Here is a 72089-nt window from a genome sequence, read left to right on the forward strand (position 1 = left end):
AAGCAATATTCACTACTTTAATATAATTCCTAGAATGTTCCAACATCTATGACCTCTCATTTCCTCATGACTAATCTGGCTACTTATTCTTTTTAGACCACCAGACCAGATGCTTTTTATCCTTGCTAACAAAAATTAGACTGTATTGCTGTCCAAAATTATTTGGTGTGTAGCTCAGGATGAAGAGATCAGAGTCTTTATTGATGCTCTCAATTCCAAACCAAGTTGGCTCCAAATGCTTGTCTAAAGGGAACACAGGCAATAAGAAGCAAATTCATTTGCGTTGGGGGGTGGGGCTAGTTCTTATATCTTAACTCTGTTGTCACTGGGACATCCAGAGTCATTCCTATTTATGCTTTATAACCTTGGGTTAGTTAGTTAATTGTTCCACTAAGATCCATTTTCACATTTTCAGATAATGGAAGAAGCAAGATTTAGCTATCTATGATCAGAGGCTTTCAGAGAATCACAGGATCATAGAAGTTGAGGTTCAGAAGGAGTTTTAGATTTCATACAGTCCAATTTATCCATGAAAGGAATTTCTTCTAAAAAGTGGTCAAACTCAATCGGCCCCCCGACAGCATCTAATCCAGTGCAATCATTTTATAGATGATAAAGTTGAGAAACAAAATGTTAACTGACATGCCCAATTATCAAGTTGTAGATTCCTATTTGATCCAAAATCCAGTGTTCTTTCCCTCTATCTTTTTTTTTTTTGATGAGGCAATTGGAGTTAAGTGACTTGCCCATGATCACACAGCTAGTAAGTGTTAAGGGTCTGATGCCAGATTTGAACTCAGGTCCTCTTGATTCCAGGGCTAGTGCTCTATCCACCATGCCACCTAGCTTCCCCTCTTTCCCTCTATCTTACAAGGATGGCCTCAACTCCTGCTGAAGCAAGGGAGTAAAATTAATAAGACAACGATAAGACCAGGCTAGAAAGGAGTCTGTTCAAGAAAGTAGTGAATCGTAGAATCATGCAGCTGAAGAATTTCAGAACTGGAAGGAATAAAGGATGACATAATGAAAGCAAGTCAAGAATTTATCAGCTGCTTTTTCTTGAATGGAAAGAGACCCAGCAGATGTCAACATGCTTGAGTCACACACTCACAGAATTTTAAGGTAGGAAGGAGCCTCAGAGGACACCTAGTCTGACACACAGCTGAAAAAGAATCCCCTCAACAACATACTTAATAAGGGGTCTCAACCTGTTCTTGAAGAATACCAGTGAAGGAAAGTCAGCATCTCTTAAGGCAACCCATACCCCATTTTGGATATATCTAATTTTCATTCTTCCTTGTAATGAGCTTCAATAGTTTTGTTATACTTTTTTTTTGCTTGATTATATTTATTTGTTAAAGAGGGTTTTTTCTCTCTTTTTTGTGGGGAGAGAGAGGAAAAATAAATCCTTTATAGTTGAAAAAATAAATTTTCATTTAAAAATGTCCTTCCCAAATATGAACACAATATTTTTATTTCTTCATTCCTGGTTGCCATGCCTCTCTTTAGGTAGCTCAAGATCACATTCATTTTCCTTGTTGCATATCAGATTATTGACTTATGTTGAATTTGTGGGGCTTTATAGACTCCTGATCTGATCTTTTTTTCAGACAACCTGAACTCTAGACATGCCTCCTCCATCTTGAAAGAGTGAAGTTGATTCTCTTTAATTTCAGTATCAGACTTTATAATTATCCCAACTAAATATCATGTAGTTAGATTTGGTCCAGGTTCTAACTTTTCAAGATATTTTAAAACCAATATTCCATCATCCAGAATAATCCACATCTCTCAACTTGGAGTTATCTTCAGTAAGAGTTATCACTCAGCTAGAAAAATGAACCAGCAAGAATAAGAAAAACATGAACAAAGTTGGTTCAAGGGGAAGAAGTTGTAGAGAAGATTGGACAAAGCCTGATGGCTTTGAAAGAATGAAAATTAGAACTAAGAAGCCAGGGATTTAAACCATGAACAAACTTGATAAAAGGAACAAGTTTGTTACTGAGAAAGAGTATCCAGATCCTTTTTTTGATGGGGCTAAGTTACAGGTAACCACCAGGAAAGAAGTTGGAGTCCTGACACCAACCCATACTATTAAATCAAATAATCTATGGAATCTTTATTTGTTTAGTTTTTTTCAGTCATATCTGACCCTTTGTGACCTGATTTGGGTTTTTTTCAGCAAAGATGGGAGTGGTTTGCTATTTCTTTCTTCAGCTCATTTTACAGATGAGGAAACTGAGGCAAACAGCATAAGTGACTTGCCTAGAGTCACACAGCTAATAAATGTTTGATGGCAGATTTGAACTCAGGAAGATGAATCTTTCTGACATCAAGCCCTGTGTTTTGTCTACTGTGACAACTAGGTCTTTGCAAATTTTAAAAGTGCTATAGAAATGCTAGTTTCTAAAATAATGGATATTGTTCATCTCAGTAGCATTCATTCATTTCCATCTATCATATCATTCTTATGTATCACCTCATCAAATAATAATTAGCACCCTAAACAATATATTGCTAAATTAGGAGTCTGGAGAATGGTTAATTTGTTAATAATCTTTTAGATCTGGAAGTGACAGAGGTAGACTAGTCCAACTGCCTAATTTAAAAAGGATGAAACTGAGGCTCTGGGAGTTGAAAGAACTGGTCTAAAGTCACACAAGTAGCAGAAGTGAGATTTATACCTAATTTTTTTGACCTGAAAAACAATGCTCTTTCTATTATACCAAACCATCTCCTTTGAGAAGTTTCATTGCTGCATAATACTTCAACATATCCAATGGCTAGAGAACCTTCTGATTCTAGGTACAACATATTAACTGCAGACATCAAAGATTCCTAATTCATAGAGTACAGTAAGGGGATATAGACAACTTGATTCAGCTATGACATTAATTTGAGTTCTTTAAAAATCCATCACAATGGGGCAGCTAGATGGTGCAGTGGTTAAAGCACTGGTCCTGGATTCGGTAGTACCTGAGTTCAAATCTGGCCTCAGACACTTGACACTTACTAGCTGTGTGACCCTGGGTGAGTCACTTAACCCCCATTGCCTGCAAAAAAAAAATCCATCACAATGATGAAGCATCAAACAGTGGATTAAACAGATAAGAGTTAATCTGTTCTCATCATTAAGGAAAGTGAAATTGGGGGCAGCTAGATGACTCAGTGGATAAAGCACTGACCCTGGATTCAGGAGGACTTGAGTTCAAATACAGCTTCAGACACTTGACACTTACTAGTTGTGTGACCCTAGGCAAGTCACTTAACCCTCATTGCCCTGCTTAAAAAAAAATGAAATTAATAGATCACTCACAGACTGAATCAATAACAACGTAATATCTGCACTTGAAATGGCTGTTATGACTCTAAATATACAGTCACAAAGTATGTATTAGGAAAGATGAAATAGGGAGACACTTGCTGGCTACTTTTATAGATTATGGTATGTAGATGGTGGAAAGAGGTCAAGAGGAAATAATACAGAAGAACCAATTTCTAGGTAATGGATCAAGGTGTCCTGGAAAGTCAGATCAAAGGTAGTAACTTTTATAATAATAACCCCCCCTATTTCTGTAGTGCTTTAAGATTTATAAAGTACTTTCGTCATAACAATTCTATGAGATAGTATCATCTTCATTTTATAAATGAGAAAACTGAATCTGATAGGCAGAGATTTGCTTACTGCCACATAAATGTTCAATATTGGATTTGGGATTTGAACCCAGTTCTCTAGACTTTACCTACAGTGTGTTCTTTCCATTGATCAAACAATGCTTCCTCCTAAACAGGGAGGAAATACATCTAGATAAATACTATAATCCCAGGAGATATTCAATGCTTATTCCCTCAAAACAGTGATGAGAAAAAAAAGGCTAAAATAAATAAGAATTCACAACAGTGGAGACACCACTGAGTTGGCTTTTTTTTTTAATTTGTGGGGCAATTAGGGTTAAGTGATTTGCCCAGGGTCACACAGCTAGTAAGTGTCAAGTGTCTGAGGCAGGATTTGAATTCAGGTCCTCCTGAATCCAGGGTTGGTGCTTTATCCACTATGCCACCTAGCTGCCCCGCCAAAAAAGTCTAAAAGAAATACTGAAAAACAACTCTTCCCTGACAGGTCTATTGATTGTCATTATTTCTTGGCTACCCTAGAATCTATTAGGCCCATTCAGAACTTAGTCCCAGCTTAAATCTGAGAGTTTCCTTCTAAGGGTTTTATTTTATTTTTAAATGTAATTCAAAGGATTGTAGCTTTATAATCACTCAAACCGCCCCCCCCCCAAACCAAAGCAGCTAGTGTGATCAAATGAAATAAAGATAATAATTCAAAGGTTTTTTTTTTAAAAATTAAGAAGAAACTCTTGTACCATTCCTGTGTTACCCCAGACTACCAGTACAATCATTACCTTCATGGAAATCTGACTTGGCATTTAGTAGTTGGAGCCTGTTAATCTACCAAAACAACAGTTTATTTACTCAAGTCTCAAAGTCTTGGAAAAACAAAGTTGAATAGGAAATCAATCTATCCCACTAGGTTTATCCCCAACAATCCCCCATTTCCTGATTCATGAGGTAGAAAAGAGGATAAAAAGGACATGCCCCCCGCCTTTTTTGGTGAGGCAGTTGGGGTTAAGTGACTTGCCCAGGGTCATACAACTAGTAAGTGTTAAGTGTCTGAGGCCAGATTTGAACTCAGGTCCTCCTGACTCCAGGGCTGGTGCTTTATCCACTGTGCCCCCTAACTGCCCCACGTGGGGCAATGAACACAGTCCAGATCTGAGAGTTAGAAAAGTTGTCAAATAAGAAAACTTATCATTCACGAGAAAAGCAGATATTCCTGAAGATTCATAGATTCCTACAGGTTTTGCCTCAAGCTTTTAAAAAATATTTACTTTATTTCTATATTCTCCATATTGAAAATGCACAAATGAATACCAAAACACAGAAATGTGAAAATGAGAAAAAATGATGCTTTCAAACAAGATTGTAAAAGTGTAAATAAGATTTGCCTCCTATATTATTCACAATCCCAGTGCCTGGCACATAGTAGGCTCTTTAGAAATATTTATTCCCTTCCCCTTCCTTTTGTACTTTTTCTTTAACCTCTTCCACCCCTATATTTAATTTAATTAAACAGATCTTTATTGAACATCCTCCTCCTCCTCTCTCCCTCCCCCATGTGAAGAAGCACAATGCTAAACCTGGGAAAAGATTTAACATTTAAATAAGGCATAAGGTCCCTTCCAATCTATTATCTAAGCATTCCCCTGAACTTCTTTAGGCAGTCAACTCTGTAAAGACATTTGAAAATCATTTTTAGAAGATGTATTTTTGGCCAGTCCTGTGATTTCATTTGTGTAGCAAACTCCTGTTGAGGAAATTCTCTCTATCAATACATATCAACAATTGCTCTGCAATTTTAAATCTTAGAAATTTGTTTGGGGGCATTGAGAGGTTGACATTTGCTATGGATTACAGAGCATAGATCTTGAAGGTAGAACTAGAATTCACTTCTTCCAGGTTCTGAGGCCATCTCCCTAAATTTTCTTCAGACAGCAAAAAAGCCCTATTTCTTCTGGAGGCCTCCTTTATCTTAAAACTTACTCCTTCAAAGTCATACCATATAGTCTGTCCTGCAGAAAATCTGTCCAGGGCTAAGAATTTCCTAATTCTCTATGCTGTGTTACAGGAAGCTAAACGAACAGCCTACACATACTTTTGTACCTATCTATATTCCTCTTTCAAAAGGATCAGGCCCCTAAGTGGAAGGGAGAAGTCTTGACTTATCCTCTCCATCTCATCTGCTAAATTTTTGCCTTCTTGTATTCAGGATGTTTCCAAAATTTTAGTGCATATTCTTGCTCACACAGTGTATTCCAAAAATTGAGTGAAGTTTTAACCACTGGTACTAATGGGCAACTAGGTAGCAGAGTGGTTAGAACACTGGGTCTAAAGTCAAGAAGATGAGTATAAATTGTTACAAAGTGTGACCCTATGCAAATCACTTGAGCTCTGAATGTCTTCATTTCCTTATATGTAAAATGAGAATTAATAACAACACCTGGGTAGAATGCTGGTTCTGGAATCAGGAAGACCTGAATTCAAATCTGGCTTGAGACACTTACTAGCTGTGTGAGTCTGGGTAAATCACTTAATCCTGTTTGTCTCATCTGTATAAATGAGCTGGAGAAGAAAATGACAAACCACTTCAGTATCTCTGTCAAGAAAACCCTAAATGGGGTCATGAAAAGTCAGACACAATTGAACATTAGCACCTACCTCACAAGGTTGTAATGAGTATCAAATGAGATAATATATTTTAAAGCATGGTACAGTTTTTGTTTGTCCTTCATTCTTGAAGAGGACCAAGATATCAGGAGGTGATGTCATGACTTGTAGTGAATTGGATTTTATTGAGGGAGAACTGTGCAAAGCCACCAACCTCATTCTCCCCTCCAGAGCCATCAGAGTTTAGTGGCAAGATATATATCAATATGACTGGAGGTTCCCCCGGCTGTTTAAGGCAATTGGGGTTAAGTGACTTGCCCAGGATCACACAGCTAGTAAGTGTCTGAGGTAGGTGTTTAAGAAATACCTATTCCCTTCTCTCTTCCCCATCTTTGTGGTAATTTCTAGTCAAAATTTCTCAATTTAGATTTGATAAAAGTCCTCTAATATATTTAGATTGAAATGTGTGAATACCTAATTTAGAGACACGATCTCATTATTTAAGAAAAGAATTCAGTCCTCAAACTCTGGTAAAGACAACTAATCAGCACAGCCAAAATTGAGAAGACAAGAAAAATGGTTTCTTAACACAGTCAGAATAATATCTTCTTTACAATTAAGGTCTCTTACTGGGGAGAATGCAAATACTAGGTAAAGAGAGGCAGTGTATTACTATGTAAAGGGCATCAGATTTGGAGTACTATGGTACCTGGACTCAAATCCTAGCTCTGCTATTGACCTATGCCATCTTAGAAAAGTCATTTAACTCCTCTGAGTCTTGGTTTTCTCATCTGTAAAATGAGAAATTTGGTCTCTGAGGTTCTTTTTAGTTCTGGATCTATGATCCTAATAACTGAGAAGCACCCCAGAGTTCAAATCACCATTGGTAACTTCATGTAATTTAAATGGCGAAACAAAACTGGCAGAGCCCCTGAATTTGGTTTCAATAGTAGGTGAGTTTTCAAATTGGAAGCTGAAAAGGGGTTAAAAGAAGTCTGCTTCCCAGAACCTTATGCTTATGCATGTTTTGAGGTATTTTTAGGAATCTGAAGGTAGAGAAAGACTGTGACAAGCACATTTGGATGCTTTGTTTCACACAGAGAGTAAAGTGATTAGTTCTGAAAGTAATTTGTGCAGAGGTGGACGTGGAGGTGTTTATCAAAGCAGAAAAATTCTCTGATCTATTTTACTATAATCTTTCTATTAGTACAGAAAAGGATTGATATACTAGCAAGTATAGAGGTGAGCAACTAGATGAGAAGATAGAGAATGGAGCCAGATAAAGTAAGACTTGTTTGTTGTGAGTCACAGTGGTAGGGTAGGAGAGATACTATAAATGTTATTGGGAAGTTAATAATGTATTCAAATTATACTTGAGAAGACAGTTCTGTTGGAAAAGCCACAGGCTTCATATTTTTATATGTATATTCTAAAGAAATATGATATTTTTAAGCAAAAATCATTCATTAAATAACAACTGTTAGCATTGTGCTATATGCTGGACATTACAAAGGTGAAAAATAAATAGTCCCTGCCCCAATATGGGCATAGAGGAGGACAAAAAATTAGCAAGTTGGAAAGATTGATTCAGGAACAAAGAAAAAAATGATGTCATAGACTTATACACACAAGATTTATAGTTGTGTTGTGTTTTTATTTGATTTTATTTAAAAAAAAATTTTTAGAGTTGTTGTGATGTAAATATTTTTTTTCTAGGAAAGAATCACAGGATGGTAGATATAGTGATTACCAAGTGATATCACCCAAATGGAAATTTATTCTATTTTAGAAAACAGAGGGGCAGCTAGGTGATGCAGTGGACAAAACACCAGCCCTGGATTCAGGAGGACCTGAGTTCAAATCTAGCCTCAGACACTTGATACTTACTAGCTGTGTGACCTTAGGCAAGTCATTCAACCCTCATTGCCCAGTACAAAAAAAAGAAGAAAAGAAAAGAAAAAGAAAATAGAAAATTACTTATTATGGCTGGAATTATTCCTGAATCAGGTGTTGTGATAAAGATCGCAATTAATACAAAATTAGACAAAAAGGATTAAAATGAGAAAAAATATGGCAGAGTTAAAATTACTCCAACTTGATCTATTTAAACAAGTTATTGATAATGAAAATTGGGAAGTGAATGTATATATATATATGTATATATGCATATATATAAATAAATGTGTGTATATATATGTCTATATGTAAACTTATCTATATATGTACATACATCTATTCTCTCAGGTCTTTATTAAAGACTTGTTTACAAGGGTAGCTAGGTGGTTCAGCGGATTAAGCACTAGCCCTGGATTTAGGAGCACCTGAGTTCAAATCCAGATTCAAACACTTGACACTCACTAGCTGTGTGACGCTGGGCAAGTCACTTAACCCTCAATGCCCCACCAAAAACAAACAAACAAACAAAAACCCTTGTATCTTTGTTCATATGTACATACACACACAACAAGCATTCTTCATCTATTTGGTTTTTTTGTTTTACTGTGTGGATAGTTAAACTAGAAGTCTTTGAGTAATTATTAATTTACTTCAAGAGACTCTGCAATATTCCAGGACTTGATACCCTCAGCACAATGTCATTAATACCTTTGTGATCTTGGGCAGCTAGGTGGTACAGTGAATAGAGTACTGGACTTGGAGTCAAAAAGACCTGAGTTCAAATGTGGACTTAGACACTTACTAGCTGTGTAATCTTAGTCAAGTCACTCAACCTCCATTTGCCTCAGTTTTCTCAACTGAAAAAATGGGGATAATAATAGTACCTACTTCCCAGGATTCTTGTGAAAAATCAAGTTAGATAATATTGGTAAAATCATTTAGCACAGTCTCTGGCTCATTGTAGGTGTTTTATATATGTTAGCTATTATTATTACTATTATTATTCAAGTCACTTAAATTCTCTAGACCACAGTTTCCTAATCTGTAAAACAAGGGAGTTAGATTAGATGACCTTTAGCCTTAAACATATGTTATCTATAAAATGGAATATCTGAAGGAACTAATCGTATATAAGGAATCTATCTTTGACTTGGTTTCTGCCCTGAATTTCATTCATAAACATCCATACCATTCAGCATCTCCCAAGCCCCAATTCTCGTTACTGTCCTGGGTGCTGAAATACCAAAGTACACGATACATTATGGAGTCATCTTTTATATGACATTATTTACATAGTCTGCAATCATAATTAAGGTCAAACAGGTAATTGTTACTCATATTTCAATTCTGGAAAGGTATGTTATAATTATACCTCAAACCTACAAAAAAATCTTCCTAGCTCTCCCCCCCCCATAATGTTTATTGTTTTCAACTGTTGTTGGAATAATATTATTTTTGTCTAGCTCCTTTCTCTTGTCCTTGATTAATTAGAAGACAGTTATGAAGTTTTTCTCTCTTGCTTTTCCCCGAGCACTTTATATAAAGGTTAGAGCAAACATTTTAAAAGACTGCTTTTCATTGGCAATTTATTTTTCTAATTGATGAAATTAAAATAAGAGCGACAAATTAGCAGAGCTTGATCTCAGGTACAGAGATCAGAGTGAGCAATCCTGGTAATGAAGTCCTAATTGGTGTCTGCATGACTCTGTGATTAGGAGCATTACATTATTGATTTAGCCTTTGATGCTAGTCTCAGAACAACACAACAGCCCTTTAAATTTCCCTTCTCGGATACTTTCTGCCCACTTAAACACAAACAAGGAAACTATTTGTTATAGCCTATGTTTTCAATGAAAGCTTCTATCCTTGTAGCCTCTGAGAAGGGAGGGAGCTGTGCTGAGCTCCTTTGCTTCAAAGTTGGGGATGGGTTGGGGAGGGGGACGACACATTATCTCTCAAGTAACTAGCTCCTAAAGAAGGTATAGCTCATTAAGCAGAGCAGTAAGGTGGCAAAATAGTCGCACAGAATGACCTCACAGTTTCCCAGGAGAAAACTAATAACACTTGAGAGGCAGAATTCTCCTAGAAATTCTAGGAATATGGGGCAGCTAGGTGGCACAGGTGCAGTGGATAGAGCACCAGCCCTGGAGTCAGGAGGACTTGAGTTCAAATCCAACCTCAGACACTTAACACTCACTAGCTGTGTGACCCAGGGCAAGTCATTTAACCCCAATTGCCTCACAAAACCCCCCAAAAAACAAAAATGAAATTCTAGGAATACTCATTACATATTTGAAATAATAAATAATAATAATACTTCCAATAATAATTAATAACAATGTTTTATATTTGCATATTAATCAATAAACAAGCATTTGTTAAACTCCTACCATATGCCAGGCATTCTGTTAGTCTCTGGGGAGATAGGTACAAAGAAGGAAATGATCCATAATTTAAGAAGTTTACATTCTAATGGGGGAGATAACAAGTATATATAAAAATGTGTACAGTAAAAATGTAAGTTAACAAATACAACTACATAGAAAGTAATTAAATACAAGGTAATTTGGGAGGGAGGGCACTATCAAATGGGAGGGTTAGCAAGTTTCATGGGAAAGAAGGTTCCTGAGCCTCAACATATAAGATGTAAAATATGTAACTTTAGAATGTAAATATAACATATCTAAAATAGAATTTGTTTCTTCTCTCTCCAAACCCACCCCTCTCCTTATCTTCCCATTCCATTTCCATACTGTGTACCACCATCTTTCCAGTCACCTGGGGTTTCAACCTTGGCATTATCCTTTATTCTTGACTCTCCCTAACTCCTAATACAAAGTCGATCAGTTTCCAAGTCTTTTTGCTTCTACTACCACAAACTTTCTCCTATCTATCCTTATCCATTCGCAGAGCCACCATCCCATTTCAGAGGTTTATACTCCTCACATGGATAAATGGAATAGCTTCCTAATTCATTTCCCCATTTCTGCCCTTTGCTTCCTTTATTCCATCTTCCACACAGCTGTCAGAGTCATATTAATAAAGTACAAATCTAACCGTGTCACTTCTTTACTAAAGAAGCTTCAATGTTTCCCTATTACCTTCAGAATTTAACACCAAATCTTCTTTTGGGAATTTATATCTCTTCATAATCTGGCCCCAACCTGTATTTTGAGACTTTATTTTACTTTGTTTTGAGACTGTATTTTACTTTGCTTCCATCTTGCCTTCTTCATATTAGTCAGGATGTTCTACAGGATGTTTCACATGCCAGGGGCAGCTAGGCATAATGAAAAGAATACCAGGCCTGGAGGCAGGAAAACCTGAATTCAAATTCTGCCTCAAGACATTTCCTAGCTAAATGGGGAAATCACCTGTCTGGCTTAGTCTCCTCACCCATAAAACTGTAATAATAATAGCACTTACTTCCCAGAGTTGTGAAGAAATGCCCAACATATAGTGGACGTTCAATAAAAAATTACAAGACAATAAAACATTACATGCATAGGAGTTATTAATATTCTGAAGATATCACATGAGCACAATTAGCAGCCCTGAATGGGCTCAAGTCACATTTTAGAAAGAGCATTGTCAAGTTGGAAAGACACTCACTAGGTGTTTTGTAGAAAGGATTCCTTTTCAGATGTGAGTTGGGTCAAATCTCATCTGAAGTCCCATTCAACTATGACATTCTATAAAACTGTTTGACATCATTAGGCCTGGATAAAATAAATCCTAGCATGCTGAGTTAACTTGTTAATAATAGGAATATGTAGAATTTATATAGCACTTTATGTATGTTAAACTCAGTTGATCCTCACAACAACCCCATGGAATAGGTTCTATTATTGTCCCCATTTTACAGATGACAAAACAAATATAGAGAGATTAAGTGACTTTCCCAAGGACATACAACTAGTAAGGGTTCAAGGTAAAATTCAATCTCAGATCCCCTTGACTTTGAGTGCCACCCTGTATCAACTTTGCTACCTAGCTTCCTATATGGAGGTATAGCTTCACAAGATGGAGGAGATATGGCTAGACTACAGTTCATCTGAAAAAGTTTTAGTGACCTGCAATCACAGCATGAATCAAGCATGTGATATGACAACCTAAAAAGCTAGTGTGATTGAGAATTAGCCTCCAGAAATGAAGAAGCAATATTTCTTTGTACTCTGATCTCATCAGACTGCAACTGAACTCTGGGAACAACATTTTCAGAACATGAATGATAAACTAAAAAATACTAGTAGAAAGGTAACCAAGATGGTGAATAGCATTGAAATGTTAGTTTGTAAGGATTGGTTGAAGGAATCTAGAATATTTCTCCTGAAGAGAAGAAGACTGGGGGAGAGGAGAAGGAAACAGCACGTCTGTTTTCAAATATTTGAGGGCCTCTAAAATGGAAGAGATAATAGATTTATTCTATTTCACTTCAGAAGACAGAAATAGGAATTATGGGCGGAACCCCTGATTTAGAGTCATGCCTAGTTCTCTCAACCAGAAGCTAATCCTTGAAATCCAGTTCTTCTGAGTAGGTGCCCACTACCAGAACTTCCTTAAATCAACCAGACTATCTACCTTCCTTTGCCTTCTTCTATGGCCTGTTACCTGATTCTCCCTAGAAAGTCTATTCCAAACTCTGCAAGTTCTACCAAGTCTCCATGAGTACTTGGTTTTGTCACTGACCAAAAAGTAGTTATGACATTAGTGAATTTTTGTTTCTCTTACCAAACTTATGATAGCATGGTATAATAAAAATAGCTCTCAACCAAGTAGACATTAGTTCAAATCCTATCTCTGATACTTGATTCATGTTTCTTTCTTAATATTTCTGACCCTCACTTTACTCATTTTGATAATAAGGATAATAATAATTGTATTTTCTATTTCACAGGGTCATTGTCAAACCTTAAATATGCTATACAACTGAATGATTATAGTATTACTTTGTGCCTTAATAATACCAAGAGGTCATGTTGTTACACAGACAGTAGAGAAATGTGAGGGGAGGTTATAACTAATTATATAGATGAAATCTACCCCTTGTGTTTAGGAGAAAATCATTGAGTAGAATAACACAAAAGTGGGGATTAAACTCTGACACAATAGGATTTACATTCAGGGGTCAATTGTGTTGCTGGTAGACTTTTCATCTGCATAAAGAGCTCAGTGCTGTTTTCTTGCTACTATCCTGGTGAAAGCCTCATAATTATCCCCTTGGGTCACTGAGATGAGATCTAGGGAAAGATTAAATATTCAAGTATTCATAAACATAGGATTAATTCAAAAGTGGTAAATTTGTCAGCGGGATTAAACTCATATATCTAGGACCAATATAAATACTTCCAAAACACCAGGGAGTTAGCTTGATAAAGCTGAATATACTCAAGAAAAAACACCATAGGTCTAGCTGACTATTATAGAATTATAAACTCGAGGTTGAAAGGAACCTTGAAATATTATCTATGCAAAAATACACAAAGCCCTTTCAGGACAATGATGATGGGACACTAATCCATTTTTCAAAGACTTATAGAGAAGGTGATGACACAGATTTTTAAATATGAAAGCAAAATTACCTTAAAAAATACAGCTGTGAAAAATGGCAATATGAAAGGCTCCAGCTAAACTCAGTATCCTTTCAAATCACATCAAGAACAATAAGGAAATATGCCAAATAAAACACAAGATCAATATGGAAATGAAATGAATGAAAAAATTGCATAATAAGGTAGGCTTCAAGGAAAACAACAATACAACACACTACCAACTAAAAACATTATTCTGAGTGAGCATGGAGGGCTAAGGGCAGAAGTTACCATATGGCAAAATCACCAACATTTTTACATAATTGTGATAATTTCAGCAACAAAAGAGGCAAAATAAATTTTGAAATAGTTGTGTGTGTGTGTGTGTGTGTGTGTGTGTGTTGGAATCTTTATTGAAGGGTCCAGGTGAATAAGTAAACTTAAGAAAATGCATAATACATCAAAGAAATACCATAAATTAATGAAATACAAAGATAAAATTCCAGAAGAGTACAACTCTGAAACTATTACAAGTAGGACCACAAAAAAAGACAGCAGATTGGTTACAAAGACTTGAGAGTGGATTACAAAAAGACAAGAAAGAAAAGATAAAGAGATTAAGAAAAAAATTAGATCTCTTAGGGAAAAACTTGAAAGGAGCTTGAAATAGTTTAGAACAGAAGTTGGAAAGGATCAGTGAAAGTGGTGTGAGAGCCAAATTGGATATACGAAGCATTAATCTCCCCCTTTAACTTTCCCATATATATATCACAGACCAATAAGAAAAAAGAGCCACTGAGCTTTAATCTGTGAGGAATCATTTTTTTTTAATTGCTTGGGAATTAATTAGACAAGAGTTAAACCAATTAGGGAAATAAGAGAGAAATACAAATGAATAATCTTAGATCTAAGCTTAGTCTATTCCTTTATAAAACTCACTGAATCCCAAACTGCCCACCAGACTGCGAATCCCTGAAAAGACTGAACACCAAACCACATACACTCCTTTCAATACCGCTCTGTCGCTGCTAAGTTCACCACCAGAGAGAGAGAACTTCTGTTCCTGCCCTCACTTTTAAGTCGGCATCCTGGAAGTTCCTCATGTTCTTCTCCCCAAAAGGGAGGTCCTTCAAAAGCCTCTTCAGTAGCATGCACAATCTCTCAAATGATTCAGCTAAAACTTCCGATATATATCTTTACCACAAATAATTTTACCGCATTCCCCTCTTCGTTTCATTTGAAAAACAAATGAGTTTGCTAAATGAAACAGCCAAAAATAATAACCTATGATAACTAACAATATGTTAATATCAATATAGAAAAGGGAGAGAGAAAAGTTTTGTCCAGGGGGCAATCCCTCATGAACACGACACTTTGACATTGGTCTTGCAGAGGGAGGGCCTCTGCAGAGACAAAAAACAACAAAACAAAAACTGTTCATATAAAGACTCTGAGTTCTCTTGTCTTCCTGAAGTGGTAAGATATCATCAGGAGAAAGCTAGATTCTGGTCTGGAAAACTGGGCTCTGGACTCTGGATCCTGATCTGTAAAACTGGATTCTGGACTCTGGTCTGGAAAGCTAGATTCTCTTCTTTAACTGTTTGAATTGCTAGATTTTTACTAAACCTTAGCATAGCATTGTCAATGACCAAATTAATACATTCAATTATAGTGGAAACCCTGAAAAATTAGAATAGAGGACACATGACACTACAATTTAATGATTTGATAAATATAAAAAAAAACAATTTAAAGATAAAAATACTGAAGAAAAAGAACTCCTGTATCCTATCAATTAAAGAAAATAATGTGGAAGACAGTTCTTAGAGATCACTTTTCAAAAATTAGGCTCCCTAGAAAGCATTATGGGAGTTTAAAAAGCTGTTTAGAAGTATTGTACCTAAATGGCAAGTTGAACAGAGACTTCATAGGTCAGCTTCCTAAACAACTTTGACTCCAACCATTTTGATCTGTGCAAAAATGTTATTACTGAATTCTAGAGATTCCAGATCAAAGGGGGGAAAACCCATAAAACCAACATGCAAGAAAAGACAAATCACATACTAAGTAAAAACAATCAGAAACACACGAGATTATAGCACCAATATGAAAAAAGGAAAGGAAAGAGAACAACCAAAACTAGAGGTCAGTGAGATTGAAAAAGAAGTTCCCTAGAAAACAGAATTAGAATTAATCATTAAAGATACAGTTGGTGAATATTTAAAAAGGGAAACAACAATTACAAAGAATTACCTTGGTCTGATCAAGAACAGATTATGCTACCTCTTTTCATGGTAGCTAAAAATTGGAAATCAAAGGAATGCCCATCAATTGGGAAATGGATAAATAAGCTGTGATATATAATTGTAATGGAATATTATTTTACAAGAAATGACAAGCAGGATGATTTCAGAAAAAAACTTGGAAAGAGTTACATGAACTGATGCATAGTGAAGTAAATAGAACCAAGAGAACACTGTACAGAGTAACAACAATATTGTTTGATGAAGAACTGTGAAGGATTTAGCTATTCTCAGCAATATAATGATCCAAGACAATCCCAAAGACTAATCATGAAGCATATGCTCCACCTCCAGAGAAATAACTGATATTGACTGAACACAGACTAAGCATGTTACTTTTCACTTTCTTTCATTTTTTCCCTTTTATTTCAGCCTTCTTATACAAAATAATTAGTATGTTAATGTTTTACATAATTCCACATTTTAACCTATATCTGCTTGCCACCTCAGGGAAAGGTGAAGGGTTAGAGGAAGGGAGGGAGGGAAAGAATTTGGAACTCAAAACTTTTTTTAAAAATGGTTATTAAAAAAAGAATAGGTTATGTTAGACTAACATAATTTTCTTTTTGATTGCTGCACTGAAAAATTAATTAAATGCTATGGATATAGTTTGCCTAGATTTTAGGGAAGATTTTGATAAAATATCTCATTTTAGTATTTTGGAGAAGATGGAAATAGATCTTTATAAGTATTAGTTGAAAGAGAGAAGCAGAGAAAATTGAGATCAAGCTGTTTTTTTTAACTATACATAAGTATTACTGAGTTAATTCCCTTTTCTCCACCTTTCTTTTTCTTTTTAAGCAAGATAATAGAAATAAAAGAGAGGAAGTATTAGAATATAATGTGATGGAGGGGAAAATAAACTAACTAATCATAACTATGAAAATGATTAAGGCAAACTTAACCCCATGTAGAATAGATCAGAAAGTAAATTTCGACAATTTGTTGCCCACAAAATACAAATTTAAAATGTAAAGATTCATACAAAGTTAAAATAAGGTATTGAAGTAGAATCTATTATAACTCAGGTAAATCAGAATAAAAGAAATAATTTAAATGAGCTCTGATAAAACAAAAATTAAAATAATCACAGTTTAAAGATATTGGCATGTAAATTATTATTCTTAATATAATAGATAATACAATAATGTGATATATATAGTGAATACAATAGCATCTAAATATGTAAAGGAAAAAGTGATGACTTCAGAGAGAGCTGGTTGTTGTTTGTCCTTCATTCTTGAAGAGGACCATGATATAGGGAGGTGATATCAAGACACGCAGTGAATTGGATTTAAGTGAGGGAGGGCTGTGCAAAGTCACCAGTCTCAGTCTCCCCTCCAAAGCCATCTGGGTGCAGTGGCAAGATATACATCAAGATGACTGGAGATAGGGGGCAGCTAGGTGGCACAGTGGATAGAGCACCGGCAGTGAATTCAGGAGTACCTGAGTTAAAATCTGGCTTCAGACACTTAACACTTATAAGCTGTGTGACCCTGAGCAAGTCACTTAACCCCAAATGCCACACACACACACACACACAAAGATGATCAGAGATAGCCCCAGATGTTTGAGGCAATTGGGGTTAATTGACTTGTCCACAGTCACACAGTTATTAAGTGTGAAGTGACCGAGGCCAAATTTGAACTCAGGTCCTCCTGGCTCCAGGTCCTGTGCTCTATCCACTACACCTCTTAGCTGCCCCTCAGGGAGAATGAAGAGGAAAAAACAATAATCATTGGAGACTTCAGCATGCTTCTTTTAGAGCTACACAAATTCAACGGAAAAATATTAAAGACACACAAAGACCAGATACACAAATTCAGATAAAAAAGATTTAGATACACAAATTCAACAGAAAAATAAGAAAGACTGAAGTCAAGACTCTAAACAGAATATTAGAAGAATTAGATATGATTTATCTTTGTCAATTAATGAATAAAAACAATACTATATACATCTTTTTTCATCCTTGCATAGAATTTCTACAAAAAATTAAATAGGTCTTAGGTAAAAAATAACTAAAAAACAAATAAAGAAGGTAGAAATATTTTAAAATATCTTTATAGACCACAATATAATAAAAAAAACCATCAATGATGGAAAGGATTCAAATGCAGGCTTAACATTATAATACCAAAGAATAAATGGATCAAAAAACAAATTACAGAAACAAAATATAGGTCAAAGAAACATTTGGCAATGAGGCAATATACTAAAACTTATAAGATATTGCCAAAACATTCCTGAAGTTGGGGGACACTAGGTGGTACAGTGGATAAAGCACCAGCCCTCGATTCAGGATGGACCTGAGTTCAAATCCAGCCTCAGACACTTGACACTTACCAGCTGTGTAACCCTAGGCAAGTCACTTAATCCTCATTTCCCCACAAACACACACACAGATACACACACACACCAGTCCTAAAGTTAAATTTATATTTATATTCATAACAAAAAAGGAAGAAATCAATGAATTGAACATGTAACTAAAAAACCCCACAATTTAATTATCTTCCCACAAACATAAAAATAAAAGTTCTGAAAATCAGAGAAATAAAACTCTAAATCTTAAAAACTATGAGCTGTTTTATCAAAAGACCAATCAAAAGACCAATAAAACAGACAAAGCATGTTTATTTTATTTTAAAAAGAATTTTTTTAAAAAAAAGGAATTAAGAAAAATGAAATCACTGAAATAAAAATGAAAAGAGAATCCATAAGAAATGAAGAGGAAATGAAGAAAACTGTCAGAATTATATTTCATTATATAACTGTATTGTTTGAAATATATTGGGGGTGCCTGTCTCTGTTCTAGGTTTTAGGAAACTTAGCTGAGGTTTCTAATATATTAGAGTCTATTACACCAATCTTGGCATTAAGCATTTATTATTAGTTTGACCAAGTGTAAACCCAGCATAGAATCCAAGGAAGGAGGGGGCTGGGCAGGCCAGCCCAGGGGTCAGGTAAGTGTCTGGGAGAGGCACTTCAAGAAGAAGGGGAGAGGGAAGGAGAGACAGACAGACAGACACATATCCCCATTTTCCCAAGGATTTTTATCCTTTCTCAGGTAGAGGCAGGTCACCACTCCTTGCCACAAGCTAACTGGCCAGTAATATTCAAGTCCATTGATCGATTGGCATGACTTGAGGGTGGTCCATATAAAAATGAGCAGTGCCTGCTGCTCAGTGTCTTTGAAAGACAGACCCTCTGAGGGCAAAGCTTTTATGTAGGTGTGGTTCTAATCTCTATTGTCTCTATTCAGAGTCCAGATCCAATTTTACTGACTCTGGGCTGGCCTTAGAATTGGGCAAGGCTCCCTCGAGTGGAGGATCCTCCAATAACCATTATTTTCTCACATAATAATACTGGAAATCGAAGTGAAAAGGATGAATTTTATTATTATATTAATCACAGATTAACTGAATTTAGAAAGATACCTAAATAATATAACCTTAAAAACAGATATTGACTAAACCCCAAATTAAATCCTAGAGGAGTTCCATAGAAGTACCTTTCGGGATAGTTATGTGGCAGAGCAGATAGAGGGAGTCAGGAAGTCCTGTATGACCCTGGACAAGTAACTTAATCTCACTTTGCCTCAGTTTCCTCATGTGTAAAATGAGTATAATGATAGCATCTACTTTCTAGAGTTGCTGTGATGAAAAAGTGAGATAATATTTGAAAAGTGCTTTGCAAATCTCAAAGTGTTGTTAAATAGTTATTACTATTAGTATTATCATTATATTAAATTCTTTATTGTTATAAATGCTAGCTATTATTTTTATCATAATTATTATAAAAGAAGGTAGGCATCACCTTAAAACTTTGTCCCCGATTTCAATTTGTTCTACATAAGGAAAACCCCGCATGGTCGGAAGATTAAATATTTCATCCTTCTACTGAAAACAACATGGAATTGTTTTCAAATAAGTAGTTGTATTGGTTTGTGCTCAATTGTTTTTTCTTTTCTTTTTGTTTAAGAACCAGTTTTGGAAGGAAAAAAATCTGCAAAAGCCAAATTGATTGACAGTTTCTGGTTGCCTAGAAATGGGATTATTTTAAAAGTATCTAGATGATAATTAACCCTACCAAGATCTAACACAATTCAATTCAATTTGACTCAATTCAATCCAATAAGTGTATCTTAAGTACCTCCTATGCAGAGCACAATGATAAATGTTGTGAATGTAAAGACCAAAAATATGAAGAGAGAATAGTCTTTAACTTTAAGAGGCCCGAGGCTGATACCTCAGTGGTAGAAAGGAATATGACATGTACACATGTCACATAGAAGACTAGGTAAAGAATATGGAGGTAACATGACAAAATGCTATAGGAATATTTGAGGAAAGAGGGAGCATTAAAAACAGGGAAATTCAGAAAAGTTTCCTAGAAGAGTTGATACAGGTGAGTAAAAATGGAAGGTCAAAGTTCTCAAAGGCAGATCTGAGATGGTAGGCTATTTTAGGACTATGTAATCATTGTAAAAATTAGCAGAAGTGAGAAATGTAATATTGAGTCTGAGGAACAGATTAGTCCACTTGGGCTAGAATATAGTGTATATGATGGAAAATAATGTGAAATGAGCCTAGAAGGGTAAAATGTGGGCATGTTGTAGAGGGCTTTCAATTCAGGGAAAAGAGTGTTTTATCCTGAGATAATAGGGAGTCATTGAAAGTTTCTGAACTGGGGAATGAAATGATTCAGACCTACGTCTTAGGAAGGTTATTACTGACAGTTGTGAGAAGACGATTTGGAGAAAGGAAACTGAAGATAGGAGGTTGAATTAGGAAGTTATAATAATAATTGAAGGAAGTAGAAATAGTGTGTATAAGATTACACAGGAGGGGGTAGATGCAAGAAATGGGCTCTCACTGCTGCTAGGCATATCAACTCACTATCAAGCCACTCTTTTTTTTTTTGTTTGTTTTGGTGAGGCAATTGGGGGTTAAGTGACTTGCCCAGGTTCACACAGCTAGTAAGTGTTAAGTGTCTGAGGCCGGATTTGAACTCAGGTCCTCCTGACTCCAGGGCCAGTGCTCTATCTACTGCACCACCTAGCTGCCACTCCAGCCACAGGAGGTAAAGACAGCAGAGTCATGTAAGATAATTCTGTGGTCATCCCAGTGACTAGGAGTGTGATAGTGTACTTTACATAAATAGAGACATAGAGATGTCTTGAAGCATGAAGATTTGAGAGAGGGAGTATTGTCCAATGAGGCTGGGAAGATAGGTTGGGTCCAAATTTTATAAGGTTTATAAAAGAACATACTAGACAAAGAGATAAGAAACTCAGAAAGAATGATAATCAGTTTCCTATTCCAGCCTCTTAAAAAAGCATTACAAAAAAAATGAACCTGGAAAATGAGTATTAAATGAAAAGGCTTGAAACTCTGTTTAAATACCTAAAAGACAGGTTTTCCTTTTTCCCCCAGAAGTATGCACAGGGAAAGGCATTAATGATCCTGCTTATTAGTCCAGCTAAGTGAAGGGGGGCTCAAATTCTAAAGAGTAATGGTGGCAACTAGAAACTAATTGGAAATCAAAACTATCTAGCAAAATTCCATGGTTTACTGGTAGAATAAAAGAAAGGTCTCATTGAGTACATTATGTGAAGGTATAGTGGGCCCTTGGGTATCTTGTGGTTACACTCTGGTGCCTGCCTAGCTGGAGAATTTTTTTTAATGGAAATTACTCATTAGAGATAAGGGGACTACTTTCAATTAAGGCAAACTTTAGCTTATTATGCCCAACAACCAAGGACACTAGAGCTTGTCAGAAACTCCAATGAAGCTTTAAAAGGAACAATAAGTCTAACCAGGAGAAAACTAGTTTTTGCTTATAGACTATCAAATTCAAAAATGGAAAAATGACAAATTGAAAAGTTCTATGTTTATGTAATTGATTACTTTTTATGTGTACTGGATACTTTCATTATTTAGAGATGCTTATAAAGTCATATGGTTTGCTAACAAAGAGATTTACTTAAAAGAAAGTAGATCTGTGTCTTTTGAACTTTCACAGACTTCCAACCCACTGCCACTACCATTTCCCTTTCAAAGGGAATAAAAGCCATAGGTATGTGCTATGAATAGCACCATCTGGTGTTGAAATAAGCAAACTTCATGCCTCAATCTCAAGGTTTATAATATCTTAAGAGGATGGCTCTTAAATATGAATGTTATAATCCATAAAGTGATTGTTGCATTGTAATACTTTGGTATTATATCTCAGAAACAAAAAATATATTACTAGGTCCTAAATAAGTTTTAAAATTTTAAATTTTGTTAAAAGTAAGCTTATTTGTTTGCCCCAATACTTCTATAATGTCATATATTGTGTGTATGTGTGCACAAGTGTGTAAATAAATATACAAACAGTATTGTATAGCGAATAAAATACTGGTTTTGTAATCAGGAAGAGCTGGATCCAAATCCCACCTCCAAGAATTATTAACTATATAAATCTTAGGTGTCACTTAACCTTTATATGACATAGGACTTATCTAATAAGTTATAGATGGGTTGAAATCTGTTTTGATAAAGTTTTGTCTCAGAAATTCTCTATGGTGATGTCTATATAGCCTTTAATTCTTACAAATTTCTGTTCGATCACAACCCTAACAACAAAAGTTGCATTTGTATAAGCATACATCTCCTTAGAAAAGTCCACTGTTTGACTAGAGTCCTCTTCATACTTTGATCAAAGTAACTATTTAGATTATATGTTAAGAAGAGCACATTTAATATGTCTATGGAATGTTCTATTTGAAATCTTCAATTGGTAGTGTGATAAAATAAAAGAATTTGGCAGACGCCCAGGGGTCCCACTTGATTGATTTAGTATTGTTTCAGAAACCGACTAGGTACCTACTTGGGATGATTAGATACAGGCCACACCTGGCCTGCCCTGAGTGACATATACTGCTGATATCAGCAGGGGGACCACTCTCAGCCATCCAGCTTGAAGGACCTCCCCTTTGGGGGAGGGAGAGAAAAAGGTAAAAAGGGGAACAATTGCTCTGAGCTCTCTCTTTTCTGTTGGTGAGCTTCTGAGAGAAGACTGGAGAGGGACTGCACAACTGACTTCCAAAGAAACTATGGCCCCAGGTAGTGAGTTAATAGAAATGAAGCCAGCTCTTAGAATTGGCTGAGCTGGAAGAAAGTTTGGGGATTGATCAGTCTTTGCTAGAGCCAGGGAGCGTATCCATTTTTCTCTTCCCCTATTCCCTTGTCCCTGACTTTATTAACTTCACCTTTGTTGTATATTGTATCCCCATTAATAAAACCTGCTTTGTTATTAGCCTAGGACAAATAACTAAAAATGGCAGTTTGGAAGAGAGGAAACTTTGGACCTAGTGGTCCTTCATTATTTTCTGAACCCCAATATTACAGTGAGCCACCCAATTAACTCTTCCATAATAAATTTGGCCCTTATAGTTGCTAGAGGTAGAAAACTGAAGGGAAGTCAGCAAAAGGCTAGGGCTGAATAAGTAGATTTGAGAATCTTCAGTTTAAAGATGACAATTGAATCCATGGGAGCTGATGATATCACCAAGCAAAATAGTACAGGAGGAGGAGAAGAGGGTACAGTTTACAATCCTGTGGGATAGCTATAGTTGGCAGGCCACGCCTAGATGAAGTTTCAGCAAAGGAAACTAAAGAGTGCTGGCTTATCTAGATAGGAAAAGAACCAGGATCGTGTGCTATCATTAAAATCTTAAAAAAAGAGAATATCCAAAAGAAGAGGGTGATAGACACTTTTAAAAAAAATAATAAACACTGGGGGCAGCTAGGTGGTGCAGTGGATAAAGCATCGACCCTGGATTCAGGAGGACCTGAGTTCAGATCCAGCCTCAGACACTTGAATAGTTGTGTGACCCTGAGCAAGTCACTTAACCCTCATTGCCCTGCAAAAAAACCCCCACAAAACAAATAAAGTAATAAACATTTTTATTTATACTTTTGGGTTCTAATTTTTATCCCTCATTCCCTTCCTCTCCTTCCCCTTCCTTGAGTCAGTAAGCAATCAGATTTAGGTTGTCCATATACGATTATGTAAAACATTACCATATTAGTCACTTTCTATAAGAAAACTTGAATAAAAGAAAAAATGAAAGAGTGAAAAATAGCACTTCAGTCTGTGTTCCATCAATATCAGTTTTTTCTTTGGAGCTGGATAGTATGTTTCATCAATAGTCCTTTGGGATTGTCTTGGATCATTGTATAGTCAAGTCATTCACAGTTCTTGATCAAACAATATTGCTGTCTCTGTGCACAACATTCTCTTGGTTCTGCTCACTTCACTATATATCAGTCCATATAAGTCTTTCCAGGCCTTTCTGTAATCACCCTGCTTGTCATTTCTTATAGCACAGTAATATTCCATCACCATCATACACCACAGCTTGTTTAGCCATTCCCTAATTGATGGGCATTCCTTTTTTTGTTGTTGTTTTGTTGTTTGTTTGTTTGTTTGTTTTTGGTGAGGCAATTAGGGTTAAGTGACTTGCCCAGGGTCACACAGCTAGTAAGTGTTAAGTGTCTGAAGCCGGATTTGAACTCAGGTACTCCTGAATTCAGGGCTGGTGCTCTATCCACTGCACCACCTAGCTGCCCCAATGGGCATTCCTTTGATTTCCAATTTGTAGCCACCACAAAAAGAGCTGGTATAAATATTTTGTACAAATTGTTCTTTTTCTCTTTTGGGGGATTGACAAACACTTTCAAAGATTGCAGAGAGGTCAAGAAGGATGAGGATGGGGACAATTTGATTTGGTAATTAAGAGATTATTGGTAACTTTGGAGAGAATAGTTTCAGTTGAATGATGTGATTGGAAGCCAAATTACAGAAGATTTAGAAGAAAGTGAGAAAAGAGGTAATGGAGACATTGATGGTAGATGCCTTTCTCAAGGAGTTTAGCTATAGAAAGGAGAAAAACTATAGGAAGATAGCTAGCAGGGATGGTTGGATCAAGTGAAGGTTTTTTAATGGATGGAGGAAGTCATGAGCATGTTTGTAGGGTGAGAAATGTAAAACAGCTAGCCAACATGCTATGATAATAATTCATGCTTTACAAAAATAACTATGATCTCATTACCACATGTGGCATAGAGATGATTGTTATACTAAAATGCTTTCTCAGGGATATTGTAAAGCACAGTTCTCATCTCATTTGAAAACTTCAATCTCTCTGGAGTATTCTCAACTAAGGCAGATTTTTGGCATAAAATACACTCCTCTGTGGGGGGCTACGAGCATGTGTCTTCATATATATATCATCACCAGCCATTCAGAGGATCACATAAATTGGAATGACTTTATTTGTACCGTTATTCTTTTTCTTCTGTTAGTCCATCAATCTTCTAAGGTAGTCAAAGGAGACAAAAAGAAAAGAAAAAGAGAAGCCCATACATCTCAAAACCAGCATTTATAATTATCCAGCAATATTGGCAGCAGTGCCTTTCTCAGATCAAGTTGCATACCTGGAAATGAGGAGGATGATTACATAGATTAGGCCTAATCAAAGCAATATTGTGCGGAATTTTTCTTCTCCTGTAGTCAATGATGCTGAGTGGTCCCAACTCATCTGGCAAAGTGGTGCATTTGTTAAGTCACAAACCTCATCCTGCTACCCTGTCACTGAGGCACATCTGTTGAGAGCACTGGGTATAGATAAAGGCATACCCTGTCTTATGTCACTCACTGTTTCCTTGAAAGCACAGTGTTAGGCAAAACAATGTGCTTTTTCTCTTCTGTATCTGAGCCAAGAAAGGGATATTTTTTCCCAGATGAACAATGTTATAAATGTTAATGATGGGTGATCATCTGAATGATATGGCAGCAGGGTTTGGTTATAAAGTATTAATGATGTTAACACAAAATGATGCTGGCTGGGGCAATGTTATTTGGTTAATGCCTGTAATCATTTTTTAAATGAAAACACAAAATTTAGCTGCTGCTGACTGAGAATTTTGACATTATATTCTAGTGGGATATTTTCAAATGGCAAAGACAATTTGCTATCTATTTCTGGCATTCATTGAGATAAACAGAAGACTAAGGCCAAATCAAGTCAGGTAAATTTTAGAAAGCTACTTTTCAATAATTCATAATATTAATAATAGCTAGCATTTACCTAAAACTCTAAAATTGGCACCATATTCTCATTTGAACCTCGCAACAACACTGAAATGAAGGGGCTATGATTGTCCCCATTTTTACAGCTGAAGTAACTGAGGCTAAGGGAGTTGTGAATTGCCCAGAATCACATAACTAATAGGTGTCTCAGGCACGATATCTTCTTGGGTCTCCCTGACTCTAAGTTCTTTGCTCTATCCACTGCATCAACTAGCTGCCTCATATAGTAGATAAGATTCTTCGGTTGCCATTTCAATATAAATATGGGACATCTCTGAATATAGGATCTTTCCCTAAAATAAGCCCTCTGTGCTCAAAAGAAGTTAAATAAAATAAACGTAAAATTGTTAAAAGTAAAATAAAATTCCTAAAAGGAAAAACATATTAATTATAAAAGTTGTACAGTTGAAGATTACAGTGGTGTGGGAATTCAGGAAAACTTTATTAAGCATTAAGGTATAAGGTGCTGAAAATGCACAAATAAAACATGAAACAGCCTCTGCTCTTAAGGGTGGAACTATATACACACAGATAAGAAAACAGAGAGAATATATCAAATAAATGCAATGTAATTTAGTATGGGCAGCTAGGTAGCAAAATGGATAGAATGCTGATCCTGAAGTCAGGAAGACTCTTTTTTGTGAGCTCAAATCTGGCCTCTGAAGTTTACTAGCTGTGTGACTCTGGACAAGTCATTTAGCCCTATTTTCCTCCATTTCCTTGATTTGAAAAACCTGTAAAATGAGCTGGAGAAGGAAATGACGAGCCATTCCAGTATCTTTGCCGAGAAAGTTGTTAATGGGGTCATGGAGAATTGAATGCTACTGAAATAACTAAATAACAACAACAAAATTTAGATGAAAGAACAATCAGCTGGGAGCCTCCATGGGAGATAGCACTTGATGAGCCCTAAAGGGAGCCAGATTTTTCAAATCATGGAGATGTGAATAGAAAGTATTCCAGGTAGAGGTCAGCATGTGCAAAGTAGTCCCTTGCAAGGGATGTGGAGTAGGGCCTCAAGGCTTGTGATCACCAGTGGCAAACAGGAATTACTGGCTAATTTACAGACCTCCATGTGGCAGAAAGGTGAGGAAGGGAAAGCCGGCTGGGTACCATCTGCTAATTCCACCATGGACACAGGCCTCTTAGAGGTTAGAGACAAGAGAGATAAAAGCTAATCAGAGCATGGTTATTGATCACATCTAGATTTTGTAAAAAGCTGGGTTTTCAAGAGAAAAGTATTATTTTTATTCCAATCAATAAGATACATTTTTTTATGTTGACATACAATATTTTTGTAATGAAAAATTCCCAGGAATTTCTCAAAAGATTAAGATGTTTTACATGACAGTAAGACCATTTATCTTCATATATTCTGAGATGAAAGCAAAACAATGAGCTATCAGTCAGTCTGGCTCATTAAAATCTCTGTTTTCCTCAGAAATGTGGGACAGTGTGTGAAAAATGTGTTATTCTTTCTCAAGAATCCTTCAGTTTGCAGTTAATTCAGTATTCCTAACTATGAGTCTCCAAACCATTTGTTGACATAGTGGAAATCACAATCTATAATTTTCTACCCATCATTAAAATCTTTGAAGAAAACCACATCCAGGTAGGAGGGCTAAGAGGAAATTAACCTCACAAGGAAAAGCCAGCAGCAGGTGGGAGCTCCTTGATGGTCTTAATGGGCAGGAATCTGTTTTATATACTAAGAAGATGGGCATAGTCACAGTGTCACCTACACATAATGTAGATGATAGATAAATTGATAGTGTAAAAAAATATTATTAACTAAACTAATCCTAATCTGGAAAAATGTATAACTAGATTTATATGAAAAATTATAAGTTTAGAAAAATTATAATTGGGCCATAAGTCCTGCCAAGGTTGTCATTCATATGTAAAAATATTTTAACTAACTAGGAGGGACTAATCTAGCTGGGGGACTAATCTTACTGCTATTAATTTCCAAAGCCAATCTGTTAGGACCTTTTAAAAATTTCTCCACATTTGCTCCCTCCCAAATTGATAAGCAAAAGATTAAGAAGCCTCTTAATTAAATAATCAAAGCAGAATTTATTTATAAAAATCAATGTAGGGGCAGCTAGGTAGCACAGTGGATAGAGCATCAGCCCTGGAGTCAGGAGTACCTGAGTTCAAATCTGGCCTCAGACACTTAACACTTACTAGCTGTGTGACCCTGGGCAAGTCACTTAACCCCAATTGCCTCACTAAAAAAAAAAAAAAAAAAAAGCAATGTAAAATATAAGGGTTAAGAAATGCAAATTATACAACCTGTCTGCTTTTATATAATAAGGGCCTTTGCAGCCTCTTGCCTTAGGGTATACTCCAGCTTTCTCCAACATTCACTCTTTTTCTCCTTCACCCCAGCTCCCCTGCTTTACTTTTACTGCTCCACTCCTTTCTTCTAACTTCAAGCCCCTTTCATTTTGTTGACCCCCCCTTACTGTCTAACTTTCCTCTCTTTACTGCCGTGCTGAACCCCTGCGTCTCTCTCTCACAGACCTCCTTGCATTCTCTTAGTCCTCTGGCATCCTCCAGCCTCCTTGTTCTTAGCTTTTTCTCTGTCTCTGTTGGCCCCTCTCTTTACACAGCCTCAGTCTCCTTAGTGTCCTTGTAGCAGCCCCCCTTCTGTCTGTCCTTTTTTCTGTCTGTCCTCCTTTACTATCTTCTTAATCTTCCTTTCTCGAACCTCTCTTTCTCCCACTTTTCTTTGCTGACCGGCCCCCCCATATATATCTTCCTTCTTTCCCCTCCAACCTCAGGCTCCCTGCACCCCCACACATGCCAAATTAATCCACCGGCCTCACTAGCGCTGCAGCCGGGTTGGGGCTCGAGGGGCCCATGTCCCCTGCTGCACATCTGGGACCTCCGCACAAGCTGCGCCAGAGGTTGGCCTGCACTCGACCAGGATCTGTGGGGTAGATCCCCCCAGGGCAGAGGGAGCTGGGGCTTTTTTCCCCAGCCATCTGACCTGGCATCCCGTAAAGCCCACGGGGCTTTTTGGCTCAGCTGAAGCTGAGGGGGAGGGGCACCAGCTCCTCTTACACAAAAAACCCCTGAGAACCTAAGGCTTTTTAATCTCAGCCCAAAGGCAGGGTCCCCAAATCACAATAAATTTCCCACAATAGATAGATAGATAGATAGATGATAGATAGATTGATAGATAGTCCACACTCCTGCTATAACTAGATAATGGAGCATAGAACCCTGGGCAAAAACCTGCCAGCCCAGCTACTATATATTAATTAGCAATACCATTAGCACCCTACTCATTTACAAGTAGGCTATCTATCATCTATCTATCTATCTGTCTGTCTATATATCTCTTACCTCTCTACCTATCCATCCATCCATCATCTATCTGTATGTATAGATGTATATACAAATATACATATATACACATATACATGTGTAAATATACATATATGTGTATGTATAAATATGTGTGTATAAATATGTATATATGTATAAATATGTATATATGTATATATGTGTGTGTGTATGTATATATATATATATATATATATGTTATGATTTTGGGCCCTGCTTGACTCTAAATGCCTTCTTCTATCAAAGTATCTATTATTTCCCAGATATAGGGCTCAACTAGGTGGCACAGTGGATAAAGCACCAGCCCTGGATTCAGGAGGTCCTGAGTTCAAATCCAGCCTCAGACACTTGACACTTACTAGCTGTGTGACCCTGGGCAAGTCACTTATCCCTCATTGCCTGCAAAAAATATATATATATTTTAAAATGTAGATGGGAAATTTAACATATTTTGAACTAGCTTGTTATAACCAGTTTATCCAAGACTATTAATAATTGAAGGACTTGGTCTAGTCCAAACCTTTCATCAAATAGTGCAAAAAACCTGAGGTTAAGTGGCTTACATAAGGTTAAAACTAGTTAGTGCCAGAGCTGAGACTAGAGTCTCTGGTTTCCCAATCCAATGCTCTTTCCACTACCCTGTGCTTTCCATTATTTATTAGATGGAATAGCAGAGAGCAAGGCCTCAAAGCAATATAACATAGGGTTTGGTTTGCTATGGGTTTATCTGGGTCTGCTCTTGAGATTTTTTTCATAAAGTTAACTCTCGATATGAAAAATCCTTCCACCAATACAGGTAGATATACATAATGTATAGTATTAGAGAATTGCCCATGTTACTGAAACAATAAATGATTTGCTCATGGTCAGACACAGAATCAAGACTTGAACTTGAGTTTCTTCAACTCCAATAATACTTTTACAAAGTATTAGAAACTTCTTAATTTTTTAACTTATTTTTTTCTTCTACCTTTATGAGTCTCAATATTGGTCTATCTGTTCAGTACATAGGCTTATACAAAGCCTTTCTCCTTTGCACTTTTTGGATTTTAAGATTATCCTTCTATTTCTGGTAGTTAGTTTCTATATTTCTTCCTTATTATTTTGCTCCTCTCCTCCCCTCAGTTGACCCCTGTGGTCCTGAGGTTGAGTATCCTTAGCCTTTTTTGGGTTGGGGATATAAGGGCCCAGTTTGGGCCCTATTCAGAGTACATTTTTTTTACTGAAGTCAACTACGTCTCCAGTGCCCGTCTCCCCTGGCCCTTTGCCCTTCTAAATTCTGCCTTTCCTTTGTGGCTCTGCAAAATAGTTTTCCTCTTGTGGAACTCTGGAAGGCTTGTCAGAATAAATGGCTGCCATAAGGGAATCTGCCATTCCCCTCCCACCAGAGAGAACCTGAGACACAAGCCTTCTAGGTCCCTTGAATTGTACCTGATATGAGAGGTTGGTGGTAGAGAAGATGACCTTCAAATATTTTAGTCCTCCAATGTTATTTCAGGAAACTTTACCTTTTGTGGTGTTTCTATGTTATCTTGTGGGTTGTTCTTCAGTGACTATTTGGTATTCATTCCTTTTCTGAGTTTTTTAGGTTGAAGGCACATATAAAGAAAAGAAAAGCTACTTTGTCATGTCTTCTTATAACTGTCTTTTGACAGCCTGTGTGGCTCTTGTGGCAGCTAGGTGGTACAATGAATGGATAGAGGGCAGGGCTTGGAGTCAGTAAGAAATGAATTCAAATTCCACCTCAGACACTTATTAGCTTTGTGACTCTCCTCTATCTACTGCAAATGGTGGTAAAAATGGTACCCATCTCCCAGGGTCTGGCACATAGTAAGCACTTAATAAATGTCTCTCCTTTCTTCCTATGGATCTGGTCCTTCTCATACTTAAAAGGGACTTGATCTGTTCTAGCCTAGTCCTGATTTCTAGGTACACAGACATATTTGGTAAAACTTCAAAGCATAAAATGAAAGAAATACAATTCTATGGCAAAATTTCTAATCAATAATGGAGGTCCTTCTTTTAAAAATGTTTTGTTGATCTTTTATTTTGGTCTATCATTTCCCAATTACTCTTACAACTAGATCACTTCATTTTATCAAAGAAATAGTTAAACAAAAAAAAAATAACACATTGGTCACCATTTCTGACAATAGATGGTTCATTCTACATCCAAAGTCTACCATGTCTCTGCTGAGAGGAGAATGCAAGCTTGGTCATTGCACTGATCTGCATTCTAATTTTTAGTAGTCTTTTCCTTCATATTATTTCAGTAGTTGCAAATATTATTCTCTTGGTTCTGATTGCTTCTCTTTGAGTCAGTTCAATACCTCTTCCAGTTTTTTCCAGAATTCCTCATTTTCATTGTTCTTATAATTCAAAAATAGGATCGGGGACTTGAGAGAAGTGATTACTAATTATTAATGTTGGGAAGATCCAGGATTCTTTCCCTTCTTCATTTGGAGATTGTCAAAATTTACTTCTCTGAAGAGCAGGGTAGATGAAGAAATGAAATCTTGGAATTGTTACTCCACCCACCTAGAGAACCTTACAAAATATTTTCTCTAAGGTGAACTCTGGTCCTGTTGTGTTTTACTCTGGCAGATTTAGGCAGGGAGGTAGATTCTTTGTTTAGATTGTCTGAGACTGAGGGTGGTCTGGGAGCAAGAGTGCTCACTTTCATGGCCCCTAAGCTATCATAATATTCATTCCCTCATTAGTTGTTAACCAATAAGAATGGATTAGCACCCTCAGGAACACCCACTCTTCCAAAGACATTTAAGCATTGAGTGGGTTCCATGAAGAATCTTTGGCATTCAAGAGTAACACTGACCCCTTTTATTAATTATCTGCTAGCATGATTAATAAAATAACTAATTACCCAGAAAGTATGTCTCAAACTTTTTATATACCACAGCTTAGACAGGTAATTTCATTAATATAAAGAACTCCTAGATCCATAAAAGCAGATCAGTACCTTCTTTGTACCTTTATAGTTGCTCAGAGCACAGAGAATTTAAGTGATCTCTGCTCAGGGTCAAAGAGTCAGTATTGATCAGAGTTAGGACTTGAATCCAGGTCTTTTTGGTTCCAAGGTCCATTCTCTTCAATGATATTTTATTAAATCCATGCCATAATTTTGCCAGCAATTCCCATCAATTGTGTTCCACTTAATTGAAGTGTTCTCTTTTGAGTAGCACCCCTGAAATAAGACCTGTATAGATAGTTGGACAATAACTATAAGTTATTGTAGCAAAAGATAACAACGTTCTCACTTCCTTTAGTGATGGAAGGGATGGTTAATGCTATGTTTACATGAATAGATTACTCATGCCTACAGGAATTCTTCCCTTTAAATAGCTCACCTTCTGAGATTTAAGATCAGGGTTATGCTACTCTGGATGAGATGGCCCACTGCCCATTATTATTGCTGCCTCTGGCTGGCCCTTTGGTGTCACTTTCCAGCTATTAATATGTTTAATGAGCAATAAATGAATCCAAAAGAGAGCAACATTAAGAAAGCTATTTAACCATTATTTTCAAAGTTCTTAGGAGATATTAACTAAAAAATACTCCATCCGGGCCCTCTCCTATTGAATTTGCTTTGTTTGTTCTCTGGACAATTTTGTATGAGAATGATTTAATTTTGTGAAAGCAAGGTAACACCAAAACTTGGAGCTGTTGTTTTCTCCAGCATATTTTGTTATTCCTTGAAATTCTTCTCCTAATATCTCCCTCCTTCGCAAGCACTTCACCTCCTATTAAAAGCTCTAGCCCTTCTCTCTGACACCTTCCAAGTACACAGTGATCTCTCTCTTCTGAACTCAGCACACATTATCCACATCACTCACTGGCACTTAATCACAGGCAGCCCTGGATTGTTATTTTGAATTGCTATTTAAATCACATTGATATTTGACATTTCATGTCCTTCTACCTTATTTCCCCAACTATGGCTTAAGCACCTAAAGGACAGAGACTGCTTCATCTATTTTTAAAAAAAACTTTCCACAACAAAATGCCCTGCTCTTGGTAGGTGGCCAATAAATATCTGTTGACTGATTAATAATTCTTGCTACTTATCTTTCCTTATAAGTCCTAGGTTATACTCCAAGCACAGTTTTCTCTTTCCTAAAGTAGGGGCCAAGAGTAAAAACTTCCCTTATCAATAACTCTCCAGCAAAGATCAGAAGTGTCAGGCATATCACATCATGGCTCCAGTCACTGGCATTATAGCGAGTATGGCAGGACTAAAGCAGAATGATCTATAATCATGTCTTCCTTCTTACCTGTTCTATGGAGTTTAAAGGGTAAGAGAGACATAAGGACAACTTTATCCTATAAAACCACTAAAGGACTATGAGTCACTGAACATACCTTATTACTGATTAGTTTGTAATCTATCACTGATCCCACTATATTACTGGCTAACTCCATCATTGTCCTCAATCCATCACTGCCTTCACTCCCACACAGTCCCCATCTACAACTTTCCCCTATTTCACCACTGTCCTAATTTCATGACAGCCCCATCTCCATCACTGATCCCAATATATCATTGGGCCTACTCCATTTCTTTCTACGGTCCCTCAAAGCCACCATCTACCACTTCCTCCTATTTCCCCATAATCCTAACTCCATCAATGCTCCTACCCCATCACTGATCCCAATGTATCACTGACTCTGTTCCATTACAACCCGACTCAGTTGTTGTTCTAACACTATCAATACTACAACTCTGCCACTATCCTTCAATGTATGAATGTACTATTTCATGTAAAAATTTTTTGTCCTTGGGGACTCCTATCAACAAATATACATAATATCCAAAGATGCAGGTCTAAATTTCTATGCATAAAACAATATACTGTTAGAGCTAGAAAGAATCTGAATGCTCATCTATCCCAACCTACTTGCTTTACACATAAGGAAAGACTAACCCAGAGAGATTAAATAGCATATTCCTTAAATAACAGCCTTAGAAGCAGTTCAATTAACAAAAATATAATACAAAGACATCTTGCATCTATATCCTCATCCTGACTCATGAATCGCACACATTCATTCAGTGCCTCATCATCTCTTACCTATAGTACTATAATAGCCTCCTAATTTTTCACTCTTCTTCCAGTCTCTCCTTCTCCAATTAGTCCTTCTTATAGTTGACAAAATGATCACTCCATGGCACAAATCTGATTAGGTTATCTTCTTAGTTTCAAACACTTTCAGAAGCTTCCTATTGACTATAAATTACAAATGTTTTAGTCTATCATTTTAAGACTTTCCAGTTTGGCTCTCATCAGCCTTTCCAGTCTTATTACTAACTCAATACTCTTATCTCCTGCTTCAGTTCATTCATACATCCAATTCCCAATGTCAGGAACACACTATGTGTGTCAACTCTCTGACTCTCAGAATCTTTGTATTGCTTTGAGGCTCAATTCAATTGTTATCTTTTCTATAAAGTCCTCTTTGATCCTCCAGTGGCTAATCCTCTCTTCTTCCTCAATTTTCCTTTTATTGTGCAGTGCTTCATGTGTATATCTTATACTCATATACACAGATACTACAATATAAACTCTCATTTTTGTCATTTTATCCTTTGCACCTATTACACTGCTTGAAACATATTAAATTGACTTGCAAACAAACATATGTACTTCTAATACTTACCAAAATAATAAGAAATCATCATTAGGCTTTTATTTTAGTACTAGTTGAATTTTACATCATGCACCTCAATTCAACAATCCCAGAAATATCCCAGATATACTCCTTGCAGCCAATTACCATTTCCAGAATGACTTTTCCACCACTAACACTCAGCAATTTCTCCTGTTGTGAAGTTCATTCTATATAAATTCATGACCAAATCCTGATCCTGGTGACTTTTACCTACTATCTATTTATGAAATTATCTAAGATTTCTCCTTTAGAAGAGGGGAAGTAAAAAAAGTCAAACTATAATGATTTTTAATCAGACCAATAGGAAAATGCCATGTTCCTGAGCTGATCACTATTTTTATTATACTATGGTCTATAAAGGATCCATTTACTTTTCCCACTTTTATATTTATTCGTGATATCTCTGTGCTGTAATACATGGATATTTTTTTAAAGTTTAATATGGCATTGAAAAATATGTATATTCATTAAGAAGTCCCATTTAGAAGATTTCAAATATCTTTAAGCTCTAGTTTTTATAGCTATTTGTTCAGTTCCATACTTTTTACTTTAGAATATATTTCTGGTTTTTTTCTTTTATTTATTTAGGATTTTCCCCACCTTGCATGTAAAAACAAATTGTAACATCGATTTTTAAAACGTTGTGTTCCAAATTGTCTTCCTCCCTATCCCCCCTCAAGAACTCAATTAATTCAATATGTTATACATGTGCAGTAATGCAAAGCATAACAGACAAAAAACTTAAGAAAAAGGAACTACCAACAACAATAACAACAAAATATACTTCCATCTGTATTCAGATACCATCAGTTTTTTGTAGATGGATTACATTTTTCATAAGTCCTTCAGAGTTGTCTTGGATCATTGCACTGCTGAAAATAACTGTCTTTCATAGCAGATAATCTTACAATATTGCTGTTATTTTGTATACAGTACATTTCACTTTGCATCAGTTCATGTAAGTCTTTCCAGGTTTTTCTGATAGCATCCTGCTCATCCTTTTTTAAAAAAGTAAACTATATAGTACATTAAAGGGAGATTTACTTGTAAAACACCCATGAGGTTGATTATTGCAACAATAATAGATTACATTTATATAGTACCCACATACTTGACAAAGAATTTTTTCATAATACCCCAGAAAAGTACCATCATCATCCTCTTTTTACATTGCTCTTGCCTCTGCTTCAAATTTTTCCCAAGTTACTATTGCTAGCTGTTTCCCTCCATCCTATTTGCTCCTCATGATATTTACTCTATTTTCTATCTTCTTTTATCCTTTCCCTCCTCAAAAATGTTTTGCTTCTGACTGGCCCTCCCCTAATCAACCTTCCCTTCCTTCACTCCTCCCCCCTTACCCCCTTGTCCTCCCAGTTCCCTGTAGGACAAGATATTTTCCCTCTTTGAGCCAATTCTGATGAGAATAAGGCTCATTTACTCCCCTGATCCCTACCATCTTCCCCTCCACTACATTAGCTTTTTCTTGCTTTTTTTTATGTGAGATACTTTATTCCATTCCACCTCTCCTTTTCTCTTTCTTCCAGTGTGATTATCTCACCCCTTAATTTTATTTTAAAGACTTTATTATGGGGCAGCTAGATGACACAGTGGACAAAGCACCCACCCTGGACCCAGGAGGATCTGAGCTCAAATACAGTCTCAGAAAAAAGCCATTCACCAGCTGCTCTACCCTAGGCATGCTACCCCACCTTGATTGCCCCAGAAAAAGAGATAAACAAAAAATAAATGCTTTACATATATCATCCCTTCATAATCAATTCTCACCTGTGCCCTCTGTCTAAATCTATTCCCTTCAGCTGCCCTAATACTGAGAAAGTTCTTATGAGTTAGAAGTATCATCTTCCCATGTAGGAATGTAAACAGTTTAATCTTTTAATATCCCTCATGATTTCTTTTTCCTATTTCCCTTTTTATGCTCCTCTAGGGTCTTGTATTTGAAAGTCAAATTTTCTATTCAGTTCAGGTCTTCTCTTCATGAATGCCTGAAAGTCCTTTTTTTCATTGAAGTGCCCCATTTTTCCCTCTAAAAGATTACACTCAGTTTTGCTGGTAGCTGATTTTTGGTTGTAATCCCAATTCCTTTGCCCTCTGGAATATTTCCATGCCCTCTGATCCTTTAATTTAGAAGTTGCCAGAGCTTGTGCTATCCTGACTGTGGCTCCACAGTACTTGAATTGTTTCTTTCTGGCTGCTTGAAATATTTTCTCCTTTACCTGGGAGCTCTGGAATTTGGCTGTAATATTCCTGGAAGTTTTCAATTTGGGATCTCTTTCAGGAGGTGATTAGTAGATTCTTTCAATTTCTATTTTTACCTTCTGCTTCTAGAATATCAGGGCAATTTTCTTTGAAAATCTCTTTGAAGGTGATGTCTAAGCTCTTTTTTTGATCATGGTTTTCAGATAGTTCAATAATTTTCCAGTTATATCTCTTGGATCTATTTTCCAGGTCAGCTGTTTTTCCAAGGAGATATTTCACATTTCCCTCTATTTTTTTATTCATTTGGAATTTCTTTATTGTGTCTTGATTTCTCATAAAATCATTAGCTTCCATTTGTTCAATCCTAATTCTTAAGCAATTATTTTCTTCAGAGAGCTTTTCCATTTGGCTTTTCAAGCTATTGACTTTTTTTGATGACTTTCCTGCTTCGCTCTCATTTCTCTTTCTATTTTTCCTCTACCTCTCTTACTTTACCTTTATCTCTCTTACTTTATCTTCAAAGTCCTTTTTGAGCACTTCTATGGACAGAGACCAATTCATAATTTTCTTGGAAGCTTTGGATGTAGGAGCTTTGTTTTTGTTATCTACTTCTGAGGGTGTTTTTTGATCTTCCTTGTCACCAAAGAAACTTTCTATGATATGGATCCTTTTCTGTTTGTTCATTTTACTAGCCTATATCTTGACTTTTAATTCCTTCTTAAAGTGGGGCACTGCTTCCAGGGTGCATTGCCCCAAGCTTCAGCAGGTCCCAAGTGGTATGATTTAAGGAGAGGCACGTTCTGTACTCACCTGGCCTTTGCTCTGGTCTGTAAATAGCCCAAAACCTACTTGCTCTTTAACTTGGAAACAAAATTCTGTTTCACTGTGGTTGCTAGCTCTGATGAGCCTGCCCCCCTCCCCCACTTGGACCACCGCTCAAGATTGCTTCCTGATTCCCAGCACAGGCAAAACAACCAAGTTCCGCCTCAGTGCCAGCAGAGACCCTTGTAATCTCCTCCCAGCCAGCCCTCTCACCAGACTGTGAGCTTAGTTCCAGAAGAAGCTGCCACTGCAGCCAATTCAGAGGCTCTAGGGGTCTGTTTCTCTGGTGTGACTTGCCTGGGTCTGGATATCCATGGAGCAGCCATGGGGCTGGGCTCCACCTCCATCATGGTACAACAAACCTTTCCAGCCAAACTTCTAAGCCATCTTTAGTTGGAAAATGATCTCACCCTGTCCTTTTGTGGGTTCTGCTGCTCCAGGAATTGTCTTATGGCATTATTTGGAGGGTTTGTTTTTTTTTCCATGATCGTGTGGGTAGCTCTGAGAAGTTACTGCCTTTCCTTCACCATCTTGGCTCTGCTTAGAATATATTTCTAAAGATATATTAATTCTAGGTAGATAATAATAATAATAATAATAATAATAATTCCTATAGAATTTCCATTATATTTTTTCTAAGATAGAGAAGAACATTAAAATCTATTGCCACTATTGTACAAATGTCTATGCCTCCTTGAAATCTGGTTGGTTTTCACTTATGAATTTAGATGCTAAGGGATTTGGAACATATATAATTTAACATTGATATTGGTTTGTTGTTTACAATTTCTTTCAGCATAATGTAGTTTCCTTGTTATCTTTTTTTATGTTGTAAATGTTCGTTTTTGCACTACACTTTTCATCAGCTGCTCTGCTTGGTTGTGACTCCACAAGTCACCCTGCCCCTGGGCTAGGTATCCTCTGGCAGCCCTCCCTATCTCAAACTCCTGCTTTTCAGCTTTTTTGTGTATTAGCTTTCTCCATCACAGTGTAAGATCCTTGAAATCAGTGATGGTCTTTCTTTTTTCTTATTTGTATCCCCAGTGCTTAGCACAGTAGTTATAACATAGTAACTGTTTGTTAAATCACTTCTATTTGACATCTACTTGCACTGTGTTAACTCTTTCTCTTTTGAGCTTTTTTCTATTTTTTTTTTCTGGAGCATTTTACTTTATTACCAGTGCTTACTTTGTTGCTAATATTTGCTTATCTTTCTTGTTTCTGTCATCTGTGGTGTTTGCAAAGCATATAATCTGATTTTCTTTGTAAGGATTTCTTTCAAATATCTGTTTGTAAATGATTGTTAATTTTTTTTAAAAAATCATGGTTAGGCTCAGGTTTTCAGAATATGTCAGTTTGGGGCGGATCTTGAGCTCCTTTGTTCTTTGGAACACATAATTTCATTCCCTCATTTTGTTTCCAGTGGGCACAGAATAATTTTCTATTCTATATCCTTTCCTTAATATTTGAAGGTCCTTCTACTGGTAATTGGCAGAATCTGTCATTGGAATTGTTAAATATAACTGCCATATGCCGTGAAATCTGCAGCACAAGGTTTTTTTCTTCTTCTGGAGGTGAGCTGTGGCTTTTTTCAATTGGTAGTTTGTTTGCTGTGTTGAAAAAAAGTTTTTGGAAACTTCTCTATCAAATTCCTTAAATTATGTTGTTTAGGTTATTTTGACTTGTATTCCTCTGGGAGACCTACAGTCCTTAAGCTGTTTCTATGTATTCTGTTTTCAAGATGAATATATTTTGCTCGTATGAAGGTCATGCTTTCTTTTTATGATTATTGCTTTTTTGCTTTTCTTCTTACAGTATCTTTTCCTAAATTATTATCTATGCCACATCCACTAATGGTAGCAGTACCCTGAGGCACTCTCCTTGACTCTTAGTCAGGAAACAAGCATTTATTAAGTCCTACTTTGTGCCAAACACTGTGCTAAATGCTGGGGATACAAAGAAAAATAAGTTTAAAAAGCCATTCCCTATTCTCAAGGAGCTCAGTCAAATTGTGGAGACAACATGAACAAAAGTATGTACTATGGACAGAATAAGTCAGAGATGATCACAGAGGGAAGTTATTTGCATTAATGAGGACTGGGAAAGTCTTCTCATAGAAAGTGGGCTTTTAGCTGCAACTTAAAAGATAACAGAGAAGTCAAGAGATAGAGATGAGGAAAGGAAGAATTCCAGGTATGAAAGACAGTCAGTAAAAATGCCTAGATTCTGAAGATGGACTGCCTTGTGTAAAGAAGAGAAGGAAGGCAAGTGTCACTGGATCACAGAGAAAATGTCAGGGTATAAGGTAAAAGAAGACTGGAGGTAGGAAGGAGCCAGGTTATGAAAGACTTTAAAAGCCAAATAAAGGATTTTATGTTTTATCCTGGAGAGAAGAGAAAGTCACTTGAGTTTATTGATCAAGGAGGTGACATTGTCAGAGCTATTCTTTAGGAAAATTAATTTGACATCTGAGTAGAAAGTGGACTGGACTGTGGAGAAACTTGTAGCATATAGACAATCACAAGGCTATTGCAATGGTCTAGGCATGAGATGATAAAGGTTAGAATTAGAGTAGTGGCAATATCAGAAGAGAGTAAGGGATATATGTGTGTGTATACATACAATTATAGATGTAAGAAATATTACACGTATTCTTACACACACACACACACACTGTGTCATTTGAAAATATATGGGGGTGCCTGTCTCTGTTCTAGGTTTTAGGGAACTTAATTGGGGTTGCTAATATATTGCTACTTATAAATTAGAGGCCATAGCACCAGTATTTGGCATTAAGCATTTATTAAAGTATATTAAATGTTAGTAAAGAGAGAGCATATAGCTTCAAAAGTTCAGAAGCCCTACATACCTACTTAGAGAAAGAAGAGATCAGGGTCAGTGTGTCTGCCTCCTCCAGCATCCCAGGTCAAGGGGGGGAGGGGTGAGAGTGCATAAGCTCCTTGCAGTCTGGAGGAGAGGTGGCTTTTACACACTGCTCAAAGCTAATTGGCTAGCATCATTCAAATCCACTGGTTTACTGGACTTGAGGGTGGTTCATATTAAAATGAGCAGTATATGCTGAGGTCAGAGTCCAGAGGACAGACCCTCTGAAGGGAAAGGCTTTCAGGTAGGTGTGGTTTTAATCTCTATTGTCTATATTCAGAGTCCTAGCTTCAACTTTACTGACTCTAGGCTGACTCCGAAAGACATCAGGCAAAGCTCCCGAATTAGGCCCTTGAATGGGGTGCCTCTGGCCCCCCCAAAACCCATTATTTTCTCACAGAACACAGACATACACACACATAAAAATACATGTATACACATATATACATAAACACACACCACACATACACACACACACATGTAAGAATTGTTAGAGAGGAACCATTGACAGGACTTGGCAATTGATTGGATATAGGGTGGGATGAGAGAGAGGGAGGAGTTGAGAATGACAGCGAGGTTGTGAGTCTAGGGAACTGGGAGGATTGTGGTGTGAAATAAAAGGAAAAATTATATGCTAAATTTGGACATGCTGAGTTTAAGATGTCAACAGGACATCCAGTACTAATTGTCTAAGGGCCAGGTGGAGGTATAAGATTCCAGGTCAGAAGAGAGGTTAAGCCTGGATAAACAAATCTGAAAATCTTCTGCACAGATGATAATTCAATCTATGGGAGCTAATAAGATCAGCAAGTGAAATAATTGAGGAAAAAGAGAAGAGTTGTCTTAAGACACTGCCCTGTGATACAATAACATTTACTGAGCATGACCTGAATAAAAATTCAACAAAAAAGAGGAGTGGTCAGACAGGTAGCGGGAGAACCAGAAAAGAAAAAAAAATGTCCCGAAAACGTAAGATAATCAATAGGTTCAAAGGCTGCAGAGAATTCAAAAAGGATAAGGATTAGGGACCAGATAGCTCTTATGTGTTCAATTATTATTTCTGTGCAGATGTCTCCAAGAATTATTTAGTGTCTCTCCTGTGTCCTAGTCCCCTAACACCGAATACTTATTCTATCTTCCATAATAAATTGTTCATAGGCATCTCAAACTTAACATATCCCAAACTTATCGCTTCTTTTCCCTTAAAAAGACCTCTCTTTGGGGCGGCTAGGTGGCACAGTGGATAAAGCACCGGCCCTGGATTCAGGAGTTCCTGAGTTCAAATCCGGCCTCAGATACTTGACACTTACTAGCTGTGTGACCTTGGGCAAGTCACTTAACCCCCATTGCCCCAGAAAAAAAAAAAGACCTCTCTTTGTTACTGCCCTATTTGGAACTTCTCTATTTTATTGAGAGTGCTATCATCCTTCTAGGCACCAAGATTTGGACTTCAGATTCATCTTTGACTTTCTACTCTTATTTACCCTATATATCCACAGTTGGTGAACCTCTTTGTCTCTATATCTACAACATATCCTATTTGTCACAGAGCTACCATCCTAGTTCAAGCGCTCGTTTTTATTTGGTCTCTCAGCCTCAAAATGTTCTCTAATTCAATCCGTTCTCTATTTAGTCACCAAGATATTTTTCCTAAAATGTAGATCTGCCCATGGCAGCCCTTATTGAATAAACTCCAGTGGTTCCCTATTCCCTTTAGAATAAGACATAAACTCTGCTTTCCATTTAAAGCTTGGATCTGGTTCCATGAAGACTGTGGCCTGGCACAGGATTGGTAATCTGGACTTTCTACTGTTGAGGGCATCACCATCCTTCCAGTTACTCAGAACCTTATTGAAGGGGAAGCAGCCCATTATAATATTGGACTATACTAATTGCTGTGAAGTTTTTTTTTTCCTCATATTAAGCCTAATTTTCTTCTTTCCAACTTTTATTGGTTATTAATAGGCTCAGAGATAGGTAGAAGGGACATTAGAGACAAGTTCATTCAATGTTCTTGTTTTACAGATAAGGAAACTGAGGCCCAATTTTCCCCTCTATATCCAAGCAGAACAAGTTTACTTCCTCTTCTATGTTACAGCCCTTCAAATACTCTGTACCAGGTATTATCCTCTGTGTAATTATCCAGGCTGAATATCCCCATTTCCTCTGGTGGATCATTATATGACATGATCTAAAATTGCGGTACATCGACCTGAACATGATGCTATGAATATGGTCTGACTTGGGAATAGTACCCTAGATGAATGTAGAAATATCCTGTCCCTAGTCCACTACATCAGTTGTGTCAAATACATGGCTGACCTGAAATACTCCTAGGTACAGATTAAAATGTAATTGTGACATATTTAACAAAATAAATAAAATACAATAAAACATAGATAACATTACATTTTAAAAGTAAGCCAAAGAGCAGCTAGGTAGCACAGTGGATAAAGCACTGGCCCCAGATTCAGGAGGACTTGAGTTCAAATCCAGACTCAGACACTTGACACTTACTAGCTGTGTGACCCTGGGCAAGTCACTTAACCCTCATTGCTCTGCAAAAAAACCCAAAAAACCCAAACAAAAACAAAAACAAAATTAAGTCAATATGCTTCTCACAAAAATCCTTATGTACAAATTAGCCCACATTTCTATCTGAGTTTGTTACTGTGACATTTAAAATCTAAATGTGTGGTCACCTTAAATTAGAAGCTTTAGAACCAGTCTTTGGGCATTAAGCATTTATTAAAGCATAGTAGGTATTAGAAAAAAGAGAACACGTGGAGTTAAGAAAGGGCCTATCTAGCCTAGAGTTACAGCCTGGTCTGATTCTTCCTCAAGTCCTCTACCATGAGCCTGCTTCAACCACGAACTCCCTCAAACTGAGTGTGGAAGCTTTTTATAGGTCCAGAGCAGAGGCGGTCCTTACACGCTGCTTCAAGCTGATTGGTAGGTGTCATCCAAATCCATTGGTTCACTGGACTTTAAGGTGGTCTCAGTTGAGTTCAAAGTCCTTAGCTTCTGAGAACAATATCTTCTTAAGGGCTGGCCAGGTATGGTTACAATCTAATTAACTTGAAGTAGGCTAATCAATAGTCAATCACTCTCACTTAATTCAATCTGTTTAGATCAATCTCCAGGTGAGGCCTTTGAGTATCTGCCAAATCCCATTATTTTCTCACAATACTTCTCCTGCACACTGTGCTTCTCTTGATATAACCTAGGATTCCATCAGGTTGGGTTTTTTGACTACCACATTATACTGTTGATACTGAGCTTGCCTATGCGCTTACTATCCATATCAGATGAATTACCAGGATACCCCTATCTTATACTTAATTTTTCAACCCAAGTGTTACTTTTCCATTTATCCTTATAAAATGTCATCTTATCTAATTTAGCCAAATGTTTTATCATTATTTTTTTGGATTCCAACTCCATCATTCATCATGTTAGTTATCCCTATATCTCTCTTAGTTTTGTGTCATCTCCAAATTAGAAAAAAGATATGCTATAAATGCTTTATCTGAATCACTGAAAACAATGTGAAACAGTACAAGGTCAAGGATGCATTGTAGGGGCACACCCCTGCAGCACTCCTTCCAAGGTGGCATCACATGATTAAGGATTGTTATTTACATTTAGCTTAACCTTATCACCTAACTTCCACTATTGCCTAGAAAATGTCTTCATATCTATTCCACCAGACTAGAATGAGAAACTTTTTAAAATGTTCTGCAAACTCCATCTTCCCAATACTAATTTATATAGTTCTATAAAAACAACCTAACTACAAAAATAAAACAAGAGAACAAAATTAAAGGCATATATATATATATATATATATATATTTGCAAAGAAGAGTCAGATGGCAGATACAGATGACATGATGTTGTACTCAAAAACTTGCAAAGAATCAGGAAAGAAAATGAAATGACTACTAGTTTCAGTAAGGTAGAAGGAGAAAAACTAAATGCTTTTAAAAAAGACAAAAATGGTATCAATAAAAATGAACATTTATAGATTATAACAAAAATTTAGAAAGAAATAGGAGTAATATTATTACTATGATATATATATTTAACATGTTTTTAAAAAGCAGACAAAAGAGAAGTTTATAGCTTCATATGAAATCTTTTTTGTTCTTTATATGCTGAAGTATTAATAATTATTGTAATTGATAAGGTCATAATAAAAGTGATTTTTAAAAGGGCTAGAATTTCAAGAGAGAAAAATGAGAAAAGGTATAAATGAAGAAGACACCATTTTGCCAAAATGACTAAATCATCTGTACTCAGGGATACAGCAATATAAATTCTGGATTAAAAATGATGTTTAAAAAATCCAATATGCTAAAATATTCATATGAGAGAATTCTTTGTGATAACAAAGAAATGGAAAACCTGTGGGTGACAACTGGAAAGTTGAAAAAATATATCTGCATGGATTGAATTAGTAATGTATTGTAAGAAATGAAAAAACATGAAGGAGTGAGAGAAGCAAAGGAAGAGTTGTATGAATTAATGTAAAGTAAAATAAACAGAACCAAAACAACAATATTCACAACTACAAGAAGGCAACTGGAAACCTCACTAAAAGAAATTCATCCTGTGAGTAATTGAAAAGCCAGTGAAGAATCAGAAAAACAGAAAATGAAACGTGCCTTCCTTCTCATATCAGAGAAAAGGAGGGCTATTAGGTGGTACAGTAGAGCATTAGGCCAAGAATAAGAAACACTTGAATTCAAATCATACTTCAGGCACTTACTAGCTGTGTGACTCTATGCAAGTCTCTGTCTCTTTTTCCTCAATTCTAAAATGGGGCTAATTATAGCACTTACCTTAGAGTTGTTGAGAGGACCAAATGAGATCATGCTTGAAAAGTGCTTAGCACAGCTCCTGGTACATAGTAGGTGCTTAGTAAATGCTTGCTCCCTTCCTTATATATTATCAGGTACAGTTATTATGTATATTGATTTGTTGATCTCTTATGTGGCATTTAAAGTTCTACATGATCTGGATCCATCTTGTCTTTCCAGCCTTATTTTACATTGTTCCAGTTCATACATTCTATGATCCAGCCTAACTGACCTTCTTGCTGTTTCTCACTCATAGCATTCTATTTTCCATCTCCATGCCTTTGCCCTGGCTGGCACCCATACTTGAAATGCTTTCTCTCCTCACCTCCAATTCTGGAATGTCTGGAATTATCTATCCAAGGAAATTGATAAATGCTTCCTCACTCACATCTGGAAAGTTTTCCAGTATCCATAGATGTAGCTCATCTGAGATGACAAGGGACTTGTATCCACCAAGGTCAGCTAGGTGTTATCTCCTGATCATTGCCCCACACACCCTGAACAGTTCTGTCCATTCCCTTTGATTTAGCAAGTGTTTATTAAGTATTAGGAGGTTCTCAAGATATAAAGACAAAAGCAAAGCTGTTCTCATGGCATTTACTTTCTGATGGGAGTAGAGCTATAACATGAACACAGAGGGAGAGACAGAGACAGAGAGAGACACAGACACACACAGAGAAGAAGATGGAGGGAGGGAGGGAGAGGGAAGGAGAGAAGGGACGGAGGGAGGAAGGGAGGGAAGGAGGGACGGAGGGAGAGAGAAGGAAGGAGAGAAGGGAGGGAGGGAGGGAGGGAGAGAGGGAGAGAGAGAGAGAGAGAGAGAGAGAGAGAGAGAGAGAGAGTGTGTGTGTGTGTGTGTGTGTGTGTGTGTGTATTGGCTCACTATCTCCTATCTCTTCTCTGATGCTTTCTTCTATTCCAATGCAGCTTTGTTTAAAAAAGCTACTGCATTTGTTGTCCTTGGCTTTCAGCAGCCTCAGCTCTTTCTATGATGTAGCTCATTTGTAATATCTTGCCATACTTTTGTATTCATCCTGAGTGTTACCTTTCTTCCATTAATTGTATCTATCAGTCACCAACAATTTAATAAATACCTGCTATGTGTGAGGCACTGTACTAGGTCCTGAGGATAGAAAAAGGAAAATCAAAGTCTTTATTATCAAGGAAATTACAATCAGTTGAGGAACTTCAAAATCTAAGCTGGTTGATGCATTCCCTATTCATTCACATTAGTCTTTTCAGACAATTCTACATCTTCCTCCTCAATGACATTGTTTCTTTGTGAGTCTTCAGAATTTCATTTAAATTTCTTACTATTGCTAACTTTTCCTGTAGAATTTTCATCTAGCAGAGCCTACCCTTTTTTTTCCTCAGAACCTTTTGTTTGTTTTGCTGTTGAGAATAAGATCCAATATAGAAGTTATCTTAATTGGTTCCTCCAGCTTTTAGAAGATCAAATGATCATTAAGACAAGTTAAGAAGTTAGTTATTCTGTTTTGTACAGAGAGGAAGCTCCAGCATATACCTAAATAATTGAAGTCCTCCATCACTGCTATATGTTGTCTCTGTGCCAGACTTGTGATCAATCTGCCAAAATTAGTTATCTATTTCTTCTTTTGGTCCAACCAGTATCAAATTAGTTCTCCATTGATTTACTTACCAACATAAAGGACTCAAAGCTTGACAGTAATGGTGACCTTCATTCATTTAATCTCTTCCAACCAATCAAGCAGTATTTATTGACTACTATATGCCTCTATTTTCCTAGCCCTTACAAATAAAGTACTTAGTCTTTGGAGGGAATATTCAATCTGAGTCTCACCATCAACAAATCTTTCCCAACATGATGAATTCTACCAATATCAGGCTACCTCAGGGCAAGTCATACCAGATAAATGATCATAGCCATTCACTTCTTACTGTCCTTGATGGGACCAAATGACCAAAAGGAACTTATTCTAAGTTAATGATAGATATTTCAAGTTGTTACTCTTGAATTCCCTGAACCTGTAAAACTTCTTTCACAAGATGGAAAAGTTATCAGTAGAGCACCAACAGACAGTGCTTAGAAAGTCAGCAATTAGCGGGAAAGCCCATCCTACTTCTTTCTTAGAGTCTTCCTATCTTATTGCTTTTTAACATATCTCCCTCAAAGGGTAACATTTTATGTCATTCCCTCCCATAAAATCATATCATCTTATTTTGGTTCCCCACTCAAACATAGCATGTTGGATTAAATATATGTTCCAAATTTATGGAAGGATATAAACAAGGCCTCATAAAACAGAGATAAGCTATTACTTTAACTGTATACCAAGATGGTAACCTCTATTCTAACAATGCTGCTCAGACAGCTCCCAGTCCCCACACCTGTTAGACTACCCTCTCTCCTCTTCCAAGGCTCTGTGCACCAAGTATTTCTCTAAGGATGAATCTTCTATTTTGGCCTCCTCCTATAATGATGCTTCCCTGGAGCCAGGAGAATACCTGGTTGAATATGATGTCTGCCTAATCTGGACCAACTAACAATGTAACCTCAAAGGTAGCATCCCATCACAACAAATCATTAAGACATGCATTCATGGGAACAATGTTGCTGGAAACATTTGCTCTGTCTGCCAGGATTCATGTGGACTTTAGAAATGGTAGGTTATTCCAGCAGTTTTTCTGTCCTCAACACCAGTGACAGTTGACAGGTGTCAACTTCTGGGCCTCATATAAAAGCATCTATGTGAAGCAGCATAAGAAACTGACAGAGGCCATCCTAAAGGCCAGAGATCATGCTTTTCTCCATTACCACAACACACTTGTATAGCCACTGGTTATTAATTTCATCAGCTCCCATGGAGCTATGAGTTATCCCTCTAATGGCCCTGCCCTACCTTCAGGTTCTGGTATCCATGGTGTACTTGGCAACAGATATCTGATAGAGATATGGCCTGCCTTCAGTGTCTATATTAGACCCAACTTGGGAAGGAGATTCATGCTAAAGTCAACATAGTTATTTTGGGAGGAAGTGATATACAAGATATAAGAAGAGATACCAAAATTATGAGGGGAAAAAAACCCTTAGATCATAATATACACAAAAAGGCAACTGAGAGAAAATCATTGACTACCAATTTGTATGCCTGCTTTCCCAACTATGCATGAATCGAGGGCATTCTCAGTGAGTGGAATAGTAGGGATATAACAGAACTTCATGAATGATGATTAAAAACAGGTTACATTTGGGTAGCTAGATGGTACAGTGGACAGAGTGTTGGGCCAGGAATCAGGAAGACTCATCTTTATTAGTTCAAATCTGGCCTCAGACATTTTCTAGTTGTGTGACCCTTGGCAAGTCACTTAACCCTGTTGGCTTCAGTTTCCTCATCTATAAAATGAGCTGGAAAAGGAAATGGCAAACCAGTCCAGTGTTTTTGCCAAGATAACCCTAAATAAGACCATAGTCAGAAATGACTGAACAAAAATATCTTTACCATTTTAATTGACTTAAATATGCACTCTGTAAAAACAAAGAATGTCTGTTGCCCAGATTACAACATACATTTGGATAGAAGACAACCTATAAGAGTTACTCAGTATGCTTGGATAGATTGAGATCTGTTTTAGTGGAAGACACAAAGTGATGAGATTAAAGATCCATTTGAATCTTGAGTATGGACAAGAACTGACCAGGACGAGAAGTCACAGATGGATCAAGATTTAAAAGGACAGAAGTGCCCTTATCAATGAAATCATTGGTCTATCAAAATGTTGAAATCTCGGAAACAAGCCAGCAGGAAAAGCACTGGAAAGTGATGAAAAGTTTTGGCTCCCCAAGGTATACAATTAATTGGGTTCATGCAAAATTATGCAAATAGATATGCAATTAAGTGGATACTATACTTCTGAGCCTTCAATTGTATTTCTAAGTAGAAATGTATTTTTTAAAAAGTCCTAGAAAGGCTCCATCCACTTGAACATCACTAGCTCCTAAGGGTTTAGCCCACCTAACTCCCACATTCTCTCATCCTTTTAATCCTCTGTAAAAGAGATGCAATGAAGCTAGAAATAATTTCACCCCAGATAGAATTCAATTATGGACTGCAATATGTGGTTGAAAATTCTGCCTATTTAAATTTAAGTATTTTTAAGTAGTAATAAATAAGTGTTTTTCAGCTGCTCAACACAACTGATTCAGAACAGCAGAGAACTAGTTCAGGGGCAACAGACCAGGAAAACCATCATGAAATGTTGGACAGCGATACAATTAGCAAAGGTAGTTATCAGGACAATCACTTGTATTTCTCATGTTCTAATTCCAAAATTGTCAGCTTAGATTTCATGAGCAACTTTCTCCTGAAATATTTCAGGGGTTTTCCTTGATGCCCTTGTCACAATCTGTTGTGCAAGGTAGGACATATATCATGATCCCCATTTTATAAAGACAAAAAGAGGTTATGTGATTTGCCCAGGGCTATAAAGTTTATTTATTTATTTATCTACTTATTTGTTTGTTTATTTATTCATATGTATATGTGTGTATATGTGTGTATGTACATATGTGAATGTATGAATGAATGTATGTATGTATATGTGTATATATTATTTGACTACTACAAAAGGAGTTTGGTGCTTTTATACAGTTCATTTATTTATTTATTTGTTTGTTTATTTATTCTTATGTATATGTGTGTATGTACATATGTGTGTGTATGAATGAATGTATGTATATATATATGTGTATATATTATTTGACTACTACAAAAGGAGTTTGGTGCTTTAATTAGAGCTCAAAGAAGAGCTAAAATATTAGCAAAAATGCAAAGAAAACTGGTTCTTATTATTTTATCTGTTTAAGTTCACACTAGATAATAGAAATGTCTCCACCCAGACCTTGTTAAGCACTTTGCTAAAATCTAAGTAAACTCTGTCTACAATTCTGGTGATCTGAAAGATCGGACAACATTGTCAAAAAGGAAATAAAGAGAGTCTGACATGACCTGTTCTTGATTTAGCCATGTTGGCCCTTTGAGATCACGACTCTCTGTTCCAGATATTTCCTATTACCACTTAAAAATAGCATTTAAAGGGGCAGCTAGGTGGTGCAGTGGATAAAGCTTACTGTTAACACTTACTACCTGTGTGACCCTGGGCAAGTCACTTAACCCTCACCGCCTTGCCAAAAAAACCCAGCATTTAAAATTTGTCCAAGCATTAGCCAAGCTCAGTAGCCCACAGTTTACAGATCCCATTCTCTTCACCATGTATTTAAATCAGGAGATTTTCCTTTCTGCAATGCTGCAGCAACTCTCTCATTCTTCATGATCTTTCAAAGATCCCTGATTGTGGCTCAGCAACTAAATTGGCCAGTTATTTCAGTATCCTCAGCAAGACTGGGAGGAAGAAACATTTCCATTGCTTGTTCTCTTAACCCTCGGATCAGTGCTTCCTTCTTCCTATATATTGAGAGAATTGGACACCTTTCATTATCTCTGAGCTCATATCCTATATGTACCATTCTTGTCACTCATCATCACTCTTTAGGATTCTAAATGATAACTAAGATATTAATTGACAACAGGATTAAGTTTTGGCTCCTTCCAACTTGGGGAATTTACATTTTATAAGATGATGCAAACTGGCTAGACAAGACCCCTCTCTTCCCCACAAGAGGAAGGAGGAAAGACATTTAAACAGAATCAGCCAGGATGATTAATCTGCAAGTATAGCCCCTAACACCAAAAGAGTTCTAACAGCTCTGTGTGTTTTTTTCTTATACGGTTTATCATTTGAAGTTAACTGGGTTCCACTTATCCTAGATTGATTCATTGGTAAAAGGTTCTAGCTCCCTTTGTCTAATTTAGTATAAACCCCACACAGACCCTACCACCACTTGGAATTGGTGTCTAGTCCTGGATAGAATAAATTTCTGAGATTGTCATCATGTGTTCCCTTTATTTCTTAGAACAGTACTGGGGTATAGGTTTGGTAGTGAGAAGCAAACAAATATTTCTTTGCATCCTTTTGGGGAGCTGAGTATTATTTCACACTATGGTTGTGCCCTCCTTGAAATTCAGAACTGGAAAAGGATACAAGGATATTTTTGAACCCTAACAAATTGAACTATAATGGCAGAATGAATGATGGAAAGGTTGATATCTTGGGGTAAGCCTGCATAGTTCCCTCTCGAATTACACATCATATCCACTAATTGGAGAGGAGATTCCCCAAAGCTACCTTCTAGTATAGGGCTGTTAGAAGGATCTTGAGCTGAGAATCAATTAGCATCATTGTATGACTAATTAGTGGTTACAAAGCACTTTCTATACATTATTTTATTTGCTCCTCATAAGAAACCTAGAAGATAGCCACGACAAGTTGTTTTAACCTCATTTTAGAGATGAAGAACAGTCTCAGAGAAGTTGAGTTGATTGCCCACAGACATATTGCCAGAATAGGGATTTAATTTAAATATTCTCATGACTGATTCCAGGACTCTTTCCCTTCCATTAATAAAAAGATAATTATGGTGTCATTGCATTGAACTTCCTGCCTTTCCTTGGCTACCATTCTACTCCATGGTGAGCCCCCCTGCCCCCCACCGCCCGTGCATGCACGCACGCACGCACACACACATCAAATCCCGTTAGATTCAATGATCTTCTCTAAGCAGATGATTCTCACATCTATTAACCAACCTCTCACCATCTTAGTTGAGGGTCTCATCACCTCTTGGCTTTCTAATTGGTCTCATACGTCTTTACTCCAGTGCGACCTCCAACCCAGCTTTCAAAGTGATTTTTCCTAAAGCCTAGATCTGACCACATTACCCTTTCCATGTACCACATGTTAAAACTCAGTGGTTCCCTATTATCTCTTTGTTCAAATGTAAAGTTTTCTTTTTGAAGAACCCTAGTCCTTTCCTACCTTTTCAGCCTTTTTATATTTTACTCCTTTTCATGTCAACAGCTAACATGAACTTATTAAGCATTCACCATGTGCCAGGCACTGTATTAAGTACCAGGGATCCAGAGAAAAGCAGAAACATGGTCCCTGACCTCAAGGAGTTCACATCTGAATGGAAAAAGAAATCATGCAAAAAATTGTGCCTACAACATATATATAGCACCAAACAATTATCCCAGTCCCCTTCCCTACTCACTAAACTCATCACCCTGAGGAATAAATATGAAGTGCTTTAGCTCTTCACAGACTATCCCCTTACATGTTATTTCCTTCCACCTACTCTGTGATCTAACAACACATGAATTCTTGCTGCTCCTGGCACAGAACACTCCACCTGTTGACTCCTTCCTCTTTAACTGACTCTTCCATACCTGGAGTGTTCTCCCTCCTCACATTTGCCTGTTGGTTTCTCTGGCTTCTAAGACTCAGCTAAAATCCTACCTTTGGCAGGAGGCTTTCCTCCTTTGCCCATCCCCACTTTGCTAGGGCCTTCCTTCTGAGTTACTTTCCATATGTTCTGTATATATCATTTATGTATAGAATTTTGACATGTTTTCCTTCATTAGAATGTCAGGTTAGAGACTATGTTTGTTTTACCTTTCTTTACATCCTCATCATTTATCAGAATGCCTACACATAGTAAATGCCTAACAAAAGTTTGTTGAATGAATGACCGAAGCAATGATCCATTCCATTATTAGCAAAGCAACAACTGTTGGCATACTGGATAGAACAGTTGACCTAGAGTTAAGAAAACCTGAGCTCAAATCTAACCTCAGACATTTACTATCTGTATGACTTGGGGCAAGTCACTTAACCTCTAATTACTTCCATTTCCTCAACTGTAAATAAGAATAATAACACCAACCTCACAGGGTTGTTGTAAGGATCAAATGAGATACTATTTTTAAAAAGTACTTAGTACAGTGCTTGGCACATAGTAGGCACCATACAAATGCTTATTCTCTTCCACCTTCCCTTCTGTTTACCATATTGGCTTATTTACGTTTCCTCCCAATGAACCACTCTTTCCCATCTCTATGTCTTTTTATTGGTTATTATCCCTACCCTAGATGCTCCCCATACTCCCATCCAATTTCTTCTTCTTGGCTTCCTTCAATATTAATTTTTGGTTTTGGGTTTTTTGCAGGGCAATAAGGGTTAAGTGACTTGCCCAGGGTCACACAGCTAGTAAGTGTCAAGTGTCTGAGGCCAGATTTGAACTCAGGTCCTCCTGAATCCAAGGCCAGTACTCTATCCACTGCGCCACCTAGCTGCCCCCCCCAATGTTAATTTTTAAGACCAAATCTCACCTGCTGCAGGAGGTCTTTCCCAATTTCCCCAGGCACTAGTGCCTTCCCCTCTGAGATCCCCTTTTGCTTGTATCTAGTTGATCATATATTGTCTCCCATATTAGGATAGGAGTTCCTCAAGAGTAAAGACTACTATTGACCTTTTTGTATCCCCCATAATTAGCACAGTGCTTTGTGTATAGAAGGCACTTAATAAATACTGATTGATTAGATAATTATTTTTATTATTCATTATTAGAAGTATTATAATAAATTCTCATTGATTAACTTGTGGGGCCTCATTTTATTCACCTACAGAATATAGGGAGTTGGATTGACCACCTAAATTGTCCTTCTAGTTTTTTTTTGTTTATTTTGGTTTTTTTGCACAGGGCAATGGGGGTTAAATGATCACACAGCTAGTAAGTATCAAGTGCATGAGGCTGGATTTGAATTCAGGTCCTCCTGAATTCAGGGCTGGTGATTTATTCACTGTGACAGCTAGCTGTCCCCTTCTAGTTTTAACATTTCAATGATTTATTGTCCAATCTCAGTTGCTCCCTTTGCACTTGTGCCATTGCAAGGTCATGGAGAAGGAACAAATGCTTAATAGCTTATCTCAGATATTATTCCCTTTCACTCCTCATCCCCCACCCTCACCCATTTTCTGTTTCTTATTTTTCAATTTTTATCCATTTCTTCCTTTAGAGGTGAGAGAAAGCTAGAAAAGGTGGGAGTTTGGGGTGGATGGAGACTGAAGGGCATCCAAAGGTCCCTCAGGTTCCTCTTACTATTCAGCTGTTTGTACCAGTGCTTTATGTCCTGACTGGGCCCTGGCCTTGACGTAAAACTCCTCCATTCGATATAAATAATGGTTGTAATTAATAATAAATGAGCAGCCTGGGGAATTGCAGAGAAGAATTTTGTGGCTTAAGATTTATACAGCTGTGCCCTGTGCCAATATAAGACATGTATGGAAAAAAACCAAGTTGCTATCGTTTCAGATCCAGGATATATTGCTAAGAAACCCTATGTGCTAAGTGCTTGCCTTGTGCAGAAAATAGCAAGGAGTCACTGAAGAAATTCCTGGACTGGTTCCAGGTCCCTACTATTCCCAATGTAAAGGAGGATCCTTTGAATTTTTTGATCTATATCTCTTTCTAAATCAGGACTAGGGTCCTTTGGCCTTTGGAAGCTCTAACAGGTCAGATCATTTGACTGACCAAGTGGATATGGGCAAGACACTCATACCATTAGAGTGGCACATGAGGAAAAAAATAATAGATACACCCTAGTGGGTTTTGGGTAAGGGTAGTAGGATCTTGTAAACAATTGCCAAACAACATCAACAAATAAATTAATTAGAAATGTAAAGGGGTCCAGAAATGATTTTGGTCACAATGGGAAACTGGGAAGCATTTTGGGTTAGATTCCCTAATTTAGCATTTAAATTCCTTGAGGGCAGGATCTCTTCTGTATTTGTATCCCACCACCTAGCACAGTGCTTGGCACAAAGAAGAAGCTAAATAAACCTTAGCTGTGTGATTGTAGCTGAAAGGAGCTATCAGTGTTAAAACAGTTTAGCCCTTCACCACACTGGGTACCAAGGTACCAAATAAGACCATTTGTCATATTCCCTTCCCAAGAGGTACCCATTAGCAGTCTGAGGGAAATGGTTGTTCCCTTTTTCTGGGAACAAACACAAATGATGTGGCTATGCTATCAATTTAAACTTTTCCAAGTCACCTATGTTTAATGTAATATATATCCAAGTCATCTATGCTTAATATAAAGCAGAAGATGATATTTCAGGAGATGATTTTGTTAAACCAAGGCCCTGCAGTAAGATTGGAAATGTGAGATACATATTGTTGAGAATCAGGGTGGAATAGAGATTAGTGCTGGACTCAGAGTCAGCAGGAACTGGGTTCACATTCTACTTCTGCCATGTGTAAACTGTGTAACTGGGAACATATCATTTAAACTTTCTCATCTATAAATTAGCAATAAAACCTCATAGGACTACTAGGAGATAATGTATATAAATCACTTTGTAAACATAAAATCACTCTATAAATGCCAATTATAATCATTACTGCACAGAAGTTCTTTAGGTTTCCCTCAGACCATACAGGTACATAAATGATGAATTCAGCAACATTAGAGAGGTCCTTTTTTTCTAAGGCCCTTGCAGGAGTGATTTTCCCTTTATTATTTACCATGGACTTGATTAGGGTACATTGCACATCTTCCTTTATCCTCCAACTTCCCTCTTCTTTTTATATTACTTCTCCTTCTGCAATTTAGTCCCACAAAAACACTGTTTCTCCTGTAGATGGGGTGTCATGATTCTAGTTCATAGAAGCCTGATCCCTCCTTGGTCATCCATTTTCATCTTTATCCCCTTCTGTACTTTTAGGAACAAACCCTTTAATGTTATATGTCCCTTTTTAAAACCCTATAGGCATCTATTTCTAGTGGGGCGGGTTCCCTTTTTATAATCTTTAGCCATGGGGCAATTTATTTAGTTACTCATGCTTTTCTTGGTGTGTATATATATATATATATATATATATATATATATATATATATATATATATATTTACCTTGGATTTCTGTTGTTTGGAGGGTGTGGGGATTTCAAATCAAAAACCTACCCATCTGCCATTTTCTCCTACCACAGAAATGTTCAAATGCTTCTTCCTGAAGTTCCTGAGTTGTTGTTGTTAGGCTCAGTTTTGCTAGGCACATTATTTTGGATTGTATCTCAAGTTCTTTTACTTTTTGGAATAGACGAATCCCATCCATTTTTACCATTTCTTATTAGGTGTCTTGGTTGGAAAGACCTCTACAATTGCTTTACATCCTGAGCATAATTCCAACTGTACAACCTTAGGCAAGTCCTTGTACCCTGCTAGATCATCAATTAGCCAGATGATCTCTAACAAGTCCCTGGACTTCTCAGAGCTGCAAAAGACTTGAAACATTCAGATACAAGTTGAACTAGATGGTCTTTGAGGTTTTTGGTAGGGGAGGTCTCAGGATCCCTGAGATGCTATGATCCAGAGATGTGTCTGCATGTGGAACAGGTCCCAGTTCATGATGGTGGTGGAGGACAGAATTGGAGCACAGCTGCATCTAACTACATCATCTCTGCCTCTAGAAATCTGGGACACCAGAGGGTGTGATGCAGTGTGGTATCTCTGGAAGATACCCAACAGTCCTGTCATGAGTCTCTGAAGTGAAGATCTATCCCAACCACACTCCAAACTCCTAACCCCCAACCTCTAGGCATGTGTGGGCCATGAACTAGAGCTGACACTGACCCCTGAGGCCTGTACCTATGTACTCTAAAACATGGCTTCTTGACCAGAGGTCAATGAATGTTTGCTTTCTTAAATTTTTTTACAACTATTTCAATATAATTATTTTCCTTTGTAACTCTACATATTTTGCTTTATGCCTTTTAAATGTTATTCTGATAAGGGATCCATTGGATTCATCACAGTGGTCCATGACAGAAAAAAAAAAAAAGGAGTCAGGAAGGTCTGATCTAAAGTCTCTAATTGGTCTAACCAAAGCATTTGTGAATTTTAAGCGACGTTTAAAAATCGGGCCCCTCTCTGTTACTGTCTACCAGAAGCTTGGAGTCTTTATTGTAACATACAACTTAACTTATCACAAAATAAATATATAGTAGAATGTAAGCTCCTTGAGGACAGGTACTAATTGGTGATATTTTTTCTTTTTTGCCTTTGTATTCTCAGTACCGATCACAATGTCTTGCATGCCATAGGTGTTTAATAAATATTTATTTACTGTTTGCTGATCCTATGTGATAGAAAATAGAATTTTCTTGCATTATAAATAAGTATATTGAGTAATAATAAATAGTATCTCTAATTGTGTTCCTCCACCATGTGTTACCACAGGCAGCTGTTGTTCTCTCATCTAAAAGCTACTTGCCTCCAGAAACCCAATTGATCTCATAGAGCATAGAGTAAAACCATCTGAGAAAAGAAAAAAATATAGCCCTTTCCTCCGTCTCTTCCTCCTTTCCTTTTTTCTTTCCTTCCTTTTTTTCTTCCTTTCCTTCTTCCTTCCTTCCTTCCTCATATACTTATTGAGCACTGGTTACATGAATACCATCATGCTAGGTACTGAGGGATTTAAAAGATTCAGTTCCCTGTCTGTACTCCAGGAATTTATTTTTTATAAAGAAAGACAGGTCATAAATAAGAAAAACAGTTAGGTAATATTACAAGGCAGTGCATGATTAAGTACCAAAATAAATTATAGATGCAGTAAGCAGAAGTAGGGGGGAAACATTGTGGAGGATATGGGACTTTATCTCTACCTTGAAGGATGGCTAGGCTTGGTCTTATAGCAAAAGGAGGTAACATGATATGATGGAAAGAGTACTGGATTAGACTCACAGGTCTTGGGTACAAAGTTTACCTCTGTCTCCTGTATGACTCTGACCAAGTCAGCTAATTGCTCTGGTCCTCTATTTCCTTCTCTGTAAAATTAGGGGTTTGAACCGAATAACCTTTAAACTCTTTTTCCATACTTAAATCTATGATCCTATTCTCCCTGATTTAGGATATTTGACAGGCTGGGTCAAATTCACTGCTGCAAACAAAGTACTTTACCAGCAAACAGCAGAAAATGTTCTGGCCTTCTATCTGATGCTTTGATTTGTCACAAGAAGACAAATGGCACCATGCTCATTGCAGAGCAAGGCCTAATAGACCATGGCCCTGGGCCTCCATTAAAGCATTGCTGCCTCAGAATGGCTTTCTAGAATGTACTTCAAAGAAGATATAGGACTTTTAAATTGAAATTAATGAAAACATTTCCCTACAATCTCCCTGTACCATTAATTCTCTTAGCAAGTCATGCTAAAGAAATTAGCATATGCAAAACTTATTTATTCAATTGGTTTCCATTCTTATTAGGCCTATGTCTCAAAGAAGTAATCATTGATTAAAGGAAATTAAAGCTTGGCTGGAGAAAAATGTTCCCCTATCCACCACACACACACACAGTTGACTGTCTAAAAGATAGCAGCCAACTTGAAGATGATTAAAAAATAAAGTTCTAGAGAGTTTCTGAAAAAACCCAACAAGACTGGAATGAGAAATGAGAGGAGAGTGTGGGAGAATAGACCCAGAGCTGTGGAGGCACTATTTAGAAAAAGAGCAGCCAGGAGATTTGGAAAGAAAGTGAGCAAGTAGAGTGTGAAAGAGGCTGATGAAAAATAAAAATGTAGCTACTGAGGGGAAAGGAGTCAAGAGACATAATTATGCTGAGCCTTTCATGAACCTGATGAAAAGAGACAAATGAAGCCTACAGGTTAATCAATCAGTCAGAAAATATTTCCTGCACACTTCAGATGTGCCTACCAGTGAGCTAGGAGCTGTGAGGCACAAAATAAGTCAGCATTAGGCATGGATTAGGTCTTCATGGAGTTTAAGATCCAGTAAAAGAAGCATAAGAGGTACACAGGGGGAAATTATTGACAACACTATGGGATATAGGCCTTGGTGCTTCCATGGATCCACTGATAGGCACACCTCTTCTGGACAGGAACCTCTTTATCCTGTATCTTTGTTGCCCACGTCCTCTTCTAATGCTCCTTTAGAGAATCTACCCATCATCCTTGGGGCTGTCTATTCTACGGGCCCCATTACAATACTCAAGTCATTCATTAATAAACCCTTATACCTGCTTCATAACTGGGCCTACCTCTTTTACCAGCTATACATTTCCTAAACTATCTCTTTTTCATCAATTTTTGTGTGCCAGTCATCTTTGATTCAAAACAAAACAAAACCATAGTTTCTTTATTCCAAACACACTTTTGGGTTACATACAGTTTGTTTTGCTTTTTTGGAACAGATCATGGTGTGATGATTCATGGCTATATAGCATCCTAAGAAGAATAATCAAACCATAAAACAAAATGATTCTCCCAACTTTTCTACTACTTTCCCAGCAGCCTCAAGATACCTCTATCCCTACAACTTCCTCCTTTAATTAGTACTTTTTTTCCCAAAAACTCCATTTGAGAAAGTACCCAGGCCAGTCATATCTATTTCTTTCCTAATTCTATACCTGGCTCTACATACTTTTACACCTTACCCCAGGGATGTGCCAGTAAATATTTAACAACCGACTCTCTAGAAAAAAACAATACAAAAACACTCAGCAGGACACACTTATAAGTGTAATGAATTATTAACATTTTCTCCATCATTTTCTTAAGCAATCTAAAATCTAAACAATTAACAAAACATTCAAGTCCTGATTTGTAGTATTTGTATATTTCTGAAATGTAAATGCTCACACTGAAAATTTAGCTATCATAGAGTTGAGTGAGCTGACTCCAGCACACCCTTGCCTTGTCTTGCCTGCCATGACTACACACTTTGCAGCTCTTTTATGTGTTGCCTTTCCCATTAGAATATAAGCTACTTGAAAATAGTGACTGACTTTTTGCTTTTATTTGTATTCCCAGTGCTTAGCACAATCCCTAGCAATTAACAAATGTTTTATCTATCTATTCATACATCCATCCTTCTACCTACCTACCCATCTATCTATCTATCTATCTATCTATCTATCTATCTATCTATCTATCTATCTATCTATCTATCTATCTATCATCTGTCTACAATCTATGTGGATTATATAATCGAGAGCTTCTAGAATTGATAGGATATTGAAGTATGCTAAGTGGGGGAAGTGAAGGGAGAATATGTAAAGCAAGTTTTTGAAAGTAGGGTGAGCAAAGGTATGGCAGCAATGGGGACAGTAAGGAGACTATACTGACTGGGAAGAAGGGTACTAGCAATAGTGGTATGAGGAAAGGATTCAAATAGAAGATGGTGCCTGAATTGCATCTTAAAGGAAGAGAGGGAATTTATGAGTCAGAAGTGCATCCAGGTTTGCTGGATGGTCAGTTCAAAAGCATGGAATGCTTGCATACTTTCAATAATTGACAACTCACTACTCTACAAAGTAGCTCCTGATTATTCTGAACTTTTGCCTTCCTTACAGGTCCTTGCCAGTGTGGAAATTTTTTGATTTGGGGACCCTACCTTTAGGCTGAGATTAGAAAGCCTTAGGCCCTCAGGGTCTCTTCTGTGTGGGAGGTGTTGGTGCCCCTCCCCCTCTGCTTCAGCTGAGCCAAAAAGCCCTGTGGGATGTACAAGACGCCAGGTCAGACAGCTGGGGGGAGGGAGCACTAGCTCCCTCCACCCTGAGCGGAGCTATCCGAGAGATCCTGGGCTCATCCAGGCCGGGCTCTGGCGTAGCCTGTGCTAGGGCATGTGAGGCTCAAGCACACTCCCCCTCACCAGCTGCAGCCCTAGCTGGCGGATTAGCTTGGTCTGTGGGGGCACAGGAAGCCCCGAGATTTGAGTGGAGAGAAGGAAAGATATATATAGACCTGGGGGTTAGACTCAGGGAGATCGGACAAGAAGACGGGGTGGGGGGCGGGGTGGACAGGAGGACTGGAGGTTTTTCCATAACATTAAACCGCTGAAGGACAAGATAGAGAGACAGACAGGATGGACAAGAGGAGAAAGGGGGCTGAGAAGAGGACTGGAGGCTGGCTGACAAGATTAGAGGGGACGGCAAAGGTTGGAGAAGACAGACAGGGGGCTACAAGACGCAGGAGAAGGCTAAAGGACTAGGAGCAAGGAGGAAAGGCCAGCAGACAAGATTAAGACTGGGCGGACAAGATTAAGACTGGGCGGACAAGATTAGAAATTCCAGGCGCAGCAGGTGGGAAAGAGACGCAGTGGAAAGAAACCCACCGCAATGCATTCAGGTTGTACATTTTATTTCCCTGTATTCTTAATTTTAAATAGTATCTCATAAATAAACTCTGCTTTGATTATTTAGTTAAAAGTCTTCTTAATCTTTTGCTTATCAATTTGGGAGTGGAGCAGTGTGGTGGAACTTTATAAATGGCCCATGCTAAGTTAATAGCAGTCAGATAGCCAGCTAGTCAACAGTCCCCAGATTAGTCTTCCAGACAGATTTAGCCCCCAAATTAGGCTAGTCATCAAAAATATTTTCACACCAGTCTCTAGTAATTCTCCAATACCTGTCCTTTCCCTCTTCAGTATATGTCTTTTAAGAAATCAGAGTTTTATGCCTAAAGGGCTATAATACTGTACATACCCTTTGATCCAGCAATACCACTGCTAGGTTTATATCCCAAAGGCATCCTCAAAAAAGGGAAAAAGACCTATTTATACAAAAATATCTATAGCAGCTCTTTTTCATGGTGGCTAAGAATTGTAAATCAAAGGAATGCCCATCAATTGGGGAATGGATAAATAAACTGGTATATGATTGTGATGGAATATTATTGTGCTATAAGAAATGACAGGACAATTTCAGAAAGGCCTGGAAAGACTTATATGAACTGACGTATAGTGAAGTGAGCAGAACAAAGAGAACATTGTACACAGTCACAACAATATTGTTTGATGAAGAACTCTGAATGATCTATTTTCAGCATTATAATGATCCAAGACACTCCCAAAGGACTTATGATAAACCATACTATCCACCTCCAAAGAAAGAACTGTTATTGATTGAACACAGACTGAAGCATGTATGCTATATTTTCACTTTCTTTCATTATTTTCCTTTTATTCAAGTTTTCTAATATAAAATGGCTAATATGGTAATATATTACATAATTGCACATGTGTAACCTATATCTGATTGCTTACCTTCTCAGGGAGGATGGTGGGGAGGAAAGGAAGGAGGGATAGAATTTGGAACTCAAAACTTTAAATTAAAAAGTTTATTATTATTTTTAAAAATCTTAGTTTTTCAATAAGTGCCATTTGCATCTTCATTGATCTCTTTAGGAAGTTCCCTGTTTTCTTCCTTATCAAAATTATCTTTTTCCCCATTGTCAGAATTTATTTTTTGATAGCCTCTTATCCTTCTTAAATAGCAAGTGGCATTTCTATAGAACTTATGTACACTTTGCAAATGAGATAGGCACTATAAGTATCATCTCCATTTTACAGATAAATAAACTAAAGATCACAAAGGCTAAATGAATTGGCTGTCATCAAATAGCTGGTACATGTTAGAGTTGGAATTTCAATAAGGGTCTTCCTAATTCCAAATCCACCACAATAGCCATTCTATAACACTCTCCTTTCCCTTTATTTTGCCTGCATTCTTCCTATCATTTTCTGAACTTTTTGAAATCTACTAATCTCAATCAAGGTTGCAATATAAAGGGGGGGGGCTAGTCAATTAACCAGTATTTGTTATTTTCCTAGTATGGGTCAAGCAGTGTCCTAGGTATTGACTATACAAAAAACAAAAATGAAATATTCTCTAACATCAAAGATGTTAGATTTTACTAAGAGGCAATGTGTTCACATGTAAGGATAGGGCTAGGAATAGGTACTAGATCTGTGATTTCATTGATATATGGATCAGTCTAATGAAAAAATACCCATTACTGATGTAATTTGGTATCTTCTCTGTAACTTATAGTCTTAGTTGCCTGGAGCACTGAGAGTTTGACTTGCTTAGAGTCACACAGCTAGTGTAGGCCAGGTGTGGGACATATAAGTATGTACAAAATATATCCGAAGTTAGCAGGCACTAGTGGGGGAGGATGTACTATCAACTAGGAAAATCTAGAAAGTTCTAAGGTACTAGGTGGCATTATAATTGAGATTTGAAGGAATCAAAGGATTCTAAGGCATCTGAATGGCATAGTGGATAGAGTGCCAGGCCTGGAGTCAAAAAAAAATTCATCTTCATGAGTTCAAATATGGCCTCAGATACTTACTAGATATGTGACCCTGGGCAAGTCACTTGCCCCTGTTTACCTAAGTTTCCTCATCTATAAAATGAGCTGGAGAAGGAAATGGCAAGCCATTCCCACAACTTTGCCAAGAAAACTCCAAATGGGGCCAGGAAGACTTGGACATGACTGAAAATGACTGAACAACAAAGGATTTTAAGAAGTAGAGGTAGGGAAAGAGTATCCCTAAGTTATGAGAAAAAGCATTTAGGGTGCTTAGATTCTAACAGGGAGAAATATGATATATTGGAGAGTTGGAAACCAAGGAGACATATTTTGATTTGAATAGCCACAGGGATAGTAAGTGGAGCCTTGGTTAATTGGCATACCCTTTCCAGTAACAATGGTAGTATTGCATTGATTATGGTTTCTTGAGAAAGAGAAGGAGAGGTAGAATTTCATGAATCAGAAGGGATGGATGGGATAGAATATGAACCAAAACTGAAGCCAACTACATTTGGTAGCACCTGTGAGTTCACTTTAACACCCCTCACCCCCTGCTAAGTACAATGCTTGGCATATACTTAATATTTTCCCATACATTCATGCTCATCCCAACTATTGCTAAATCTTATTTCTCTCTCCATGATATCCCTCAATCTGTTCCTTTCTCTTAACTCATATGGCCACCATAGTCTCAATCACATAGCCACCACAAACCCATTTAGCCCCTTATCACCTCTCACCTAAACTACTACTATGCCCTCTTAGTCTCCTTCTCCCATCCACATAATTTATGACCAAAGCACAAGTCTGATCCTGTTATTTCCTTCCTGAGGGATTCAGTTTATCTCCATGTCCTCCAGCATCAAAATCAAACTTCTCTGACTTTTCAAACACTTTATACCTAGTTCCAACCTAATTCTCCCCTTCTTCATGCATTCTAGCAGCTGGGGGAATTGGGAAAATCCTAACATAAGAAGTAACAGTTGAGCTGAGCTTTGAAGGAAGTAAACCATTCTAAAAAGCAGAAGCAGAGAGTAAAGTCAAGGCATGGGGCACAGCTTGAACAAAGGTATGAAGACAGGAAACAATTCTGTGAGTGAGGAACCACAAGAAAAATGGTTTGTCCAGATCAGAAAGTAAAGAGGTTCCAATAAGTCCCAACATCATGAAGAACTTGTGCCATTCATGCTTGACCTCTTTTTTGAGTAAGATTGCTTCAGGAGAAAAAAGCTTTCTTCTTCAAGTTTTCTTGGGAAAGAGACACCAACATGGCTGTAAAGATTATATATAAGTCAGCTTCCATGTTTTCATCTATTGCTAATACATCTTTCGGGGCAGGACCAGTTTAAACTGGGTGGCAACCTGGCAAAGTGGAAGACAGACAGATCTTGGAAATGAGAAACATGGTGTTCTAGCCAGACCTTGACTACTCAATGTTTGTGTGACCCTGGGCAAATTATTTTATCCTTCTAAAAGCTAATAAGTCTAGTTACTGGGCATTACCACCTTCCCCTGGCTTCTTTCTGGATTAGCACAGTTAGAATTGAATTCACCATGTCCCTGCCTACCCTTCATTACTCACTCCTTATGAGGCAATTTAGAAAATACCCTTTTCTCATTAGCCCCAGCTATGCTATTTTCTTACACTATGGATACGAGAACAGTCTCCTATTGGCGCTAGTCATCTCTCTGTCTAAAACTGTATATAAGTTTGAGACCTATAGGTCTCCAGGCCTTTGAGAAAAGTGTGTAAGCCATTATACATTTCCATTTGTGAAATCCACCCCACTGAGTACTGCCCTTAGCTGGGAGGGGTCAAGGGAATGGGAACTGCACACTAGAACAGTTCTCTGTTAGCATCTGTTTTTCTGCCCTTGTGAGTAGTAATAAAGTCTGATTGACTGCTATGTCTATGTGACTCTGATGCTTTGCATCTGAACTCTTCTGCAACACAATCCAGATCTGTAAATTGGAGATAATTAAACTCATGGTAGCAACCTGACCAGGTTATTAGGAGGAAAGCACTAGGCACACTTTAAAGTGCCATTGAGACAGAAGCAATTATTATTACTAGAAAGTGTTTTTACCGACCCCTCAGATTGCAATACTCATTACCCCATTAATCTCCTACAAAGATGCCCACATGAGCTGGAGTGCCAGGGAGCTCATGCTGCCTCTCTCTATCCTCATTAATTCATTGTTGGGGAAGCCTAACATGCACTTGGACCACTGCAACAGATACCAGTGCTGCATGTGTGGTCAGAAGCTATTGATAATCGCTATACTTTTGTGAAGGCAACTTTGGATGTGAACTGTAATTTACTGCCACAAAATGGAACAGTGTGTATCTGTTCTTTAATTTTGATTTGATTCTTTACAACAAGCTGTTCTAATGGTAAGTAGAGCAAAATTGTGCTTCCATTGTGACCCTAATCAAGTTACCTCATTTAAGCAGTCATCCTATCTCCCCTTAGTGAGGAAAATGAAAGAGAAGACTGCAGTCTTCGCCCATGTTACAGTAGGAGGCCAGATGTTTCTGGCCTGTTGAAGGGTATGACTGTAATTCTCCATAACATTAAACTACTAAAGTATCTAGGTTTATCATCTCAATTTCTTTCCTTCCTTCCTTTTCTACATTCCTTTTTCTCTCCTTCTTTCCTCCTCTTCCTCCCTCCCTCTCTCTCTTTTTCCCCTTCCTTCCTTCCTTCCTTCCTTCCTTCCTTCCTTCCTTCCTTCCTTCCTTCCTTCCTTCCTTCCTTCCTTCCTTCCTTCCTTCCTTCCTTCCTTCCTTCCTTCCTTCCTTCCTTCCTTCCTTTCTATCACTATACTTCATTTTAGACTCTCAAATTTTGCAGCTGACTTGTTCAGGCAGGAAGCCATTCCTGAAAGCATCTTCATGTACTGTTTCCAATTAACTTACTCTGCCTAATTTGGCTCCTTTACTAGCCACCTTCAGTGGTGCCCAAAGCAGTTGTCCACATTGGTTTTTTGGTTGGCATATTCTTCTGTGTAAATCGAGTACTGTTCATACACCTAATATGTCTGTAACCATCTTTGTAGAAAATTTTCACATAACTAACCTGGAGAACATGTTATAGCTAAATGCTAGAAGACATGCAGTATTAAATGGGTTCTATAGATCAAAAGAAAAATAGCTGAAGAGAACAGAGATGTCACAACAAACACCAGTTCAGTTACAAGCTGGACAAGATAGCCTTAGAGGTTCCTTCTAACACTGAGATTCCATGATGCATTCTTTTTTTAAAGTAATAAACATTTTTATTTATATTGAGTTCCAATTTCTATCCCTCCTTCCCTCCCCCCTTCCCTGAGGCAGTAAACAATCAGATATGGGTTATATGTGTATAATTATGTAAAACATTACCATATTAGTCATTTTATACACGAAAACTTGAATAAAAGGAAAAAATGAAGGAAAATGAAAAACAGCATGCTCCAGTCTTTGTTTCATCAGCATCAGTTCTTTCTTTGGAGGTGGATAGTATATTTCATTAATAATCCTTTGGGATTTTCTTGGATCACTGTACTGCTGAGAATAGTTAAGTCATTCAGAATTCATCAAACAATATTGCTGTCTTTGTGCACAGCGTTCTCTTGGTTCTGCTCACTTCACTTTACATCAGTTCTTACAAGTCTTTCCAGGCCTTTCTGAAATCATTGTGCTTGTCATTTCTTATAGCACAATAATATTCCATCACCGTCATATACGACAGTTTGTTTAACCATTGCCCAATTGATGGACATTCCTTTGATTTCCAATTCTTAGCCACCACAGAAAGAACTGCTATAAATATTTTTGTACAAATAGGTCTTTTACTCTTTTAGGGGATATCTTTGGAAAATAAACCCAGCAGTGGCATTGCTGCATCAAAGGGTATGCACAGTTCTATAGCCTTTTGGGCATAGTTCCAAATTGCTCTCTAGAATGGTTGGATCTTTTCACAACTAGGAACTGTCCATCCAGTCATCTGGTAATCATCCATGCCTTCAAAATAGAGCACATCCTTCTACACAGAGCCACAATCACAGGAGAAGATCTTCAATGTCTTCCATTTCCAGTATTACATGCTTCAATGGATCTGTGAAATCACTGATGCGGGAATCCTCTCAGAAGTGTCAAACTGTGGCCACAAAACTCCAGAGTACTGGGGACCCAGATTAAAATGTAATTGGGAAATGTTTAATTAAATACAATATAGGTAATGTTCATTTGTAGTTTTCTAAGTCAATAATGGGCCAGAAAGGATCCATTTCTATTTGAGTTTGACACCAATACTCTACAATAGTTCAGATCACAAACCATATCTGTCATCTCATTTTATGTGATACTTTCTGAAATCCTTCCATAATTCTTGAAAGATAATCTACTAAAAAAAAATTAGGGACCTTTCTATAAAACTTTTTACACTTATTAGCTGTGTCACCCTGGGCAAGTCACTTAACCCTCATTGCCCTGCCCCCCCCAAATAAAAACAAAAAAAGAAAAAAAACTTTTCAGAATAATAACTTATATTTATGTGGTGATTTAAAGCTTATGAGGCATTTGAGATACATGATTTTTACAATAAACCTGGAAGGTAGTTAAAACAGACAGTTTCATTCTACTTACATATGAAAAAAGTGAGGCTCAGGGAGGTTAAATGTCTAGCCTTTCAGGATTCACTCTGATCTCAACCAGAAATGGATGATGTACTCACTTCTCCATGCCTTCTTATGTCTTTCTACCTTCAGTTACTTTCTAATAATCAGTACTTCCATGGCTTCTCTCAAGTATCTGAAAAGAAAATATTCTAAGACAAAGGAACTTTTTAATCTCGGGATCAATCTATTATACAAAGAAGCAGGGAAATAAGACCTTGACATTTTAATACTTAATCACTTAGAGGATAGGGTATTGCCTTTCAAGTCAGGAAGAGATGAGTTCAAATTCCATTTCTGACATTTATTAGCTGTATGATCATAGGCAAACCAGGTAATCCCTCTGAGCCTCAGGCAACTTCCTAAAATCAATTTTCTAAATTATAACTAAATTGCAACATAAACTCACTGGTAAAATGAGCTTCCTTGGCACATGGGTGGATCTTAACACAGAATATGATAAAATGAATAGAGTGCCAGGCCTGGAGTCAGGAACTCATTCCTGAGTTCAAATCCAGGCTCAGACATTTACTAGCTGTGTGACCATGGGAAAGTCACTTAACTCTGTTTGCCTCAGTTCCTCATATGTAAAATGAACTAGAAAAGGAAATGGCAAACCATACCAGTATCTTTGCCAAGAAAACCCTAAATGGGGTCACAAAGAATTGGATACAACTGAAATAACTGAACAACAGTGTCTCAAAAGTCCCAGCTAACATTAAATCCCTATTATTATGATGTTAATGTTATATCTAATAGATGTAACTTGTGATTAGCATCTAATAACTTATTCAAGGTGATGGTCAATTTACAGAATCATCCAATATCAAAACTGGAAAGAATCTTAGAGATCACCTATTCTAACCCTTTCATTTTATAGAGAAATACCTGATACCCAGAAAGATTAAGCCACTTGCTCAAGATCACACAACTAATAAGTGGCAGATCAAGGAATTGAACCTTTATCTTAAGTCTCCAATTCTAGCAAGCTTTCCACTATACCGACTGACCTCTTTGGACTTCATGCCAAAAACAAAAGTACAAAATAATATTGAAAATAATTAAATAAATTGTCTTGAATTCAGTCTGGCTTATCTGAAAGTAGTCACAGGGAGGCAATAATGTCATTGACCACTATTCTCCCTCAGATTTGGACCTAACAACTTTGGTGTCCAGCAAAAGCACAGACACAATAGCTACTAATGGTTCCAGAGGAGCAAAGCTGATTTGATGTCAATAAACCATGTGTTACAAGCTGTTCAGTCATTATCACAGTTGACCTCATCATCTTCCATTAGGGACTTTGGAGATAAGACACCAGCTGGACAGATTTTTCTCTCATGCAATTTCCCCAAATTGTACACATGTATTTTACATAATAGAGTATAATGACTAAAAAAGCTGCCTCCATTCCCCTAATTTGTCAGCCACTCTCTTGCTTCTCTCATCAATGCCCTAGACAGGAGATTTGTGGGACAGCTCTGATTAGAAAATAAAAGGAAACTTTAATAAGCTATAAAACCAGTGATTGACCTGACATTTGGCTGGTTTCACAGAATACCCTATTTTCTTTTCAGTTTGATCATACATATTAGAGTCAGAAGACTTAAGAATACAAGTTGCTCTACTATAGTCATGTGACTATGGTTAAGTAGCCTTTCTGAGTTTGTTTCCTCATCTGTACTTTGATGGATGCATATTTTCATTAAAGTTGGTACCCATTTCCAATGGAGTAAATTGAAACACACCCATACTTTCTTATCTTATGCAATTCTTGTTTGTATCCCCATAAATCTTCTATAAAATATGTATAAAATATTCCACAGGCTTTCTCTTCACCTATGTCTTACCTAATACAGAGCATGGTCTGTCCACATGGTATTCCAATCTCTTGATATAGGATTAAAATCACCTTATATCTAGTATGTATTTCATATAAACATTTTCATCCTCATGTCTCCCTTGATGGAATATAAGCTCCTTGAAGGCTAGTACTCTTTCATTTTTGTCATTGTATCCTCAGTATCTACCACAGTAGCTGGCACCTACTGGCATTTAATAAATGCTTATTGTTGTTGTTGACAAGCTTGCTTCCTTTCCCTTTGTTTTCTGGGTGATTGTGGATAGAGAAATGATTTTGGAGTCAGGAAACCCAGATTTATGTATCACCTCTGAGATATATTGTCTTACTCTGGACAACACTGACCCTCTAAGGGTCCCAGGCAACTCTAAGATTATGAGTTGCAGAAAAAATGTCTACCTGCATTTGTAGAAATCCCCTATGGCAGTGAAATCATAAATCCAATTAAAAAGTCTCATATACCTCTTCTGGTATACAAGTTATTGTGGTCAATATATACAGATTGATTAGTTATATACTCCATAATCATTGAAACCACAATTTTGATTCTTGACTCACTGGTCAACATGGGAGAGTTGCAATACTCTTTGCTCCCCATTTCTACTTCAAGGTTTTCCTCTTACCACCATCACTCAATAATCTTTCCTCCACTTAGTTTCACACAATTCATATCTATCACCCAATCGAAATCCTGGAAGTTGCTGTCTACAGACCTCCAAGACATTTCCCTTCCTTCCTCACTGAGTTCAGTGCCTGGATCACAATCTTTCTCTACTCTGTAATTCCTACACTCAAACTAGGGGACTTCAACATACATATCCATACTCCTTTAAAAAGTTAACCCTAAAGGGGTTTAAGAAAGAGAGAGAGAGAGAGAGAGAGAGAGAGAGAGAGAGAGAGAGAGAGAGAGAGAGAGAGAGAGAAGAGTATAGAAAGGAATGAAAGAGTGACCATAGCTGGCCATTAAAATGGAGGTTCTTGGAGGAACTGAGTAATCAGACGAAGGGCCCATGAGTCAGAGATATATTCATATTTCATGGTAAAAAGGCCATGGGACTATGGTGTAGAAAAAAAGTCCAGAGTCAGGAGTGGAACACAGAAAGGGATGAAGGAGATGTATTTTATATACAATAATTTATTCAGCTATTTCCCAATTAATAGATTCCTAATTTACTTCTAATTTTTACTACCAAAAATGTGCTTTTATGAATATATTGGCACACCTCGGTCCTTTCTGTCTTGGACTATTTGCATCATGGGTCTTTTTCCTACCTCTAGCACTAATTTATCCAGGCTTCATGAACAGAACAACTTTGTATTCTTACACCTTTGTTAGAAAATTGAGACAATAATATTTTTTCATCAACCCAATTCACTGGTAGGAAATATAGCTTTTAGAGGTGATTTTATTTTATTTTTTTGTGGGGCAATGAGGGTTAAGTGACTTGCCCATGGTCACACAGCTAATAAGTGACAAGTGTCTGAGGCTGCATTTGAACTCAGGTCCTCCTGAATCCAAGTGTTGGTGCTTTACCCATTGAGCAACCTACCTTCCCCTTTGGAGGTGATTTTTAAAAAGAAATGCCTATTTAATG

This window comes from Dromiciops gliroides, chromosome 2, assembly GCF_019393635.1.
Source record: "Dromiciops gliroides isolate mDroGli1 chromosome 2, mDroGli1.pri, whole genome shotgun sequence".
Lineage (NCBI taxonomy): Eukaryota > Metazoa > Chordata > Mammalia > Microbiotheria > Microbiotheriidae > Dromiciops > Dromiciops gliroides.